Raw genomic sequence first — 63795 nt, 5'->3', positions numbered from 1 at the left:
AGCTGGGTCAAAAATTTATTTCTAGATACTGTTGAGGAATTAAAGTGCAATCAGAAATTGCACCCTTGAGTAATCAAGCAACTCGTGAGAGGAAGCACAGGAGAAATCCCTGATTGCTCCCACCACATTAAAATCTCTGCTGCATTTAATGAATATTTCCAAAATTAAGGATTTAATTTTTGTTCAGGTGAAATGCTCAGATATTGGCACATTAAATATTTAAATATGACTCCAATAAGCAGAACAAACGCTTAAAAAGCTTACAAAAAACTACATATAATTATTTTGTCCTGCTGTAGAAATCAACTAATTAAGTATAGGTAAGGTGAGATGCATTTTAGATCCCCATAAGCTTTAAATTCATAATATCCAGAGACTCGCAGGCCTTGTTATTTCTTGTCTAGTTGTTCCATGAAGAACTTGTATGAGGCTCCAAAATGGTTTAAATTCACCTGAAAATAGTAAAATAAGCTACATTTTTAACTTTTCACTTTTCAATTTTTAAATTGAATTTTATATATAAAGCATTATGTTCTTTATAGTCTTATGCTGTATGTGTTAAATATACATTATATTCAGAATTACAAATACTATATGTCCTACGTCAACAATAAATCGTCAGCAGATACTGGTGGGTAGACGCAGCCACAGAAAGTGTGTCTTTGCAGAGTCCTGTTTAATCAGTTTGTTAGTTCAAGTGCTCCTGTGTTTAGCCAAAGCAACTTTCAAATAATATTACAGAGGATTATTGTCGTGATAAGTAGAAATGATGCTCCGTGCTGTGTTTGTTTCCATTGTGTGGTGTGCTTCAGCAACCATAGCAACCATATATTGGCTCGAACCTTGTCAAACCTATTTATTCATGTGTACGACCATAGCGTGATCCAAAAACCAGCAGCCATGCAAAGTGCCACTGTGTAAATGATTTATAATCTATTTTGATATTTATCAATGTATAGCAACAGTAAACATTCTGTCATAATAATGATAATAATAATAATAATAATAATAATAATAATAATAATAACAACAACAACAACAACAACAACAACAATAATAATAATAATAATAAATACGCTATGATATAGAAATGTACCTTGTTGAATCTTTGCCATGGAGACTAAAGGCAAATATGGGATCAACAACGTACCAGCAAAGTGTACCTAATAAAGTGGCCAGCAAGTGCATACAATACACTGTTTACAATATGTAATGCCTTTAAAAAAAGAAGAAGAAAAACTTAAGTTCTAGATCTAAATGCTCTAATTATAAGAGATATTGCCACTGGTGTCATTTCACTGACTTTACACATACAAAAAGTGCAACTTTTTTTCTAAAGCTCTCAGGGACATTATTAAACAACACTTGAAAGGAAAAATCTGCAGAGCCATAGCAAGGCCTGTAAACACAGCTGTCACAAAATCTTAACTGATGATATGCAGGAGGAAAATTCACAGGACAACAAGTAATCCTCCCTGTCTAAATGCACAACGCAAGAACTCACAATGTGCTCTCAGATTAATGATAAAGAAAGTTAAAGAGAAAACAGCAGTCTTGTGAAAAGAGTTGTAAGACACCTTGAAAGCAGCAAAACTACAGGTACCCAGGGAACAATGAAACTGCACTGCAGTCATCGCCATTCTCCACACCCCGGCAAAACTATTCTGCTTAGAAAAGAAGCACAAAGATTTGACCTCGATCCTGCCCTAAACTCGATCCAAGCCATTTCCACATGTTTGGGTTTTAAGGGGGTTCCTGGGAGGCCAGCATCTCAGACATGAAGCAGGCAGTCCGATCATGGCTCCCGCACACTAAGAAAACTTTCCACCATGATAGTATTCAAGCACTAGTGAAACGCTGGGATATTGTATCAGGAGAATATATGTGGAAATGAGGAGCTTTTACTCTCATAACTGTGTTCTGTTATTTTGCGCAATCAAAACTCCTGGGGAGATTTGAATGTCTCTCTTAAAACTATTTTAAGAAACCAGAACTCTTTTGGAGCATTAAACCCAATTATTTGCCAATAATTCAGCTTGTAATATTTGATGAAAGATGGGCTACATGTTTTTTTCCCCCAAGAACACCAAATCTACAGTGGAGCATAGAGGAGGTGGAGCTGATTCTAGGCAAAATGTATTGGAGCATAAAAAGAAGCCATGAGTGGATTGATGTACTGTACAGTGACATATTGGAGCAGAATTTAATCTGACTGGCCAAGAAACTCAACTTGGGAAAAGGTACATTTTAACAAGAGAACAAAAGCAAAACCAGCATCAAATAAAGTTAAGACATACTTGAGTGGTCTAGTCAATTTTCTGTCTTGAATCCCATTGAAAAAAAAATATGAAGGATTTTAAAAGTATGAGTCCGTGAAAATGGTCTATCATAGCCTTGGGGAAGTGAAGAAAGTTTGAGAAGAGAAATGCACAGTGCTGCAAAGGCTAATTATTTCTTACGGTAGACATCACAAATTGTCAGCTGTCATTGCCAACATCAGCTTATAAAATACTAATACTGGGGTCTGAATTCTTTCAGTATACGTTTTCTTACACTTCAAAATTCATATACTTTGTCCATAGTTATAAATACAATGTCAAAAGAGGCAATACTGTGTCATAATGATTAGCACTGTGAACTCGCACCGCCAGAGTCAAGGGTTTGTCTCCCATCTCGGGTCAGTGGAGCATGTTCCCCCTTGTGCTTGGTGGGGCTCCTAGGAGTACTCTAGTGTTCTCCCACAGTCCAAAGGCTTATTGTTCTTCCCAAATGTTTTGTAGTGTGTGTGCACTGTGATGGATTTGCACCGCCTCGTGCCCTAAGTCACCTGGGATATGCTCCAGGCCTATGTGCCCCTGTACAGGATTAGCGATAAAAAAAAATGAATAAAAGTTGTCAAAAGACATTCTGTATGTAAATTGGAAGTGGATAATTTAAGAAAAAAAAAAACATAAACACAAGTGTCCAAATGTCTGTGAAGACTCTCAGTCATCCAATGAGGTTATCTGGAAGTTGAGTCATTTCAACTGGACTAAGTGAACTAAGAAGAAGTCCAGTTAACATGACTCAACTTCCAGACAAGTGTTCACAATTACACAATGGCTGTTCTAAAGAAATTATGCAAAAGTGGGCCTAACTTTTTTAATTAGCTGACATACAGAAGATTGTTCAAATTGCATAGACTGGTGGAGTAACTCTTCCTCCACTACTTAACCTACTCTCCATCCCAAGATGGAGCTCTGAAATGACAAGTTTGAACCCAAATGCGCTTTGAAAATGCCATTCGGTGCAGTTGATGTGCTCCCACTGTGCTGCAGAATGTTTATGGAGATGACACCATTGACAAGAGCCATGTGCACAGATGGATGAAGAAGTTTAAAGAATTGGAAACAAGCACTGAAGACAAACAATGCAATTAGAAACCATCAACTGAAACAAAAAAGAATTTTCAAAGAGAATTTAAGAGTTGGATTTAATGATGGCACAAATGCATCACTTGTTATGGAACTACACCCACTTACAAAAGTGAGTACACCCCCTCTAATTTCAGCAAACATTTTAGTACATCTTTTCAAAGGACAATACTATAGAAATGGAACTTGGATATATTTTAGAGTAGTCAAAGTGCATAACAGTATAGATTTACTGTCCTCTGAAAATAACTCAACATACAGCCATTATTGTCAAAATAACTGGCAACAAAAGTAAGTACACCCTAAGTGATAAAAGCTGTACATCTTTAACCATGCAAAGTCACAAGTCCTATTCATCATGTTCATGTGTTTGTTAATGGGCAAGTATGTTCCCAGACCCGAACCCTATCGAGCACCTGAGGGGCGTCCTCAAGCACAAGGCGCCGAAGCACCATGTGTCTAACATCCAGCAGCTCTGTGATATCATTATGGAGGCATGGAAGAAGATCCCAGCAACAACATGTGCAGCGCTGGTGAATTCCATGCCCAGGAGGATTAAGGCCATGCTAGATAACAATGGTGCTCACACAAATCATTGACACTTTGGACACAGTTTTGACATGTTCACTTAGGGTGTACTCATTTCCATTGCCAGCTATTTTGACAATAATTGTTGTATATTGAGTTATTTTCAGAAGACAGTAAATCTGTACTGTTATACAAGCTGCACATTGACTACTCTAAAATATATCCAAATTTCATTTCTATAGTATTGTCCCTTGAGAACATATAATAAAGTAGTTGCTGAAATGTAAGGGGTATACTCATTTTTTGAGATGCTATATGTTGAGTAGTACATTTATATGGAGGTAGTACATATATATTTATAGTTACTCTATAATTTCGAACGACCTATATAAGTTAATAAAAAAAGTTATGTATACTTTTGCATTATGTTTAATATATCCCTCTTGTATGCATTTGTTTAAAAAGAATGGACTGTATAAGCCTTTTTTGTATTCAAACTCAGTGGTGCAATTTCTGACATTTTCTCCCGCTCTAATAGAAGAGCTTAAACATTTTTTTTTCAACTCACCGCTGTTGCCAGAGAATTTTTCAGTAGCAAATGCAAGAGCAACAATAGAACAACAATGAATGGTCATGTGCCTAGAGAGACATAAGCAGCTCTGAGAATATTTTCCTTATTATATTAAAAACGAGATGTCAGCAGATCTCAACTTGCTGAACACTGAAGGTTTTTATCCCATTCAAACAGACCATCAAGTGACTCAGACTCAAGGGACAGTAGCTAAAGAGGTTTTGGTTGAACACCCACTAAAACACCCGCCACAAATATTTTTAATTATACAGTTTCTCAGCCTTTTCTAATATCTTTTCCAATCCTGTAATCTAGTATTATCCCACTGTGAGTTGGCAACTTTAATCCCTACTAGAACATGGTAACCTTGTAACATTCTTGTTATATAATTTACCTACAACATTTCAGTCTCATCAGAAAGAAATATCATACAGTTCATCTGTGGACAGAAATTAATCTTTTGTCCTGTCCTGGGAAGTTTCCACATTGGCATGTCTCTTTCCAAAATAACCACAGTTGTTTATATGGAGCTGACATTTTGCTAACTAGTCCTTCTGTGTGAACGTGATGCATGGCTCTGTGTGAAGATAATGGAAACCCTAAAAGGCATCTCTTATTGGTGCTTGGGCAAGACAGAGATGAGATGAAATGCAGATGAGAGGATGTGAAATACACACTGTTTTCACATCCAAACCTAGTTGGTGTAATAAATTACATAACATAATATACACTCATATACACTCTTGCCCTCTGTGTGACTTGTCAGTATCTCACTTGATGCTGATCCATCATAGAAAATCAACAAAATGTAATAAAGCCAAAACCTATTCCAAATTGTAGTGTGGTTTAACTTTATTAATTTTACTCCCATATTTAATTCATTTAGAAGACATATTTTCAGCACATGAGGCCACAGGACCTTTTTGTTCTGGGATATTACATGTCTTAGGAGTATTTTAAAAAGCTCCCATTCCTTGCTCTGCACTCATTCCTTGCTCTTATCCACCAATATTGGTTATAATAATAGGCCTACCCCTCCTGCTTGATGCTATTTAGAACAGCTATTAAAATGCCTGTCTTCTTCATTCTTGTCTATGATGTGCCCATAATACCCGTCATAACACTGGCAGGTAGAATAAAAAGCATTGGGCATTTGGCACAGAAAGTAAACACGTCATAGAAGGGTCTGCATGCAGAGATAATGCCACAGAAACTCGCTTGGCAAAGCCTGTGGCAAACACACATTCACAAAGGGGATCTCACATCACACTCGGCCTCCTTCTGTGTGCCACAGCAAAGAGAGGATATGTAATAGGGTGTTTATTTAAATTCATGTAATGCACCAGCGTCAGCCATCTGGACATTTTAAAAGCTGAGCGTAAGAGGTTTAAACTGATAGCTAGTTTTAACTAATAGGTAGTTAACATATATGAAAGGTGTCTTATAAAGGTGTCATATAAAAAAAAGTAATACATGATAAGGAATGACTATATACCTTGCATAATATGAGGGAAAGAATTTTGTAAATTATGCTATAAATATATAAATGTAAATGATTTAATGAGTAAAAGTTGTAAATGTTGGCAAATTAATTAAAATAATCAACTGCACTGAATATTTGGGCACCAAATATTAATCTGAATATCAACACCATAGCTCCTCATGTTTTCTTTTCGGGAATTGAACCCGGACCCTGGAGGTGCAAGGCGACAGTGCCTAATTTAAATACTTTATACAGTAAATGTAAAAGGCGGCTTATTGATTAGCACTGTTGTCTTGCACCTCCAGGGTTCGGGTTCAATTCCAGATTTGGGGTCTGTGTGCATGGAGTTCGTATTTAATGCTTGGCGAGTTTCCTCTGGGTACTCTGGTTTCCTTCCACAGTCCAAAAAGATGCAGATTAGGCTGATTGGTGTTCCCAAAGTGCCCATAGGGTATAAATGAGCGTGTGAGTGTATGTAGGTGTTTGTGTGTGCGCTGCTATGGATTGGCACCCTGTCCAGGGTGTACCCCGTCTGCAATAATGTTTAAGTGGGTGGTACAGTACATGTCAAAGTAACATCCCAAGGTTTTCCCAGCAGCAGAGGTTGACAAAAATACCGTTTGTACAAAATTCAATTTGTACATTCAATTGTACAAATTATACAAAACATGCCTAAAAATGTACTCCATTACAAGTAAAAGCACTATTTAAAATTTTTACTTAAATTGAAGTGCTTAGTACATACTCTAAAATGTACTTTAAGTACAAAGTAAAAGTTCTTCACAAAGAAACAGATAGAAAATCTATTTGATTGAGTTACTGATAAACAGCATTTTTTAATTTTTACACACTTGCACTTGAACATGAAAGTGCAGTAGACATTGATAGCGACAAAATTTGAAATTATTTAAAATGCTACCATTGCTACTTTGTATCAGGCAAGTAGTTGAACATATTACAGCAAACCTACAGAATATAATATTGTTAAAAGAAGATGACCAAAACTTTATAATTATAGGCTTGTTACATGAAACTCAAACCAAATTCATAAGAATTCATATCATACTTTTGCTCAATATGTTATAATATATAAAAATACTTACTAATCTTACCATTGACAAGCGTGCCTGTTGGAGAGGCTTGCAAAGAGAGACCGTTTGGGGAGGATCCGTTGCCCAGGTGACCATCAATCACTTTGGTGCGCTAACCAATCTACACTTTCATAATGACCTGCCAGCCAACACTAGACTCACTTTTTGTAAGCTTAAATGCAAAAAGTCTCTATTTTAAATATAGTAAAAGTACAGGTTTTGCATAAAAAATGTAGTAGAGGTAAAAAATATAACAAACACAAGATACAAAAAAATTACATAAGTAAATTTTACATTGTTTTTAGTAAAATCTCTGTACAGAACATTGGGTAGACATCATACTGCTTCCTCCCCTGTGCCTTTATGCCATCTTTTCCTCAGGCAAGTGACGCACATGCACCAGGCCCTCCACATGATGTAAAAGAAAACACACGTTGGTTAGAGAAAGGTGTTCTTGTGACAGTTTTAGTGCCTTGGAATTAGTTATTTGGAAACAAAGAACTGTTGAGGTGTTTTCTGGACAGTAGACTTTTCAAAGTTAAACCTTTGGTTTTGCAAAAGATATATGTCTGATAAGGTAAAATGAAAAGCAAAGCAAGATAAATAACAGTCAAATAAAACAGAGGCTCTGTGTGAGTTCCTGTAATGTGCAAGTGGTTTTCATTATGATTATGTGTACAGTTCCCACAGACAGATGCATCTCCTCCACAAGTTGGCAACCATTCTTCTGCCGATTTTCAAGTATCAGGCATTCCACTCTCTGAATTTTCATGGGAACAACTTCAGTGAGCTTGTAGCCACCTCGACTGGGATCATTATCATTGTTTGCACCATTCAAATGTTTTACTGCAGCTAAAAGTCTCATCGCTGTACTGTGGTTGGTTTTATGCCTTAATTCACAAGAAAATTCATCATTTACATTTAGGCATTTGGCAGACGCTCTTATCCAGAGCGACTTACATTTTTATCTCATTACAAATTTGAGCAGTCGAGGGTTAAGGGCCTTGCTCAAGGGCCCAACAGTGGCAACTTGGTGGTTGTGGGGTTTGAACCTGGGACCTTCCGAACCGTAGTCCAATGCCTTAACCACTGAGCTACCCCTGGTCCCGTCATCACAAGTCCCAGTTTGACTTGAATGCCCCTCATATATTTCTAATGATTGTTTGAGTAGGTCAAGACATTTAACCAAGATTATTGTTGGTACCTGGCCTCCACCTTCTTCCCTCTTGTGCTCATATTACTCTGGATTGCTAGTTGCACATTTTATTATACATCCTTATTATACAAAATATTGAGATGACAAGTTTATCTTTGTTTAAAAGTGTTAATATCTGGGATGACTCAAAATCTAATGTGGTGTCCCAAAACATGCCATATCCACTATATATTGCATTAATCAAGGTCTGCCTTTTTGTGTACTTATGGCAAGTCTTGAAAACTTTGTTGAGAGTGTCCAGTGCAGTCTTTTAAATTCACAATAGACAGTATACAATTTGGGTACAAAATATACAGCACAATATACCACTCTCGCTAATTCCCTATAACGCATATTTTGTACTTGGTCACAGAAGGCCTGTCCCCAGGGACTCAGAGACATGCACATACTCACATAGTGACTCACACACTATGGAAATACCAGTTAGCCTAATATGCATGTATTTGGACTGTGGACAGAAACTGGAGCAGTTCCAGGAAACCCACCAAGTTTCCAAGAACATGCAAACTCATCACACACAGACCCAAAGGCAGGTCCACAATACTGTATACCCTCACTTACTCATCTTCTATAACGCTTTATCCTGTATTCAGGGTCGCGGGGACCTGGAGCCTATCCCAGGAGGCTTAGGGCACGAGGCGGGGTACACCCTGGACAGGGTGCCAATCCATCACAGGGCACACACACACACACACACACACACACACACACACACACACATTCACACTCTCATTCACACACTACGGGCAATTTGGGAACATCAATTAGCCTAATCTACATGTCTTTTGACTTTGGGAAGTAACCGGAGTACACGGAGGAAACCCATCAAACACAGGGAGAACATGCAAACTTCATGCACACAGAGCCGGGAATCGAGCCTGGCCAGGAATTGAACCCGGTCCCTGGAGGTGCAAGGCGATACAATATGCACTCACAAACACAAACAAATAGGTTAATTAAGTCATTCCATTGATTTTTATGGAAAATAACAAAATTGTGGGAATGGCAGAGGAGATTTAAGTAACCTCTGTGCTAGATCAGATCCGAAACTGTGGATCTCCTGCGATTGTCTCACCCAACTTTTATACATTTTTACACAGAATTTAGCAAAAAACATAAACATCGTCTGAACAACAGGCTTGCAAATACAAAATGGAAATGTCTTGTTGTTGAGAAAGGCGAGACATTGTGTGCTGACAGGACGCTTTTTACAACCATGATTCACAAAGCTCTTTACAACCACAGATCAGGAAAAAGCCTTTACGGAAAAGCAACTCATAAGCCACCATACATTAAATGTAAAGATGTATGGGTTACAAAAGCAGAATGGCACTTTGGGTTCTATTACTGACAGAACAGATCTGAGAATCTGAGACTACATTGGGCACAGACATACCATGGCTAGACAGTTGAAGAATGGAAAAACACTGGTGTCTTTGGCTAGGAGTATTACAGTAAATAGCACGGAAAGAGCGTATAAATGGTACTGTTATCTGGGCGGGTAGACTGTTACTGTGTTTCCTGTCAAAGGAACCTGAGTTGCCGGGATCTATCTGTGAGCTCATTTATTTAAAATCAGCACGTAGTTCTTTCCTTCAAGCATGTTTAGCTGCCCTCTGACACTGCTTGAACAACAGTTCAATAAGACGCAGTGGTTGGCTTTATATGGCTTGTTGAAGCTGGAGGTTTCCTTCCCCTTGCTTGTGGGTGGGAAATGACTATGACTAAACTGTTGGTTTAGAAAATCCAAATACAATTCTTTATTATTTTCTGAATAACAGATAAGGGATGTACATACATCACAAGACAAATAGCTGTAACAGTCGTCACTTTTGCCTGTATAAATGAATATTTCATGCCATACAAATCATAGCAAAAACTCCCAGGGCACAATTCCTCAAAAATCTGAATTAATGAATGCCAATGCTGCCTTACCACACAGCCTGGGTCACAACTGAGGACAAAGAAATCCTCAGGGGCGTAAGCATAGAAAAAAAAATAATTAAACATTCATGAGCAACTGCAGTTGGGTTTACTCTCTGCATCCATATCAGCTATGTCTACATGCCCTAAGGTTTCGCCCTTCTGGCAGACAGTCTGATAGAGAAGCCTAAGCTCCATACCAAAATAGCACCACTCTCACTCCAGCACTATCATCACCATCATTCTCATACACTCATACACTCATACATGTCACGCTGCCTGTGATGCCACTTCCACGTGACTCCGGCATTCCCTTCACTGATAGCTCCTAAAGCGGATTTAAATGATTTTTATTTGATTTCCCAATGCCGATTATAAAAGAACACTTAATAAAGGAACAAGCATTTCAGTCGATGATAGCCAACACCCAGATGTCAATGCAAATGACGTTTTTTCTAATGAAAATTATACACTGGTGTTTCAGCTGACGAGGTCATGTTAGTTTTTAAAGGGCATTGGTATTGCTGTGATAAAGATGTTTTTAAAGAATAAAAGGATTTTGGCTCATGTTGATGATAAGCTTATAAGCCGTGTTCAATTCCATGTTTTTTTTTTTTTTTAGATTAAATAAATATTATAAAAATTTTGTTTGGATTGTTTTTTATAAGTCACTTTTAACACTACTGATTACTGATCAGATACTTCGGTGTATATATTCTTTCAGCAGGAACTGGCATCTCTTCATCCCTGGATCACATCATGCCAGTTGTATGAGCTGGCGCAATATGGATGTAACCCAGATAAGTTTTCCTACACTCAAAGTAAGTAGATCGATGTCAAAAGAAAGTTTGACGTGATTGCCAAATCTCTAAACAGCAGAGTGCATGCTCATGGAGAATAGATAAGATTTTGTTAATGGAAAACATTATCACTCCATTAATGCGGAAATGATCTGCGATGTACTGTACATTTGATTCTGATTAACGTGATTGCAAGATTATCCGGATCAATATTCCCTACTTTTACTGAGGGCGCGTAATAAGTGCTCTTCTGCCAAATGGTAACTTGTAGAATTGTAGCAATCAATAGTGGTGGAATTACACCAAGGAATACAAGAGTGAAATAAACTTTCTGTCTATCAAACTTCCTGATTTGTAATGTCATTATATCAAGCCATTAGTCTGAGACAGATTGAGCTCTATATAATATAAATGTCAGTATATTCCTAGGAGAAATAGCAATTATGTAATTCTGCATCCAATATATTTCAAGGTTACATGATAACATTCCATGCCTAATACCACAGATAGCAATCTAGTCACATCGACAATAGAAAGCTCTGCATCACATTCACTGACCAGAATTCATTAAAAAAAACACACACACACACACACACACACACACACAAGGAAGCGAGTTATAGCTAAGAAGAATTTGGGATATTGGTTTCTAATCAATTATTTACTATCTAACCTCCCCCCCGAAAAAAAAAAAAAAACTCTTCTTAGTTGTGTTGGACTAATGGCACTTAGTTATTAACCTAGTTAACCCAGTGTAAGTATGTATCCAATTATGTAAACATTAAAGCACTTTTTGTAAGTCGCTCTGAATAAGAGCGTCTGCCAAATGCCTAAATGTAAATGTAAATGTAACTGCATTACACATGGACATTTTTAAATGCATTAAACTCTTTTTTGTATTACTTGTTTCTGTACAAAAGATACATTTACTGTCCACTTTATTAGAAACATCCATACATCTGCTAATTTATGCAACTATGCAATTACCCAAACATGTGACAGCAGGATGATGCATAAAGCCATACAAATACAGATATAAAAGAGCTGTTTACAATGCTCACATCAAAATAGAATAAAGGGGAAATGTAATATGAATTTCTTTGATCAGGAGCTGGTTGTTAGTGCCAGATCGTCTAGTATAAAGATGTCATAAACTACTCATCTTATTTCATACAGAATGGGGTGGAAAAACAACAACAACATATTCTCTGCAGGGTCTGCAGTCTGAAACAACTTGAGAGAGATAAATGGAGAATGTCCAGACTGGTCTGAGCTGACAGGAAGTTTATAGTAACTTAATTAATCACCAGGGTAAGCAGAAAAGCATCTTAAAATGTATAATACATCTAACCAGGTGGATATGTTAGGACAGCAGGGTTCACTCCACTCCACAAAGCACAAGCATGGCCTGGTTGCGTTATAGAATTTTCTAGGATTGTTCCTGCTCCAGCAGAATTCAGTCGTACAGATATTTTCCTAAGGGTAGGATCTTGTGACTCGGCAAGTAATGTGTATGTTGTTGCATCTACTCAACACCTTGAGCCAGCTCTTTAGGGTGAAGGTTGAGAGTAGATTCACATGTCTAAAGAGCGGTATATCATTAGGCTGAAAATTCAGAAGGGGTGTTATGATGCTTTCTAGTAATGATTCAGTTCAGTTCACAAAACCTCATAGTTCAATAAAATTTTATACAATTTGCAAAATATTTTTAAAAATTTTCTGAAGATAATGTATAACTGGACAGACCTATTATTTTATTTTTAAGTAATTAGTGCAAAACAAAAATTTGCTCCTTCACTATCCACAAAATAAACACACATATATATATATATATATATATATATATATATATATATATATATATATATAGGTGCATCTTAATTTAAAAAATTCTCATATGTTTTATGGATTCTTTATTTAAAGTGTTTATTTCCTTTAATTTTGATGATTATGACTTACAGCTAATTAAAACCATAATTCAGTATCTCAGAAAATTGGAATATTGTGATAAAGTTCAATCTTGAAGACTCATGGTGACACACTCTCATCAGGTTTACTGAGCTTTTAAATGTTCTCTCAGTCTGGTTCAGTAGGCTGGCTGTTCACAGAGTGCTGCAAGCACATTAAGGAAAAGTTGAATGGAAGGAAAAAAAAGGGAAAGAAAAAAGTACACAAGCAACAGGGATAACCGCAGCTTTGAGTGGATTGTAAAATGAAGCCCATTTGAAAATTTGGAGGAGATTCACAATGAGTGAACTGAAGATGGAGTCAGTGCTTCAAGAGCCACCATGCACTAACGTATCCTAAAATGACTAAAATGTAAAGCCTAAAATGCCTGATTTATATTTTCTCAGGCTCCATAGATTGCAACCGTGTGGGGCTGGTGAGAAGTTATTTATAAAGCCATAACTTAGCTGTGAAACCATATAATCTATAAACCATATTGGGATATGTGATCTGGAGCTATTAGTAATTTTACAAGTAAAGATTTTTCGTGGTAATATTTGCCGGCTGTCCAGTCATATTAACCAGTGTGCTTTATATATCTATATTTTTTATGCGTTTAATTGCATTAGACGCATAAATGATTTTCATGATGTGAATTGCACATTTGTCACATTTCTACATTTTTCACATCGTGCGTCACGATGCTTCCTTACCCCCCTTGTATTTCGCTATTCATCTCTACTGCAGTTGCACTGATTTCACTGCAATGTGACATAAATGCACCAGGTGAATCTACAGACCTATCTAAAATCTGATCTGTGGTTGATTCTTATTTGTGTGTGCGTGTGTGTGCATGCGTGCGTGCGTGTGTGTGTGTGTGTGTGTGTGTGTGTTGCACTGCTGCTTAATATAATGATGTGTGAAGTGGAATGTATTGAAGAAGTGATTAAATATCAGGATAAAATACTCGAGTCTTCTTGGAAATCTTCTGTACAGGTGGAAACAATAATAGTAATGGCATTTATTCCTTCACATGGGTTTTCACTGGGTTCACCACATCACCTGAAACCCTAAACAGGATATAGAGGATAGGCTACTGTAGATTGATGAACTTTCTAACAAATGCACGGCAAGGTTCAGTACTTAAAAGACAGTGGTAAAAGACTAAGGACTTTAGCTGGTTTGTTAAAAATTTGCCAAGGAGGCATTTGGGAGACAAAAGAATCATTTTTGAGCTCTGACTCACTGAGCCAAATTTCCCATCACCCAGCACACAAGGAGGTCCTCAATTCGACTTGTGGTATCCGGCTGCTGCCAGCTTTGTTTTAATTATGGTGTTAAACAGAGAGATAAGCTCAATGTTCCAGGGTCTGTCTTATACACAAGCTCAGATGTAAGGGCCAAACATGGGCGCCAACTCCATTTTGCCTGCTGTTACTCTTGTGGTCTCACAACACTGTTTGGGATTCATGACTATAAAGATTTTCAAGCCTACTTGCTCGTATCCTCCATCTAAGGACATGGACTGAGTGATAGCTGAGGATGTAAGCACTGGCCTTTTGTCCTCACACAGTTGCTTGATTATAGTAGATTACTATATGTTCTCAGCAGGACCATTTTAAATTCATACTTGTCTTGTGACTAAAATAAAACATAACCACATTATCATATCTAAAAGACAATTAAATAAATAATAAATTATTATTAAAAAATAAAGCACATATGTAATATCTTTCTCAATCTCACAGGGAATAGTTTAAGCATTGCTTACGGATATTAATCATTACTGTAGAGAGTCGGTTTTAATATTTTAGCAACACAAGAACATACTCTGTCATACATAGCATGAATAATTCAGACATAAACAGGAACAGTGACATGCAGTATTTATAGGATAGGCTTTCATGTGAAGAGTGGTGGCCAAACCTATTCAATTCAAATTCAATGTTTTAATGACATTCTCAATTTGTTTTATAGCACAACCTCCAGTGTGATATACACAACAGTTCTACAAATTCAATTTATTATCAATAGATTATAATTTGTTTCTTTATATAATCAATTATTATATGCTTCTTATAGTAGTTTTCATTTAAAGCGCTTTAGAATATCAGCTAACTTCAGGGTTTCTGGGGTTACATCCCAAAAAGTGTTAAATGGAAAGCTAGTACACTTTATAAGGTGTAAGTATGAATCCCTTGTTCCACACAACCAAGTAGTGCACTTGATCAGGAGTTAGAGAGGGCTTTGGGATTCAGCCTTGCGTTAGTGGCTAGCAGTGTTGGGTGTAACGCGTTACAAAGTAAGTGTTAGAGTACTTGGATTACTTTTTTGATGTAACGAGTAATATAAAGCTTAAGGTCCGCCATTTAAGTACTCAGTTATTTAGTTAAATTTTCAAAAATGTAATCCGTTATTCAGACAATTTATGTAATCCATGGTCCAGACAGCAGTTATTCCCAATCCGTTAGTGTGTGTGAAAGTCGTCCTACAAGCCAAACCACCGATAACGAGCTTCAGGGAGTAACATAGCAAATTTTCAAGTACACTGTCCATGTAACAATTTGAGGTCGTCTACAGTAATTTTTAAATATTAAAAAGATTAAGGCTTTATTATATAAAAACAGACAACATTCAGAGAAGGAGAATAAGATTATAATAGCAGTGATGTTTCAGTTAAAATAAAATGATTTTTGAATGATTTTTCTCTAACCGCAAACTCTCAGAGGACCACTAGTCAATGACCGTATTTTAAATAAATAAATAAATAAATAAATAAATGCTTACAATGCAGTCTGATAGCACTAAATTGCATTTGAAGAAAAAAGGAAGGTGTGATGAGGGTTTGAGGGTTCAACAAAAGCAGCTTTCCAAGTTATTAATAGTATTGCCTTAATATGCTAGACCTAATACATGCATATAACTCCATCCCAAATTAAAAATTCTTTGTACAATAGGTGTTTTTAATTTTGGTTTTCTGATATAGAAATGTTCTGTCTTGAAATACTAGCTCAGTGTGATTCAACAGAATTTTATGGGCTTTTCTCAGACGATAACAGTCAGCCAAAATGAATGATTATTCACTTTCCATTATAGCTGGCCCTCATTCTTAACAAGCAATTTTACAAAGATTGACCCTACAGTTCTGGAGAAGATTCTTAGCGTGTCTGTCTTGACATTTTCACTGGTAAGGCTTTGATAGAGCTCCTGTGTATTAGGTATGAACATGAATGGCACAAATTGGCCGATTTTAATAACAGTTCAATTTTTCCCTCTGTCCATTTGTTCCATTTTTTAGGGAACATTCAGGCTGAGTAAAAGGAAAGTAGAGGTCTTAAGAAGGACACTTTACCAGAGAAAAGACTTTTCAATCATCCTCCACAGAGTAAGGACTTTGTGCTTTGCACTCACACCACAATTCAAGGTGCTTAAGATATACCGAGGAAATTGGAATGTTGTTGCTAAGCACCATGCAGTATCTCGGCGTTTGCACCACTTTAAACAGTATAAAAATATATAAAACTATATAAAAAACTGTAAAATAAACTATGATGACCCACTAAATAACTAAAATGTTGTGTTTGTTTGTTGGTTTTATTAAAACACACACACACACACACACACACACACACACACACACACACACACACACACACATATATGCCTGCCATACATTCTTCACGAAAACACTGCATGTTAAACTGCATATGCACTTTTGGTGTGCATGTTTAACTTAGTATGGCGCATACAGTGTGGAGCAAGCTGTTATTTATTAAACATTAAAGTAAATATTCCATGAATCTTCTTCTTCTTTCATCTGCTGTAAAGCTGTCAGGCTCTGAAAAACAAATCCACCTACAGTGTTTCCCAGGCCTGTATTTGTGTTAATTTAGGATACATTATTTGTCCAATCCAAATTATGTATTCATACCTATTTTCTGTGGTCATAAAACCGCATATTTTGTCACCTCTATCCTCACTGCTTATCTATAATCTCTCCTCAGGCATTACTGCTAGAACCCCAGAGCACCCACCTCTGCCCTATAATTGCATCTTCAGTGGTTACAGATAAAATAAATATCAAAGTGGCATATTCAGGCTTATGAACCTGAAAACTTGAAACTTGAATGATGGACTGGACCTGGGCTGTGTGATGAGAATAGACAAGATGAAAGTGTGCCACAGAGTTCAGAGTGTGAGATACTAAAGACAAATGAGATGCTTCATTTTAAAGAGAAAAAATGGTGGAAACAAAAGCTCACAATGTTGCAGACTATGAAAATGAAAATCTAACTGAAGACCAGAAAGAACAAAACAACCTCTATTTTCCCTTTACAATTTGGTAAACATGTTCAGCTTTCTGTTCATGCCAAATCCTGGCAGTAATGGACAATACTTGGAGGCTGCTCAAGGTTCGTGAAATTCCCTCGACTACCAATTATTGCCTACTACTATTACCACAACTTTCATGAAAAGCTTGTCATTAAACTGTAAAATATTTTTGAACTTGCACTTATGCACTGAACTAGCAAATATACAGGATGCTGTGTGCTTTAATTATTTACTTAACTCATTTAAGATCACAGCTATTTTACAGCAATTTCTTAGGCCTTATTATTTAGAGGAAATAGTCATTAATATCTATTTCTTTGTTTCAAGTCGCAAACAATCAAGTACTGTATAGTAATTAGAGTTTAGTGATTCCTTGACTGAAAAACAACTGGTAAAGTATAAAGAAAAGAAGCTGCTCCAAATATATTTTCAAGTATTGTTATAGTTTGCCATGTCATATCTGATTGAGCAACATGTGTCAAATGGATATAAATAATATAAAGTACTGTGTGTCAAATGGTGTTAGAGCAGCGCATGCACTATTAGTGCTTTAACTGCCTCACAACCAAAAAACAATGAAAATGTTTTTTTTGCCTCATTACTTACAGAATATATAAGTATAGGCCTTTTCCAACTTGTAGAGATGTATATTATGAATGATGTATAAAATATATATTTACAAAAACTAAATAATTCAATCACATAAAATACTAACCTTTTTGTGTGGAAGTGCAACAGCACAAATGTTTGGCATTATATCCATTTTATTCTTCTGTGGTATACTACTAAAGTCAAGTTATTTAAAGAAACAGCAACATGTGGAGGATTTTTTAGCACAGCAAGTGGTAGAGATGGCTCAGTCATGTTACGTTTAAAATAGAACAATTTTTGTTAAATGTAGTGACTCAAAATGTACTGTACAGTACCACTATACTATGGTTCCAAATTTGGTGATTTTTTTCCCTGCAATTCAATCTCCTTTGCAGAAAAAAGCATAGTCTATGGTATTCAGTAATCTGTTAGAGCTACAGCTGCAAGAAACTGGTCTTGGGGTTGTATTCTTTCCTGAAATCGCATGCATGCCTGTGACTATGAAATAAAATGGACATTTGTCATCAGCACTTTATTATATAATGCATCTGGACCTGATGATGATACATACCTCCAAATCTCCAGCTGTACCAAATCCTGCAAAACAAGGTAGAATTCAGTTATATATGAGATTAAAAAACCTCTGCATGGCAAAAATGAAACATGACAAAATGGAAAGGGCAAAACTAGTCATGATCACATATTATCACCCTTCTTGTTGAAATATATTTCACACAATATTTTTTTTCCCTTTTCATTTCATGCCACTACAGCAATCATTACAAAAAAAAAAAACAATCCCGTGTAATAAGCTTACATAATTAATAGCTTTGGCAAACACACACCAACCACTTCAGTAAGCACCCACATTAGGGAAGCCTAGGCATGTCTTTTACCCATTTTCTAAACAATGTGACTTCAATTTATTTTCATCCTTGACCTGATAAACAACATGAAGTCTTAAGCAAGTCTGAATCTGTATCTATCTATGCATAATGCTATGAGGCAAAAAATAAATAAATAATAAAAATAAATAAGTAAATAAAATTTTACCACCACTACCACAAAATGTCATTGTTCCAATTTATGCTTGAAATGAACACAGAACACTGGATGTGAAAGAAAATAAAATCAATAACTTTATGTTAAAAAGATGACAACTTTTCATCCTCCTGAGATTCTGATGTTTGTTAGGAAATTATGTCCATGCGCATTTAAGTCATTTTGCATGCATCATGGGAAAGTGATTCAGATATTTTTGTATAAGGTATAAACAATAAACAATTAAATGAGAGTTATAGTTTGAATCTAAACAACTGGATGTTGAAAGAAGATTTGAAAAATGTAGAAAATATGCTTTTTATCTGTATACATACCTGTACAGTCAACACCAGAATTGTTGGGACCAGCCATAACAACGAGTTAAATTAATGTATAAAAATAACCAGATACTGTATGCAGCAAATGATATGCTGTGCTTAAGGAAATGTAGAAGCCCCTTTTTTTATTAAGTTTTTTATTATTAAAACAGATTTTTTTGCACATGTCCATGGAAGGTCAATAATTATGTTACATATGTTCTGACAGAACCAATTTAAAAACATTTTACTGGTATTCTGAGTTTTCAAGCTCAAAGAAATTTATTGCCACATTGTTCAGCAGCTAAACTAAATTGGTTGTCCAAAGAAGCCTCTCTGGAAAAGCAGGGCCCAGATCCATATTGATTCTTTACTAGTTCCTTTTCTTTTTAATGACTGCTATCACTTCCCAGAACTCCGCTGTTGTGTCACATGCAGTTTGAAATTGATCCAAACCAATAATTCAATTGATTTATTGACAGCCCTTTTCGGTGCCTGCCAGAAGTGAAATAAAGAATGCTTGAAGGTCAAACACAAATACCTGGGAGAATAAAGCACTAAAAACATTGATCCTTTATACAGGTATAATATACTGTATATTCAGATGTTTCACTTTATTTTAAGGAAAAATTTTACATTATACATCAAGCAAATGTTTCACTTTACTACAATGCATTGCATTTTTTTTTAGTCATGTAGTAAGGCTTGTGCATGCACTCTATTATCACAGTATGTGCTTAATTAAGGGAACTGTCAGGATGTGTCTAAGATTAGGGTTTGTGTATGTGTGCAGAGAGTAAGTATAGGATTTTCTGTTTCTTTCTGCTTTAAGGCTACAACGCCAAGCCAAGAAGAGGACAGAGTGCAAACCTTGACTTTTTGATCATTTAATCAGCTCCAGCAAGGAAGCAGAACAAAGTGTACTCTGTTTTTTTTAATTATTGCAGCATCAAGAAAAGAAAAATACTTTTCTTTCTTATTGCCTGTTTGTACAAGCAAGTATGTGCAAATCCATGTTATTTATCCAGTCATGACATAATACAATATCAACAAGTTGAACACTATCAACAAATCATATCAATAGCCAATGCATTATGCCATACACAGTATGACATGAAGGAAAATGCTAATAAGACCACCCATAACCTAAAAAGAAGGGTTTCTCTGCTAGAATGAATTGCACTAATAAAAATTAAAATTATTAGTATTTTAAATAGAATAATAAAATAATAAAATCAAATTAAATTACAACTATATGAGGTGTATGAGGTTGAATGCTAAAATGACTATTTGTTTTAGCATTACTCCATAATTTAATCCCAACAACAAAAATACATCTCTTATAATTCCTTTTTTTTTTTCCTTTTTGTACCACAAAATAACAGGTATCTTAAAGGTTATATTACAAAGAATCTGGGAGTAACTTGGATTTAGTTTTAAATTTCATTTGCTTTATATTATATTATACCAACTGATTACACTTTATAATGTGTGACTTATAAATCAATACATCATTATAGTCATAGTAACCAGCCTTATTTATATTACATTAAGCTTGCTTTTTGTAAAGATTTATCGAGTTTATTGTCATTTTAAAGGTTGACCTGGACAATTCAACACAATAAGATAAATAGTTAAATGATAGTTAATAAAAAGTGCAGGTTTACAATAAATTATATAAACTACAATGCCTTAAAATTAATCAAAATGGCTCACTCGTAGCAATTACTGTACTTGAAAAGTATAATTTAACGATTTTAAGTAATCTTTAATTTTAACAAAGGATTTTCACTTTACTATGAAAGTGTACAATTGAGAAACCCTCTAAATTAAGATTATTAAACTGAAACTCAAAATAATATTTAAACTTTACCTCAGGATCAATATAATTTTTTATCCAAATGTTTTATAGAATGTATTATGAATGTTTTATATTTTTTAATATGTTTTATGAAAATGTTTCATGAAATGTTTTATCTTGTTTCCAATAATTGCAACTTAGGGATTTCCATTTTTTTACATCATCACTCTCAGCATCTTCAGTTAGACTGTTTTCATTATTACTGATCATTTTATAAACAGATATTTTAAAATAAAAATTGATAATAAACTTTTTATGTTAGATCAGGAATTTGCTTTGCAACACAACATAATCTATGATTTTAAAAGAAGTGTCTCATTACAAAGAAATTTACTAGTATTTCAAATCATACCAAGCACCAACTCAAGGTGTGAACAATTTCACTTATATTTTACCATTTTTCTTAAATTTCGTACCAGCACCATCTCAACTTGCTCTAGAGTATATAAATCCTTATGTGGTATCTTCTCACCTTGTTAGTCATATGCTGCAGCTCTGGCATAGCTGTAATGTTTTGCAACCAGCCCAGTGACAACAAGGTCATTTGCACAGGAGTGCTGCTTCAAGGTGTCTTATCTTTTGCTCAAGCAGTTCGATCTTATGGTCCTTTTGATTAATCATAGCCCATAGAATCATAGCCCATAGCCCTCATAGATTTCCTCCATTAGGCTCAAGAGGCCTGTTGTTTTGCCTTTTTACTAATCTCCTCAAATGGGACAAACATTTAAGTGATTTTCTTTTCACATACATTGGGAAAAAATGCCCTTCTGCTTATCACCATGTGCTTCCAAATCTTCCAAACATCAAATCAACAAAAATTTTAAATGTATGAAAGTTTAACTTTAAAAAAAATTCTATACTGTACAAGGAAAATGCAGCTGCAGCCATCTTGGGTTTGTACCTCCGTGACATGCAAACATGTGCGTCAGCTCAAGATGATGCATTAGGTAAGAAATAAATCATGACGGGTCATGCTGTTATAGTAAATGAATCCACAACAGGGTGGTGTGTCATTTATTAATGAATGACATATTGTGCTTCACAGGATGTCCTTGAGAAAAGTAAGTTCCCTGGTTGAGGTGGAAAACTCACTGACTGTAATAACATGCTGACACTGGAGATTCCTTATATAGATGTTAGATTATTTCATTATTATATTCATTCATTCATTCATTCATTCATTCATTATTATATTTTGTTAATTGTTAATACAAATTCTCATGACAAAAACCATATTATTATACAGTATAGAAAAAGCATCCTAATTTAAACCTGTATTTTTATTACTATTATTATTATAGATAGAACCTTGATAAAAAGAAAATCAATACCTTCTGATCAATAAGATTTAAAATTTTAACAAGGCTGTTTTTCTCATTATAGTCTTTCTCATATAAGTTACCCTATTACAAGAACACCTAATCCAATTTACTGCATTTATTTCATGACAGGTTTTTATGTCAAACTGGGAGTTTTGATTGTGCAAAATAACAAAACAGCTATGAGAGTAAAAAATTTAATTTAATTCTTTATATAATCCCCTGCTACGCTAAAGCACTTATCTCAGTCTTGCACTAGTGATTGCAAACCATCAAAGTAGAAAGTTTTCTTAGTTCCCCCGGAACCAGGGCTGCTTGCATCACGTGTGAAACTTTGGCCTCCCAGGAACTCCTTTAATGGCCCAAATATTATTATGTGGCAACAACTCCCAGTCAAGTTCCTGTAATGTGCAAGAAGTGTTATGCATTATGGACTATGTGTTAGGTTCCTACAGACAGATTTGTCTCTTCTGACAAGTTATTCATTGATTTTTAAGTACCAGGCGTTCCATAAATTGGAAATTCACAGGAACGACTGCAGTGGGCCATGAGCCACCTTGTCATTTACTGATGTACAGGCTTCTTTAAAATGTTTGTCCTATTTAAATGATTTACTGAGGCAAGTCTCATCAGGCTTGAAGTCTTCTGTAAATGTCAATCGGTTTTACCTTTCATTTAAATGAAATTTCATCACAAGTCTCTGTTTGACTTGAACCCCCCTCATATTTGTACAACACTTAACAAGAGAAATTGCATCATAAAGCAGCTTTACAGAAACCCAAGTGTAAACGTAGACCCCTAATGAGAAACCAGAGACTGTAAGGGCAAGGAGGAAACTCCAGAATTAAAGCAAGGATTAAAAGGGATTAAAAGGAAGCAGAGAAACCCGTCCTTTTTTCAAAGGCATTAGATTGAATGGGATTATATATCATTACTTCGTAGAGCTGTGGAAGAGTAAAGGCGAACAGTACATGGTGTTGAAAGGGTATATTGTGAATCAGCACAGCACCATTGCATTATTCATATACTGTAGGATACTCAAATAATAATTAAGAAAGTCATGAATGGAGCCTGAGAGTGAAACGATACAGGGCAGTGGCTCTATGAGACTGACACCTCCTGCACTGACTTGGAGTAATACATTGGCAGGATTTTTATGTTGGTATAGACAATGAGAAACTAAAGCTAGGCAAAAAAAAGGTGTTTCTCTTATTTCATATTCCAGCAAAACAAGTGCTTTTTAAACCATTATAGGTGAGGATCAGATAAAATTGTGGCAGCTGCTTTAAGCATTATTTCACCCCTGTATCTGCTTTCCCATCACGAACAATAGATTTCAGTCTGAAACACACAAAGCAAAATCCCCTGCTGATCTGAGGAGAGATTGGATTTATTCTGTTTTGCAGACAAAATCATAATTTCTGTATTTCCCTCAGCCACCTCTGGCTATCTACTCTGTGCATCTGTGACGTTCCATAAAAGACTTTCCCTGAGGAGGAAATCACCTTTCTAAGCATTTCATCTGCTAATAACCTGATCTCAGAGTCCTGCAGCACACAGCTGCCTCCATGATTCTCATTTCTGAGTTCTTTTAAAGCCAGGATCTTATATTTATTAATCTGCTCTGCGATCTGACATGTACGAGGAATTGTGGAGATCCACTGTTTTCTTGATAAGGCAAATGCAAATAACATCTCCTATCTACATTAGTGTAAATAAATATTATTCCTATTTTAATTAGTTAGGATGGAGTAGGTTAAATTATTAGAATGGTTTTACACAGTAGACTGAACATCCATTTGGTTCATTTAAATGAGTTCCCAATTGTTTTATTGTTTTATTTTTTTTTTGCATATAAGAAATGCCAGTGCTCTGAAGAGTATGATGTAATAGTTAAAGTAATATGTCTGAAGAATGAAGAGGTTTTTTAAATAGGCATTAGGAATGACTTCCAAACTATAAATGATGGCTGGTTATGTGTATCTTCTGCCACTATATGTATAATTGAATTGTCATTCACACTTAACGGATAAGATTGAGCCTGTACCTGTCTTTCATGTCTAGTGGACATGGACATTTTTTCGGGTTTTGGTCTAGTGAAAATAGTGGATTATTATCTAGTGGATTATGGTGATTGCACATGTATGTTCCTATAGATATGAATTAATAAATAAATATAAACATCGCAGGTGTTCAGATGATGAGCTGTCATACCTTACATCGTTTTAACTGTGTAATTTTTGTTAGAATTTATGGTGTCATGATATTGTTCTTTGATTTGACTAAGCCATCACAGTTGGTGATTCAGGTCTTCCAAAAAAAAAAAAAAATACAATTTGTAAAATAATACAGTTTTAACAGAAGAAATTAGTGTGTAAACAATGGATCACATTAATCCACATGCAAAATGGATTTTTTTGGTTGTTTACATTCAGTATAGCCCATTTCTAATTAAACTTTAATTTTCCAAACATCCTGTTGATCCGTAGGATTGTTTCTTTGTACAGTATAGATCACACTTAAAGCAATAAGAATGAAAGCAATTATTATTATATACTAAAATTAGACCCATAATTTATAATAAAAAATAAATCATTAGATATTCACAATTTTGCATAATCATACAATTTCATTTTTTAAAGTCACTTGGTAACAGATTGTTTTATATATATATATATATATATATATATATATATATATATATATATATACACAGTGGTGTGAAAAACTATTTGCCCCCTTCCTGATTTCTTATTTTTTTGCATGTTTGTCACACAAAATGTTTCTGATCATCAAACACATTTAACTATTAGTCAAAAATAACACAAGTAAACACAAAATGCAGTTTTTAAGTGATGGTTTTTATTATTTAGGGAGAAAAAAAAATCCAAACCTACATGGCCCTGTGTGAAAAAGTAATTGCCCCCTGAACCTAATAACTGGTTGGGCCACCCTTAGCAGCAATAACTGCAATCAAGCATTTGCGATAACTTGCAACGAGTCTTTTACAGCGCTCTGGAGGAATTTTGGCCCACTCATCCTTGCAGAATTGTTGTAATTCAGCTTTATTTAAGGTTTTCTAGCATGAACCGCCTTTTTAAGGTCATGCCACAACATCTCAATAGGATTCAGGTCAGGACTTTGACTAGGCCACTCCAAAGTCTTCATTTTGTTTTTCTTCAGCCATTCAGAGGTGGATTTGCTGGTGTGTTTTGGGTCATTGTCCTGCTGCAGCACCCAAGATCGCTTCAGCTTGAGTTGACGAACAGATGGCCGGACATTCTCCTTCAGGATTTTTTGGTAGACAGTAGAATTCATGGTTCCATCTATCACAGCAAGCTTTCCAGGTCCTGAAGCAGCAAAACAACCCCAGACCATCACACTACCACCACCATATTTTACTGTTGGTATGATGTTCTTTTTCTGAAATGCTGTGTTACCAGATGTAATGGGACACGCACCTTCCAAAAAGTTCAACTTTTGTCTCGTCGGTCCATAAGGTATTTTCCCAAAAGTCTTGGCAATCATTGAGATGTTTTTTAGCAAAATTGAGTGAACTTAATGTTCTTTTTGCTTAAAAGTGGTTTGCGCCTTGGAAATCTGCCATGCAGGCCATTTTTGCCCAGTCTCTCTCATGGTGGAGTCTTAAACACTGACCTTAATTGAGGAAAGTGAGGCCTGCAGTTCTTTAGATGTTGTCCTGGGGTCTTTTGTGGCTCTGGGGTCTTTTGGTCGGCCGGCCACTCCTGGGAAGGTTCACCACTGTTCCATTTGTGGATAATGGCTCTCACTGTGGTTCGCTGGAATCCCAAAGCTTTAGAAATGGCTTTATAACCTTTACCAGACGGATAGATGTCAATTACTTTTGTTCTCATTTGTTCCTGAATTTCTTTGGATCTTGGCATGATGTCTAGCTTTTGAGGTGCTTTTGGTCTACTTCTCTGTGTCAGGTAGCTCCTATTTAAGTGATTTCTTGATTGAAACAGGTGTGGCAGTAATCAGGCCTGGGGGTGACTACAGAAATTGAACTCAGGTGTGATAAACCACAGTAAAGTTATTTTTTAACAAGGGGGGCAATCACTTTTTCACACAGGGCCATGTAGATTTTTTTTCTCCCTTTATAACAAAAACCTTCATTTAAAAACTGCATTTTGTGTTCAATTATGTTATCTTTGACTAATAGTTAACGGTTTTTGATGAGCAAAAACATTTAAGTGTGACTAACATACAAAAGAATAAGAAATCAGGAAGGGGGCAAATAATTTTTCACACCACTGTATATATATATATATATATATATATATATATATATATATATATATATCCCCAGTACTCCACTTGAGTTGTGTTGTTTTTTTTCACTGATGGACTATAAAGTGTTGGAGTTCGAGAAGAGGTCACTGTACTTTACAAGGCTGTAAAAAGGATATGAATTCCTGAAGCATGTGACCTGTTTGGCAGTTTTAGCATGGCCAGTGTTCTTTCACAGCTTAGAGCATCTGAAGTATATGAAGTCATTGCAGGTTCTTCTGTTGGAGAAAATGACGCATTTCATGTTGGAAAAACAAAGGCAGAGACACCACAGCTTGGGAAGAAACAGAACAGATGAGGATAAATATAACTATCCTTCAAACTATTAGAGCAAGGTGCATAATCGAAGACAACTGATTAAAATATGCTATAAAATGTGTTAGGCTTTTAGCATTCCACATACATCCTGCAGTGCAAATTACTTTGATGCTCGGACATTATTACTATCCAGTCTGCAAAGTTAGTTCTACCACTTCTATTTCAATTCTATTGTATTTAGCAACCTTGTAAATATTGAACATTTTCCATCCTAAAGTTTTTTTTATATTTTTATATATTTTTTGAATATTTATATTCATATTACTCTATTGGAATATTTTATTTTTTATTTAATTGTACTCATCAGTGCAATTTATTTCCCGCAGAGAATCCTTCTTTTTAGGTCATGAGCAGTTGTATAAGCCTTTTACTGGGTACTGTGTGTGTCTTATAATGACTACAAGCTCCATCCACATCAAAGGTGGCTATTATCAAATCTGATTGTGAATATATATTGTGAAAAATATTTACAAATTTCACTTATGTTTTTTTCTCATGTACGAAGTTCCATTCTTGCCCTATGTGTATGATCCTTCTGAGCATTAAACATAGTAACATTGTGAAAAATGCTTGAGTCACAGTTAAATAATTGAAACCAACATCAGCAGAAACAATAGTTAGTAAACTAGATTTTCGTTGGCAAAATTCTAAAAATGTCTCATATGTAGCTAATATGATTACAAAGATAAAAGTGTGCATACTGCTTGTGATTATCAGAGAGTGTGTGTGTGTGTGTGTATGTGTGTGTATGTGAGTTAATGAGGTGTGGCTTTGGCTACTTGCAACAGCCTTCCCTCCCCTCTACATGCGAACCTCACAGGCACAGAACACGCAACAAGCATTAACTTCAAAGCCAACAGCACTCCTGTGTTATTTTAACTTATATCGGAGGAACTGTATGAGGGTTTTTTGAGAGAGAGAAAGCTTTCAACTTGTAGAATGTCAAGTTTCCTGTGTGTATTTCAAAGCCTGAGTGCAGAATGGCAGAAGTGGTCTAAAAGCAGTCTTTCAGTGTTTGTGTGGGTGTCCACTCTACAAACCACATTATAGTCTGTGTAGTGATTTTTACATAGATTTCAAGGCCATTTCTAAAGAGCTTATTTATTGTTGAGCGACATTTTTTCTTTTTGACATGCTGTGTCTCAATGTGCAGCACGATGGTGTAGTGGTTAGCACTGCCGCCTTGCACCTCCAGGATCCAGGTTTGATTCCTGGTCAGGTTCCATTGCCCATAGTGTGTGTGCCGTTCCCGAATTGCCCATAGTGTGTGTGGGTGTGTGTGTGTATGCCCTGCGATGGATTGGCACCCTGTCCAGGGTGTACCCCGCCTCATGCCCTAAGCCTCCTGAGATAGGCTCCAGGTCCCCGCGACCCTGTATACAGGATAAAGCGGTATAGAAGAGAAGTGAGTGAGAGTGTGTCTCAATGTGCTAAAACAGATCCTCATTATTTGAAAACAGTTTCGGGAAACAAATGTAAACAGATTTGGGTGCATGCAGAATTCAGGGTGATATGGCCAATCATTTCCAAATAGGAAAGACAGGAATCTTGGGAAAAGTCTCATTTAGATCCCTTAGAAAAGTAATAGTGAGTCATTTCTGGTACAGAGGCACAACTCATAATAATCACCAAAGTTTTCACGCTTTGAAAATAATAATAATTATTATAATTATACTAAATAGTGTTGATAAGCACAGTATAAAAATGGAGATAATTCTGTTAAATGTCAACATGTAAATGTGTAACAGAATGTACAGATATAGATATAGATATTCTTCAACTCATCTTTTCTTTATTTATGTAATAGGGGTCTTGATTTGAACAATAAAGAGTTAAATATTTGTTTATTTTTAAAAATTAGCTCATCTATATTTAAAAGGTTTTACTTTAGTCCGACAGCAATTAATTCTGACCTATTTTAATATTTTAATAAATTAAATTACTAAAACCCTAGTTTAAAACAGAATTACCATAAATTTTTTACAGATTACTTTAGCCTATGCGATAGTAAGAATTTGTAGACTAATTTTTTTAATTAAATTAAAACATTACAAATTCTTATTGTGTCATAGTAATATTATGTAATCTCTGATAATAATAATAATAATAATAATAATAATCCCTTATTTTTTTCCCCTAATTTAACCAGGTCCAATTCCTCCCCGTCACTAGGGGGCTCCCACATTAAGCCTACTACTACCACTCAGTCGGGAGGGCCGAAGACTGTCATGTGTTTCCTCCGAACCCCGTGAGGTCAGCTGACCGCATCTTTTCAGACTGCTCGCTCACGCACTGTTGGGTCGGAGTAACACACTCAGAGGACAGCGCTATCCGCTCCTTCTGCTTGCGCGAGCTCAAAGACGCCTGTAGATTGGCTAAAGAGCCATGATTTATGTGGGAGCACTAAGTACCTCTCAGAGAGCTCGGCCAATCAGCTCTCTCTAGACCTCCGGCTGCGAGAGGTTACAGCATCACCTGGAAATTGTGCATATCTGCTTATGGTGAAAGGATGAAGCATTGTTCACTTGTTCTCTAATCTGTTCAAAGTTCTCCTTAAACTGAGCAGTTTGACTCCCTGTGGTTTGGCTGGTTTTGTACTTAATATGGCTGAATACCCAGTGCAGTCTACTTCATAGGGGCCTACTTAGTGATCGGTGCACAGCAATTGTGTACGTCACCATTACCAAATCAGCTCTGACCCATTAGAACTACTTAAAAGATTCTTCAAGTCATGTAAGTTGTGAGGTGGATTGATTGATATTGATCGCCCAGTACATCCCACACATACTTGATTCGATTGAGATCTGAAGAATTTGGAATTTGGACGTCAACACCTTAAACTCAACAGCCTTAAACTTTTCATCATGCTTCTCAAACCATTTCTGAACTATTTATTCAGTGTTTCCTGGCACATTATCTAACTAAAAGAGAGCACTGCCATTAGTGAATGCCATTGCCATGATGGGTTGTGCATGGTCTGCAACTGTTTTGGTTTTTGGTACATGTCAAACTAACATCCACATGAATGCCAGAACCCAAAGTTTTCCAGCAGAACATTTCCCAGAGCATCACACTGCCACTGATGGCTTGCCTTTTTCCTGTAGTACATCCTAATTCCTCTTTGCCAAGTAAGCGACACATGCACACATGCCTATCCAAACAATGTAAAAAAAACAACAACATATTCTTGCATTGCTAGTTTTAAAGGTCATGTGCACATTGTAGGTGATTTCAGTGGTGGGCAGGAGTCAGCGTGGGCACTCTGTCTAGTCTGCAGCAACACAGCCTCATACACAGCAAGTTGTGCCTCATTGTGCGCTCTGACACCTTTCTATGAGAGCCAGCATCAACTTTTTCAGCAATTTGTGCTACAGTGTTTTTGTCACCAGTTCACTGGTCATCCATCCTTGAACCCCTTTTCACGCTAACCACTGCATATAGGGAACACCCCACTATACCTGGTATTTTGGGGAAGCTTTGGCCCAGTCATCTAGCCAGCAAAATTAGACTCTTGTTAAAGTTGCTCAGGTCTTTATGCTTGTCCATTTTTCATGCTCCAGACAGATAAACTTGAAGAGAAGTGTCTATTCAGTTCCTGCCTAATATAGCCTGCGACAACATAATCAAGATAAGTGCTTTTAATGTTATGACAGATTGTTGTGTTTATGTAATTATGGGACAAGTGAGGAAAACTGCACCAAGACAGCTGAAGCAGATTCATCACTTTTGCACAAATCAGCAATGGTTTAAATGTCACTTGACACATTACGGTCTCTATGTGTATTATGCATACTTTTATATACAGTGGGCAAAATAATTATTTGATCTCCTGCAGGTTTTGTAAGTTTGCCCACTTACAAAGAAATGAAGGGTCTATAATTTTCACAGGTTTATGGTAAAGGATAGAGAACATGACACAAATGTTATAAATTGATTTGCATTTCAATGAGGACAATAAATATTCAGGCAAAACCAGACTTAGTACTTGGTGTTGGCAAGCACAGAGGTATAACGTTTCTTGTACTGTAGTTGGTTACCAGGTTTGCACACATCTTAGAAGGGATTTTGGTTCACAATTCTTTACAGATCTTTTAGTTTCTTGCCTGTCACTTGGCATCTTAAAGTTTCCACTTCCTCTATACTGTAAATTTTCTATAGGATTAATTTCTAGAGACTGGCTAGGCCACGCCATGACCTCAATGTGTTTCTTCTTGAGCCAATACTTTGTTGCCTTGGCATTATTTTCATGGTGGAAGACCCATCCACGACCCACCTTCAGGATGTTCTTATAAAATTTTTTACAAAACATCCATTTCCCCCCTTAATGAACAAAAAGTTGGTCTGTACATTTAGGAGAGACAAAACTTTCTCCCAATCCTTCTCTGTTCATTGGCAAACTTCAGAAGGGCCTGTACATGTGCCTTCCTAAGGAGGTGGATCTTGCAGCGCTTAAGGATTTTAATCTATGGAGGTGTATTGTGTTACCAATGGTTTGTTTGGTGACTGTGGTCCCAACTGCCTCGAGATCATTCACAAGCTCCTCCCGTGTAGTTCTGGAATGATTTTTCAGTTTTCTTATGAATATTCTTACCTCATAAGGTGTAATCTTGTATGGATCAAATGTTTATTTTACTCACTGAAAATACATTTTTATATAAATTTATAACATTTATATAATGTGTTTTGTTTTGATATCTTCATTAATATTCACTCTCTCTATCCTTTAAAATAAACTTATGAGCGACCCTTCATTTCTTTGTAATTGGCTAAACTTACAAAATCTAAACTAGATCAAACAATTATTTTTCCCCACTGTATACTGTTTATTTTGCTTTTTTAAAACCTTTATTTCACATAATTTTTAACTCTGTCAGTTCACCCATTTCCACAATAATTTTATTATGAGCCACTCAATTGCATATAACTCATCTTCCATTTATTTCCCTAGTTCACTAACTCGTCCCACATTTTTATAACTACTTAATTCACTAAATTCTGCCCTACGTATTTTCCTACTTCAAACTGAATTGTAGGAATCAGTGATATACTTCCATTCCATTTATCTGCATCTAGTCAGTTTGCAATTCTTGGAAGCCTCACAAAAGTGGAGGCAGGAAAAGGTTACAGAGTGTTTAGTTAATAGACTTTTCCAAAATATCAGACCAAAATTATGATAAGTGAGAGAGCATGAGGCACTCCAGATGCGTGCAGAGCTTATAAATTGTGAGTGAGTAATGATGGACTGAACTGTTTGTGCTGTTCCAGGTTCAGAGATGATGCACAAGATATAAAGGGCTCTGATTGTTCTGAATAAATAGGTGATTTTTATGGAAGAACAGAGTGAACGTACTAGTCTGTTTTGTAACATTGTCTTTAGTCTAGACATCTCTCAGCTCTAGAGATGTTTTACACTATTTGCGTAGAAAAATACACATTTATTTTATAATAAGTGCATGATTATAAATTTCAAATAGGTAAAGAGGTTAATACAAACTATTTGAAAATTATATTCAGTACCTCTGTGCAAGTAAACTGTTTAAATCCGGTAATCCTAGATATTTCCCTTTCCTCTATTTTTGCAGAGATATCTCAAGATCTATCTCAGCTTATTCAAAGCTATAAATTCTGGCCAGTCAACATTACCATAAGTACCCTTTGCCCACTCTCCTTCAATGCCCTATGATGTGATGAATTAAATAATCAAATCCCTGATTATTCTCCCATATCTCCCTTACTTCTGTCTCGCCACAAGGCTTCAAATTTCTTCCTTGAAAGCTTCCCAGACTTTCTCTAATGGCTGTTATTGAGCCTGGTGTTTTTTTTGTTTTTTTTTGCACCTTCTCTACCTAATTTTACCCAAAGATCAGTGTCCATGCATAATTTAGAGGAGGTTCAGTGATGCTAGTCCGAGTCACCTTGTTGCATGCAAACTAATAGGGGTTGCTGAACTGTGCTTGGAAGGGTAGCACTGACAACGAAACAACACAACTTTTTCCTCAGTTTGCTCCAGTCAATATCAATAGCAATAACAATTCCAGGAGTTTGGCAGGAATGAACTCTAAACAGTGATGTGGACATCATAGCCGGCTTGTGAGTCAGTAAGTCATTTCTCTAATAATGATAAAGAAGACATGGTACATTGTGCTTCCATACCAAGAAACTTAAAAGCAAAAGATCAGTCAACTGAAAAAGAATAAAAGTCTTCAGTGACTCACCAAACTGCAGACAGAGGGAGAACCCACACGGAAAAAACCTATATAAAACATATATGTTTTAATATAGGTTTGATATAGGTTTTTAATATATGTGACATATATAAAATTGGCCGTTTTCCTATATTATATGTACATATATGTACATATATGCGTACATATATGTGCGCGTGCATATATGTACCTATAGACATATATGTGACATATATAAAATTGGCCGTTTTCCTATATTATATGTACATATATGTACATATATGCGTACATACAGTATATGTGCGCGTGCATATATGTACCTATAGACATATATGTGACATATATAAAATTGGCCGTTTTCCTATATTATATGTACATATATGTGTACATATATACGTGCATATATGTACCTATGTGCATATATATGCACCTATATTTTTACCTAGATATTAGTAAAATTATTAAAATCCATAGCTGTTAGACAACATAAATAAAAGCCCAAAATGTAGAAATTTAATTTTTTTATTTTTTTAAGAACAATCAAATAGTAAAAGAACAAAAATAAGACAAAAAAACTCAACAGGAAGAAAACATATATATATTTTGAGGACCTTCTCAGCTTCGTGAGCTTTATTGATAGATGTGCCTGTCTGCCCTCGGGTGGCTGCCGGCCACTTCTTCAATGTAGCATCTAGAAAAGACAAAAATAATAAGACAGTATAATAATAATAAATGATTATTTATTAAAACGTTTATAAACATCTGTAAACTCCATAAGGCATTAGCTTAGCCACCGGGAAATATCATGTTTGTGCTACATACAGAAAGGCAGCATGTTAGCATGATTTACCTAAACTATGTAAATGGCATTGAAAGCCAATGTGTCACACAAGCTGACAAGAGCTAGCTGAAGTGATGAAAATATTTACTAATATTAGTTTAATATTATCAGAATAAGAGTTATATAAGACTTAATAACTTACCCAGTGTGTCCTCCTGGATTCTCTCTTCAAAATGGTAAATTACCTTCTTCTGAGGTAAATGTAAACTCCTCCCACTTTCCAGAACATTCTGAAGAGTTTCCTTGTCCGGGGGCGTGGCCTAGTATGTAAATTAGCCGGACTGATTTTCGTGTGATTGGCGTGTGGGCGTGTCCTGCCTCGGGTCATTAGCAGATAACTCGACAGAAATTCTAAAATGTGTTTTTTATTTAGTTAGTTCTTAGTTATTGCCTTGATAATAGAAAATATGAGTGCATCATGTATGACAGTTGCCAAAGTGAGATATGAGCTAAAATGACCAGATCCTGCCATGAGCTATATAGAAGACATATCTTGTATGTACATATAGGGCTTATATGTGGATATAAAGAAGCAATACAGGAGACCTATATGGCCTGTATATGCACATATATGCACCTCAATTTTGCCTATATGCAGCATATATATTATCATATATATGCATTTATACTGTATATAGGCTTCATATATGCGCATATATCCTCATGTAGGTCAGGATATATGTGCATATATACTGCATATAGGTGAGGATATATGCGCATATATACTGCATATAGGCCTTCATATATACTGCATATAGGCTTTATATATGCGCATATATCCTCATGTAGGTCAGGATATATGTGCATATATACTGCATATAGGTGAGGATAAATGCGCATATATACTGCATATAGGCCTTCATATATGCGCATATATCCTCATATAGGTCAGGATATATGTGCATATATACTGCATATAGGTGAGGATATATGCGCATATATACTGCATATAGGCCTTCATATATACTGCATATAGGCTTCATATATGCGCATATATCCTCATGTAGGTCAGGATATATGTGCATATATACTGCATATAGGTGAGGATAAATGCGCATATATACTGCATATAGGCCTTCATATATGCGCATATATCCTCATGTAGGTCAGGATATATGTGCATATATACTGCATATAGGTGAGGATAAATGCGCATATATACTGCATATAGGCCTTCATATATGCGCATATATCCTCATATAGGTCAGGATATATGTGCATATATACTGCATATAGGTGAGGATATATGCGCATATATCCTCATATAGGTGAGGATATTTGCGCATATATACTGCATATAGGTTTCATATATGCGCTTATATCCTCATATAGGTGAGGATATATGTGCATATATACTGCATATAGGTTTCATATATGCGCATATATCCTCATATAGATTCTTTCCATGTGGGAACACAGGGGTCTAGACATCCATCAAACACAAAAACAAAAAATTCGGTTACATCATTCATGCTTTGCAATTTTTTTTAATTGGTTGCAATGTAATGGATTTTTATACAGTATTATTACTAACTAGAGCACTATAATTAACATTTATTTGAATTTAACACTCAAGGATATCTTGCTACGTTTTTTAAAATTTCATTTAGCTTAATTCCGTTATTTATTTTGTTGCAGTTTGAGTTCTAAATTGTAACATGTTTGTTTAAAGTTTAATTCTTAGTCATAATATGAAAAAAAATCACACATAAACATTACATATAAATTTTGGAATGAGGCTCAGGCTATGTAACATTTCAAGCATTTTGTTAAAACCTCTCTCACGGTTTGCTGCAATTAAACTGCAATCAGATGCTTTTGATATAACCGAATGGGGATTTTGCTAAACCAGAACTGATACCTCGGTGGAGTCGTCCTTTTACACATATTTACTTTTAGAAACGTTTCGTTAATTAAAATTCTGTTCATAAGGTATTTTGCGAAAGCTTTTGTGAAGAAGCAGTGATGCATCTTGTGGTACAGGGTTGTGTAAAGAAATGATAGTCTGGATATTATTAGCGAAAGCTCCAGTAAGTCACAATGGTGCTAAAATAGTGTGTAGTCGTTACCCCCCCTTGTGCCTGCTGTCAGCGCCTAATAACCCTCCAATGTGGATGATGTATGAGCATGTCAGCTCAGAAAATCACAAAGCGCTGACCTATCAGAGTACACTTGAAGGCTAGCTCCACTCTACCGTAACTCTGCTTGTTTGTCTGTCAATGGTTTTAAAGAAAAGTAATTGAAGCAAAAAAAAAAAAAAAAAGGGCTCTGTGCAGGACACTCAAGTCTTTCCAATCCAACTTTGGCAAACCATGTCTTCATAGACAGGTTTGTGTACATGTGCACTGTCAGGTTTTTCCACCGGTTTGAGGAAGGCCCAAATATGCGTGATGTTCAAGTGTCCACAAATCATTAATCATCCTGTAGTCTGTGTGTCACTCAAATTGTGGAAAAGCAGAGAGGTCATTTATTTTCCAAAATAGATTAGATCTAATTCCAAATAGACCTATGAAGTAGGAGCTTGTTAGTGTTCATTCACCATTTATGTCACTTCTGGAATATGCAGCATATGGATAGGCAGCCATTTAATATATGTGTACCTCTAATATCTTTTCTTTTCTTTGGAATGAGAGAATATGTTGGAGCCAAGCACTCTGGCTCATGAGCCATTTCTGCTGCCTGTTCCTTTGGTTTTGATCAGAGTCAATATGGCTTTGTTTGCATCACTTTGTGGTGAGCGCCATTTTCAGCATTGGTCAGTGGCAAATTCTACAATACCCTGTGCACGGTGTGCTCATTAGCCACCAATCTAATGATATTCAACCTGTCATGGGAATCATGCTCAGGTGGTTCAGTCAACCTTCATCTGCATTCTCATGGCATAGGACCAATGTAGCATGCGCAGCATCCTGCATAATTTATACCAACTACCAGTGCAATCTGAAGTTCCCCAGTAGTATCCCATTGCGGCAAAGTTTGCTCATTTGTGCATATGATTAGATTGTGATTTAGCTAAGGAGAGATTATCTGGTGCCTCCTGAACTGGCAAGTGGCACAAAGTGTTTTTTATCATTGTCTGGAAAAGGCGTTTGAGCAAGCCAAACTTGTCGTCTCGTTTGTGACTCGCTGCCCATAGCTTGGAGCACTGTTCATTAAATCTCCCATTGTGAGCATTATCTCCTTGAGGGCCTAGAGCAAACGTGCCATGCTGTTAAGTAACATTTAGAGTATCATTGTGCACAGAACAGATTTTTCTGCAATGCATCATCTTCCTTTACTACTTATGGCAGCATTGGATTTTAACCCCATTTTTGTGCTATTATTCCAGAGTCACAGATTCCTAGCATTATTAAATACATACCAGTGACACCAGTACCCCATGTTATAGCCCAGCAACATACATAAGATTACTTTGGTTTTATTAGGTGGATGATCAAGTCTATATTTTGAGCAGGAAAATGAAAACTCCACTAGTTGAGACAGAAAACAAAACATACAGAAGTAAAGATTTTAAACATACTGTACTACCACACCCTAAATGAGCACTGCATTGGGCCATCTCGAAGGGTGACCGAAAGTGCATGGGTGTCCAGGAAACTGCATTTGAGGGGCCCCACATAGAGTATGCATCAGCTTAAATTATCACATCAAGTATTGTGAGATTCTGCAATCAGAAAAAAAAATGAAGAGCTAATGAGAATTCTTACAAAATGTCTTTTATCGATTGTAGCTCAAATCAATAAAATACGCACTAATGCTTCTCAGAGTGCATTCCATTTGGTTCAGCTGAGGAGAGACCACGATGAGCAGAGTGGGAAGTGTTTATATCTTAAATGAAGCAGAAAACATTTACTATAGCCTGAACAAGAACTGGCGAGATCTGTTAGAAAGTGTTTGAGAACTTATTGTATTATTGTTTGTGGCAAATGAGCTATTGATAGAGAGGCACTCCTGGTTATGTGTGCACATATTCACATGAGCATATCTACTAATTTAATGCAATTCTGCATATTGTAAGGTTTCTGCGAGAGCTGTACATCACTAGCAAGTTTTTTTTTAAACATTTACTTTTTAATCCTTTTGTTCAGTGCCTGAACAAAAGGTCAGCATTTTAAAATGGTCAAATTATAAGGGTGCATCAAGCAAAGAGATTTGAAATGACTAAAACTGGGCTAAGAACCCTTCAAGATGTTATCAAAACCTGGAAGGATAGTGCTGAACCGTCAACTTTGTTGAAGAAATGTGTCCAGAAAAAAATTAATAAATGGTTTGGGCTTTCTGTGAGTGTGGGTGTGGGGGGGATGGGGGGTTGCTTTCTGTGTGTGTGCTTTAATTTTCCATGCCAATGGTTTACATTGACTTTACCACTAAACCTGGCTGCTCACTGTACATGGGTTTATAGCTTATGTGTACATGCTATACTCAAGCCACAGTTTTTCAGCCCACTCCCCACAAACTACTTGAGATGGCAGTGGCACTGATAATATATAGCCTCATAACATCCACACACAACCTAATCAGGACTATGTGACCTGAATGTGACCAAGCTTGTGATTGATGCCTAAAGGATTTTCATGGTGCCTCAATGGCAGTGCAGACATCACTGTCAGCCTGTCACTTCACCAATTCCCCAGCACCTGCGGTCTTCCAGCTCGGAGAGAGCAAGGATGGTTATTGACAAATCACCTCACATTACTGCATCCTCAGTCAGCAAGTGCACCACTTATATCCGGAATAACAACACTTCACTTTCCCTACCGATAATGGAAGCCACTCTTCATAGCAAGGCCATTAGTGATTACATAACAGATTTACTACAGAGTGCCTCTGATCTTCAGACAACACACTGACTGCCCTGATATCTGATTTCACGTTAATGGATGAATAACCACAAGTATCATGCTTTATTGAAGCATTATTACTCCGAAAGGAAAAAAAACTGCATTAACAGATTTACATTTGGTAAGCACATGCTTCAGTGCTTTCCCTGATTATTCAAACTATATAGATATTCAAACTATTCATCGTATATAGAAGGTACATTGGATGGTTGTGTAAACATTGGATGTTTACTATCCATCTATCTATCTATCTATCTATCTATCTATCCATCCATCCATCCATCCATCCATCCATCCATCCATCCATCCATCCTCAAGCATAAACTGCAATTTAATTAAATGCCACAAAAAAGTATGCAAAAATTGGCATTTTTCCATCATTACTTATTAGGCAAATGAGTTTGTCACCCAAAACAGGTTCACTTTAAGATATATCAGAGACATTGTAATTGCTCTTACATTCACTGGCCATTTTATTAGGAACAAGTGCATATTCATGCAAGTATCCAATCGTGTGGCAGCAAAATGATCTCCAATGAATGTTCACATCAATGAAATTTATATTAAATTAATTTTATCCTTGATTTTGTCCTTGTGGCATGGTTGTTGTTTCCAAAGCAACAGAGAGTACTCACTCTCTCTTACTCATTCTATATGCTCCTTATTCTGTACAGGGTCGCAGGAGATCAAAGCATGGCACACCCTGGACAGGGTTCCAAACATACACACACTAATTAACATACTCTGAATGTCTTTGAGCTGTGGGAGGAAACTGGAGCACCAAGAGAAAACCCACACAAAAACTTCACGCACGGACCAGAAGGCAGAACTCGAACCCTCAAACCACCGTGCCCACTCTAAGATTGTCTAGTTTGAGTATTTCAAAAACTTCTGATTTCCTGGTATTTTCACACAATAACTAGAGTTTACACACAATGTCGTGTACAAAAAACACAATGAGTGACAGGAATAAATTTGCAACCAATATGGGCAGAAACACATCTCAGGATGCACAACATGTCAAATTCTTGAGGCAGATGACCTACAACAGCAGAACACCACATCAGGTTCCACTCCATTCAGTCAATAACAAGAATCTAAAGCTACAGAGAATCACCCTAAGTGGACAGCTGATGACTGGAAAAATATAACCTGGGATAATAAACAAGTCTTTACCATCTGCATGGACAATGTAGATGGTAGAGACAGAATTTGAAATAAACAGAATAAATTATTTTTTGTCAACAGTTCAGATCAGACTGATGATCATGATGTAATCTGGTGAGGAAAAATTTTGGCTGATGGAAAATACAAATAAATCATGGCTTGAATGAGTATTGTTGCTTATGATGTGCAATTCTTTATGGCCATATCTTATTTTCAGTAGGGTCATGCATTATGCCACTCACTCACTCACTCAATCACTAACTATACCACTGTATCCTGAATAAGGCTCGCAGGGGGCCTGGAGCCTATCCCACTAGACTAAAGGCAATTTGGGAACGCCAATTAGCCTAATCTGCAAGTCTTTGGACTGTGGGAGGAATCTGAGTACCTAGAGGAAACCCACCAAGCACAGGGAGAATGTGCAAACTGCACGCACACAGGCTACTGCATGCACACAGGCTAGAGGCAGGAATTGAACCCGGATCCTGGAGGTGTGAGGCAATTAAGGATGTATCCACTAAACCACCGATGTTCATGTTCATTATGTTACCAAGCATCAACAGCATTTATATTGAAATAATATATTTCCACCCCCTTTTAATGGTTCACAGTTAAAATATTATAGCTATTTTAACCTTTTTTTTCCCCAAAAGTTAAACATACTGTCCTATTTCCAAAATACTAAATGTCATCTATACCAATTCATCCTGTACACCGGTTCACGGAGTGCCTGAAGCCTATGCCACAAGGCTTAGAGCAAGAGGTGAGATACACCCTAGATGGGCTGCCAATCCATCACAGGGCACACACATCATACAGACAATTTAGGAACAGTGGTTAGCCTAATCTGCATGTTCTATGGGAGGAAATCAGGACACCAAGAGGAAATAACTGGTGAAAACTCACCAAGCACCGGGAGAACATGAAAACTCCATGCAGACCACAAGGCAGGAAACGAACCCTAATTGGGCTAATAACCAAATAAACAAGATCAGTCACTCATCAAGAAGTGTGACTGCCTGTATAAAAGCAGACCCCAGGAGCACTCACCTGTGTGTCTACATCAAGCCAGAAAGAAAGGACATTAATCAGGACTTTACAACAGCAATTGATGGATGTTAACTATCTATCTAATATCAAGGTTATTATGCTTATTTGTAACATATACAATGGTATATTTAGTAGATTTCAGATTATAGAAGATGGTGAGGATCATCACTTAGGTAATAATAATAATAATAATAATAATAATAATAATAATAAAACATCATTCTCATGACCGTACATGTTTTTGCTATGTTTAATCTCTGGCTTTTTCCTTAAAATACAAAATACAAAAAACCTGGATAAAAATTCCTCTTCATGGAGCTGAAGACAGGGGAGCAAGCAAGCCATGCTTTAAATTTTTAAAATATCTAATAAATGATGACTTCTCAAAGTCGATTAGGTCCCAGCCAGCCCACCTGAGGCCCTTATGAACATGACACTAGTGATTATTATTCAAAACTTTCTAAAATGATGATAGGAATTGCTATATAAGGCACAGGTGCATTCTGGTTCAATCTGCTAGCACACCTGCGACCAATGCACTCGAGCTTATAAGCTCATATTGATCCTTTTTAATTGGTTCTTTTGGAGCAAACAGCAGATGTCAGCAAGTAGATTACAGACCTACGTCAACTATATTGATCAGATAGATCCTCTGGGTTTCATCGAAAAGTCTCACAATCACATTTAACCAGGAGCCGACTTGCCTCCAAGAGAAAAACTATGGCAGATCTATTCACGGCCACTGAAACCGAAAAAAGGCTAATAGAATGGGTTATTTGTAAGGTAAACTTAATTTAAAGGCAAAAAAAGCCTATTCCACAGAAGTACTCAGGAACCCTGTCATCTGGAGAAGGAGCACTGTTCACCAACAAACTGAATCACATTCCCCCGAAGCCTGAATACCAATGACATACAATAGCTTGGCGGTAACTGAAGGCAGCTTTAATATCCATCCTGCAAGAATATAGACTAGTTTGCTTCTGTGCGTCAAGTGCTTGTACTAACTCAACCTGTCATAGTAAAATATGTTTTGGATGAAACAGGGTAAATGCACAACTTTGTAGGTTAAAAAAATTGACTTCAGTAAAATACACATGTATGATGATTAATATGGCCATGTGGTATTATTATTAATATTATTATTATTATTACTATTATTATTATTATTATAGTAATCATCCTTTTTTATTTTTTTTCATTGCATATTTTTACTGAATCTAAAACCAAAGTTCTATGAAAAAAAAAGTAGAGACTACTAAGACGTTTATAAATATCTGTATCTGAGATTTCAGATTAATAGCATTATATTTTTGTTTCCAAATACTTTGGTAAAAAGCAAAAGCAGCTCGGTGCCAAACACATCTCCAAGTAATATCATTTACATGCTAACTCAGCCATTTTTAGCCCATCTTAACAAGGCTGCAGCCCAAGTTGGGATGTGAAAATCTTCCGCCCACCCAAAACTTTAATCACAACTCAGACCAACACACGAGACTAAAGATTAACGAAGATTATCACATTGTTTTATTAGTTTTATTTTTAAATGTAAATTCTTAATCAAAAATATTTTATGGAAATTTTAAAGTTACAAAGTCAAAATCAAAAACTGCTTATGTACAGTATTTGTTATAAATGACCTCTTGTGGCCCACCTGCAGTACCCTTATAAGCCACTAGGGGCTCAAACTTTGGGAACCATTGTGGTAGCTAATTACGTAAATACTCTCCATCATCTGTATAATGATGTAATGCATTTGTTCTGATCCGGGCTCACCCGGGTTAATTGTGACTGCTTGGTTGCACGTTCAATCAGTCACAAAAGAATCAATAAATGTGTTCCCCCCACTTAAAGATTTTTGCTAGCCATTCACTGCTCAATTCAAGGCATGTGCATCTTGCAAAAAAAAGTACATACTGTAGGGACAGACTTACCATCCACAAAGCTCCTTACATCTGCTACAAGTCTGGTCGTGCTACAGGTTGGAGTGCATGCAGACGATATGAACACACTGACGTTATGAACCACACGGAGAGGAAGTTAATTGGGTTCGCCCTCTCACACAGGGCGAGCAGATTAATCAGAATTGCAAATGAAGAAACATAAGCGGAGTCAATTGAGGCTGATGGCTTTTCCTCCCACAGCCATCTTGAGCTGTCATTAATGCTGTTCTTAAAAATCACTTACCAGAGGAGATGGTTTCAAGTATCATATCTCATATATTACATTTTTTTCCTGAATTTATCAGAGCTAAACTAACTGAACTAACTAGATTTGAAGCAGCATGAAGGATTCTGGTCTTAACTTTTTATCTCTTTGTTAACGCTTTTGTATGATCATGCATGATAACCATATGCTCAACTGACTCTATGTAAAAAACTATGAGAGGTGTTCAAGTCAAACTGGGACGTGTCAATGAAGGTGTAAAACTGATTGACATTTATAGAAGACTTCGAACAGTGATGAGACTCTTTGTAAAAGATTTGAATGGTGCAAAAGTTTTAAACAAGGCTATACATCTGTAAATGACACTCCTGGCCAAAGTAGCTCATTTAACGAGTAAAACACCTGATCCTTGAAAATCGACAAATAACTTGCCATCAACTTGCGGAAGAGATGCATCAGTCTGTGGGAACTGTAAACACAATCATTTAACAACACCACTTGCACATTACAGGAACTCAGCTGAGAGTCATTGCTTCATCCCCCGTATAGTCGTGATCTTGTTTCGAACCATTTTCACGTATTTTCACCATTAAAGGAGTTCCAGGGAGTCCAGCGTTTCTGCCTTGAAGCAAGCAGTTTAATCATGGCTCTGACGTTCTGAGAAGGCTTCCTACATTGATGGTATCCAAGCACTAGTAAAACTGTAGCAGGGGATTATATAGAGAAATAAAGGCAGTTTTTACTGTCATAACTGTGTTGTTATTCTGCACAGTGAAAAGTCTCAGTTTGACTTGAACACCCCTTGAATATTTTCAGAAACACGTCTGTCTGAAAGAGTTTTGTTACATTTAGCCTAAGTTGCTGCTGATAATCATCTATTAAACATGTAAAGGTTTGACATGGGGTTGGATTGACCAGAAACACAGACACCATATGGAATTAATATAAATGACTAAATAGCCTTTGGTATTATTTTAGCAGTGATAGTCAAAAATTAAAAAAACATATAAAATATTTGAGCAAGAAATGCAGGTGATACAGTCTTGCACTAGGCTCCAAAATGTAAAAGAGGAATAACTGCTGGCTGTTCTGTATTCCTGAGGACCCAATGTTCTTCAATTTAATCTGTTTTGGTGATTTATTGAATCATTAAAACAGCTTTTTAGCCTGTTCATATTTTTGGTATTTTCTGACTCATGTTGCTACTCATGTGTTTTGTTTTTTTTCATCCCCAGCCTTATCTAGAATATCTATCCTCCATAGTGATTATGTACTGTATAATGAATAGGAATTGCATTACTCCTTTTTGAAAAAAATGTTATCAAATCAATAAAACAGACACCAGTCAATTCTTAAATTTAATAGTCCATTTATCAGTCACATGTGCATGTACAGAGAAGTACTGTATACTGCATATTATCAGGGGAAATTAGGACTTTTACAAAATGCATGCAACATCATGAGAACTGTGCTGCCAATGCCAATGCGATGGTGTAAAACTTTTATTTTTTAATGAACTGAACCAGACCTGATGATTAAATTATGCACTATAGAGTAATCCTAAAGGACACAGCAGCTCATGCCTGAACAAGTATAATCACAGTTTAATTTCCATCAAATAACCTGATTCTATGTGCAAGGTTGCCCCCTAGTGTTTAAATAATGCCTAGTGACTGATTAAATACTAAATAGAGAATAGTACTTCCGCACAGAAACCTTCATTATTACCATATTACCATACTACACAAAGCAGCATTACAGAATATCCCACTCATTACCTTTTTCCTTTAACAGCATAATTATTCTTTAACACAACAATTATAAAACAGTTTAAGAGTGCAGTCTACAGCTGAAACCCAGTCAAGATGCATGATTTAAAACTTAAATTAGGTTCTGACATTTAGCCTCTTTCTTCATCAGGAGAATGTGGTCGATGAACTCCCTGAGAGCCCCACGTCCTGCTGCTCTCTGGCACGGGTATTTAGCTGCATTCAGAACCACCATGGGGACGTCCAAGGGCACTGCGCTCAGACCAGCCAGGTTCAGGAAGTCCACATCTGGCACATCATTACCTGTAGAGAGGACAGATTTTGAACAGACTGTTTTTGTTTTATGTTTTAGTAGGATCACTTGGAGAGCTACAGTATTAGATTTCTGGCCCCTTTCGAACACACTGTAACTTAACTTTAACTGTATCTGCTTGGATGAGTGAGTGTTTTGCTGTTTCAGAGACCAAGTAGTAAATCAACCAGGTGTCATAATTAGTGTTAATTATGTTGAAATCCTATACAATATAGGCAGCTTATCTTGTGTAGGGGAGCATGGAGCATATCCAAGGCAACTTGTGGCAGGGTATACCCAGCCTTGTGCCCTAAGTGCACACGCAAACAAACGCAGTACAGAAACACAAATCAGTCTACACTGCATGCATTTGGACTGGGGAGGAAACCAGGGATCCCGTTCCTTTTTTTCCATACATATTGATTAGCCATGACACGAAAACCACAGAAAAGTGAATGGAATAACATTGATTCAACTATACACCAGTTAAGTGGTGACAGGATCATGGATACCCAAGACTCATCTATGCTTGTGGGGAACAAAGGCCAGTCTGATCCCAAAGAAAAGCCCATGTAGGACAAATTGTGAAAAAAAAGGTTAATATATCTGCCTATGAGAGAAAGGTACCAGAAAACCCAGAGCACCACAGCTTGCTGTGCTTGCCAGAGGTGGGTAGAGTAGCCAAAAATTGTACTCAAGTAAGAGTAACTGTACTTCAAAATAATATTACTCAAGTAGAAGTAAAAAGTAGTGCTTGCCCTATCGCGAATTCGATCCCCGGGTGATGCTGTTACCTCTCGCAGCCGGAGGTCTAGAGAGAGCTGATTGGCCGAGCTCTCTCAGAGAGGAGGGATGAGGTACTCAGTGCTCCCACATTAATCACAGCTTTACAACCAATTAGGGGCGTCTGTGAGCTTACGCAAGGGAGGGAGCGGATAGCGCTGTCCTCCGAGTGTGTAACACCGCCCCAACGGTGCGTGAGCGAGCAATTCGAAAAAATAGGGTCGGCTAGCATCACGTGGTTCGGTGGACTGAGTGGTAGTAGTAGCCTTAATGTGGGAGCCCCTTAGTGACGGGGAGGAATTGGAAACAATTCTAGGGATAATATATATTTTAACATTGCAACATTAAATAAAACAGCTAAAGTAACCGTGTCATGTTTACGTCTACCATGGCTTAAGATACGACTACATGTAATTATTGTTGCTCTGTGTGATTGGTGGAAACACAGTCATGTGGTAGATCTACCAGCTGCCTTTCTCTAGCAAAAATAAAGAATATCTAATGTGTAGAATAAATGGTTAGAGAAGTGAGGAGTCGAGTGTAGCCGAATGTAGCGGAGTAAGAGTAGCATTTCTAAAAGTAAAAAGTATTGTGCAGTAAAACTACTTATAGAATTTTCTTTTTTTTTTTTAAGTGACATAAGTAAATGTAACGGAGTAAATGTAACTTGTTACTACCCACCTCTGCTGCTTGCTGTGTATGGGGCTTAACAGGAAAAGAGTTCAAGTTTGTTAACCTGGCCTCAGAATTCCTCAGATGTTAATCCAATCGAGCATCTATTTTTAAGTCCTGGACAAACAAGTGTGTCCGGGTGCCAAATACCACAGCACATTTTCAGAGGTCTTCTAGAGTCTCAAGCTATTAGAGCTTTTTTGGTGGCACAAAAGGAGAACTTTTGGGTGTACAGTATATTTAGTTATATATATAGTTTCTAAAGATACATTTTCACTTGCTTAGATAGAGTAGTTCCCATGCTTACCTATATAGGCCACTTCTCTCCACTTCAGCTTCTTCTTCGCCAGCAGTTTGTCCAGCTCCACTTTTCTTTCCTTTCCCAGATGCCTGACTTTACAACCTGTTTTCTTGTACAGTTTCTCTACAAACACATCTGGAACTGGGTCGTCACTGGATGATAGAAGGATCACCTGTGGAGAGTTTTAAATTATTTTTTTTACACGATGGATTACGCGACATGCTAGGAATATGGCGTATTGTAATTCCTAGTCAGATTTGTTTCTGTGAATACAACCAGGCTTATCTGGAACTGCTCTATGTTTCAACAGTGGTACTTGATGTCCTAGCTTAAAAACTGTGTATCATGTCGATGAGAAAACTGTTCACTTGATCCTCAAGGGAATAGGATTTAATAGGGATTGGGTTTTATTATTATACATTTATCCTTTAAAAAAAAAAATTCACATTGATGTGTGCAGTTATGTTGCTCTACCAAATGATGTGCAATAAACCTTATCTGAGCTGATAAAATAGCGAAGCAGCTGCTATACAGATATAGGAATTTCCCAAGGTGTTTCCAGTAAGGAATAAAATTAAAGCATGTTCAAAGTATAAGCATACATGTTCACATTTTCATGGTCTCAGCTATTTATCCTTAAGCAGATTATTCAGTAAAGAATTCAGTAACCACATTGAAACTGGGACGGAAAAGGGTGTGGGTACAAGATTGAGAAGGCACTCATGAGTCCTCAGACTTTAAAGGCATTTTTTCCTGGAAGTTAAGTCACTTTCCAAAAATACCACATGGCCGTCTTTTCCAAGCATTCTGGACTATTTAAACTGCTGTTGCTTTTTCTTTATTTAAAAATATATATATTTTTTCCTTTCTTTGCTTTCTTTTCTCACTTGCACAAAAAAGCATGCATGAAAAAAATAGGCAAAGCCAGGAAGCTTAAACAATACAAGGATTTGCCAATGGAGATGTTAATGCTAAATGATCACTAAACTTTAATTTACAATGAAAAATTTCACAAGAAATTACAAGACCCTGCAGCGGATACGTAGTGAAAATCATCAGGGTCCCTCATTCCTCCATCATGTACATGTACATGACACACTGCATCTGCCTTCAGGAGCATGGTACTGAAGTAACAGAACCAGACTGTGTAACAGCTTCTTCCCACAATCCATCAGACTCCTCACTATACATTGCAGTTTATCGTCAATATAATGCAATATCTTCTTGTTGTACTTTTGCCCGTAGAACTTTTATACTGTCTTTTAACTGTTTCCCCATTATCTTGCACATTGTCTTGTCTACTGTATTGTATTTTAAATAAATGTATTATTATTATTATTACTACTATTATTATTATTATTGTTGTTGTTGTTGTTTTTGTTATTTGACTTTATTATAAATCAAACACAATTCCATGATTTCCTCTAAATGCATTTCAAAAAACCGATCCTTTTTTTTTAAGGTGGACTTTGATCGATCGATTTCTGGACTGAAGGTCATTAATTCCCTGGTTTATTCTTCTCCCTGTGCTCTCAATTGTGCATGCTGGAGTCACCATGCCATCTAGTGGAAATAATCTATATGGCCTTTATCTATACATATAATAAAACTGTCAAGTTGGTGTGTCTGTACATTAAAGATATTTTGAAAAAAAAATTGATGGGGGGGGGGGGTAATAACACATCAAAATCATTATTTTTATTTTATTTAGTTTGTTTCTGCACGCATCACGTAAAAACTACTGAAAGAATTATTGCAATCGTCCCACGGGAAGGGAAGATATGCTAATTTGAAATTTGAATTATTTTATAAAAATAATAATATAAGGAATAAAAATCGACCTTGAAAAAAAACATCAGTTCAAATCAAATTTCAACAAATGGCGCAGTAAATTTCTTAACACTCACGAGTGCACAGGCATCAAATACTCAATTTACTTAATACTAATATAAATATTTTTTATAATAATAATAATAATAATAATTGTTTTTATAGTATGGCTATTCAATCTTTGTAAATAGTGTGATTTTGTAGTGAAGGCTTGTTCTGCTTGATGAGAGCAGGATGCACTAAAAGCCAGGTCATTTGAATGAGAAATGTTACCTATGTAGGTGTGACTTAAAAAAAAACAAAAAAAAAACATATTTTACCCTGACAAAGCTTTAAATACAGAAATGAAACAACCCGAAAATCTACATTCTTAACTGCTTTTCTCTAACGTTCCAAAGGTGGAGTGTTGTCAGACTGGATCTTGAGTCAGTCGTATATGAATATGCTGTATGTCCTACTTAGCCTTTAAAAGTGACATCCTCAACTGTCCAACCTTCAACAAATACAGACTGTTTAATAAGGTGTGGCTCTGAGTACACTGATCACAGGTCAGCTTAAACAGCAATGTTAACCAACCTCGATTTTTTCTTCCTTTAGCATGCGGATGCCAGTCAGGTCTCTGGTGTTGATAGACAGCATCTCCTCCCCCGCTGAGGACAGATAGACCTGTCCATCTGTCAGGCAGCCAGACACGTTGCACAGGAGCAAGCGCACTGAGTCCGGCTTATCCTTGCCAAAGTAACCAAATCTGCATGCACACACACACACACACACACACACACACATACAGTACACACATTATATCATGTTGATTTGCAGGTTGTTCCTCATAGTGTTATTCAGTAATGCTGACAGTATACCTGAGGACTCTCTGTTCTGCTACAGGCCAGTCGATATCAACATCGATATCAACGCTATACTCCGGCTGCATTTCAAAGTAGCACATCTCCCCTCCCTAAAAGAAAATTCACCAAATTAAAATGATAGTTAAAAATAAAAAGTAAATAAATGTGAAGCACCCCGAGATTGAGTCTAAGACAGTGTCCTCAGTGAAGTTCGTAATGGACAATAGGCTTCTGACTTGGATTAAACTTTGATGTGTTAAAGATTCTTTTATCATTTCAGAAACGACTGAAATAGAAACATAAAACATAAAAAAATTTTCCCAAAGGTTAAAGATCGAGCAATAAGTCTGCATGGCCTTCAGATGGTTTGCAAGATTTATCTTAGGGGGGAAAAAATTATAAAAATGAGAATAAGTAATTACAATGAAGAAGAAGAAAAAGAAGAAGAAGAATGATGAATATGAACAAGAACACCAAAAGGACCATATAAATGAGAAATGCTCACGACAAACAAATGTGCATGAAGGTATTCTGATTCCTAATTCTAACTAAATCTCAAACAGCTCACTGGCTTGCAGTTCTGTAGTAATAGAGAAACAAATATTCAGAAAGTTGCTTTGTAGAATTGTTATACGGAGTACTTGCTTTTCATATTCAGCCTGCGCCAAGTTGTTGATGCCCTGACATTGCTTGAACCCATTAAACACTGGTTATCAACTCTGGTCCTGGACGACCACATTTTTTTGTTTTCCCTTTTCAATCACACCAAGTTCAATTAATAAATTGAAGCTGGGAGCTGAGAAAACACTAAAACATGCAGGGAAAAAAAAAAAAAGGAGGTATCTTTACTGCTGTTATAGACTCTCTCGACTGCCCGCTGGCATGAGAGTACATCTTGAACATGTCAGTTCATCAGTAAATTGTCAGTTCAGCGTTTTTCATTATTGAACGCTGTGAAGCTAAATAAGGATTAAATTTGATGAGGAACAACTGTGACACGATCAGAGTATGACATCACAATATGCATCATCTCACAGTCACTAGTAGGGCAGAAGTACAGGCTCGTCATACACGCCCCTTCTGTGATGGAGTATAACCTCACTGCATCAGTAAAACGTCTTCATCTCAAGGACACTGATGCTATGAAAACACCGCTCTTTAGTTTTACGAAGCACTGATTATCACTTGGATATGTGTCATGTATTATGTATGTGTTAAGCTTATTTAAATTATCTTATTGTTGTATTTTTTCTCTTTTTATTTAATTATTATTTTATTAGAAGTAATGATGTACTTCCTTCTTGTGGTTTTTGATGTAAGGTTATCGACCACTCTAGTTGAACCCATTTTAAACGATTGTTGTTAAACCTGCTAAGCTGTAAAACGCAAAAATTTTAAAGTGATTCCAGACTTGATCCCCTGTAGTTAGCTAACGGCCTTTTTTGAGTTTGGAGCAGAATTTGATGTGCAAATTCCCAGATAACTCCGACAAACTAATCTGCAGTATTTTCTGATCAATGTTAAAAATTTAACAATGTTAAGAATATTCCTTTTTCTTTCCCCTTTTTTCCCCTTGTTAGCTTTTGAAGCACATCGTAGCTGGCGAGCGAGCAAGCTAAAGTTAGCTAATTTGAGTCAAGGAACCTTAAGGACTGGCAAAAAACTAAATCGGCCAAATGAAAAATGCCTGGTTCTTTTCTCACTCCCTGTCTGTCCAAATCCTGGCTCAGAGATTGAGTCGATTTGTCATAATTCGCAGGTTCAAAGGTCCCAGCTGGATGCCGTCAGTATTCAGTCTCTGGTACGTAAGGCCTCTGATTATGGCTACATGAGTCCACCATGAGTTCACGTTTGTCTGGAGCGCTGCTATACAACAATATATCTAGCCATAGCCCACCTGCAGGAGCCCTTTGGTAACAAGATCTTTGGTAGCGAAGTAAAAGGAGCCGTTTTCGCAGAGTTCTCCATCCCAGTCTTGACGACGAGGTCTCTTGCATGGGTCCAGGTTCAGAGCACATGTGCATTTAATTTCTTTGGGAAGAGAAAACACAGAGGCCATATCTAATAAGTTAATACTACCAAGACTAGGTCAGTCTGACTGAACTCTAAAGCAATAAATTTAGTAAATCGTCTAAATTCAGACTTGAAAAAAAATTATTTCGTCAAACCTCCTTTTATCTCCTGCCAGCGGAAGTGGTGCCGGCGGACGACGGAGAAGACCGATTCAAAGCCTTGTTTGGTTATCTTCTCCACAGCCTCTTTTAGGTGGTGCGGGTGAAGGCACGGTGAGGTGGCCTGGATGTTACAGATGACATCTACTTCTACAGGATGCCACCAAACACACGTTAAATACACATGAGAGTGACAATGAAACAATACACTCGCACACTGATTACACACTGTATTAGGATCTTAAACTTGGAAATATGATATCAAATGGTAGACTTAAGGTGAATCCCAATTCTACCCCTTACCCCTACACTTAGCCCTACCCCTCCGTTTGGCGCGTTCACGTGAAGGGGTAGGGGTGTCTCATTTCTCTTTAGGTTGGAGGGGTAGGGGTAAGGGGAAGGGCCAGATAGCCCTCCAAACGAAGATTTTTCGGGACCTCACTTCAAACGAAGGGCTAACGAAATTTTCAAGATGGCCGCTCACTCGAGCAAGCAGACCCGTAAATTTAACGATTTTTTGCCATTAATAAGGATTTTTATGACAAGTTTTTATTATATGTATATTAATTTTAGTCTTGTGTTTGTGTTTATGGTGATGTTTTGTAAAAAAACGTTTGCAAAAAAAACGCTAAAGTTTGCTAGCGGATAGCGCCGATTGCGCAATATTACAAAAATATATTTTTATGTCATATACACTTTACTACATGCTACAAACAAATATAAAAGTTCAGTAGCACGGCAGTTTGCCGAGCTTTTGATAACGCATTGTTTGTTTTGCTTACGGCCATACTGTATGTGTACATGTAAATGAACGGATACGTATGATGACGTATAACAGTGTTGTAGTGGTGTCCCATTCCTTAGGGGAAATATTTTAACCCTTCCCCTTTCCACTTCGTTTTAAGGGACAAGGGGAAGGGGCGAGGGGTAGGGGAAGGGGTAGGGGAAGGGGTAAGGGGTAGAATTGGGATTGGGCTTTAGTGAACGTGTCCCAATGTATCCATTCACTTTAACTCAAGGGTTAAAGGTCACATATACAGCCTAATGCTCTAAAAGTGCATCAGCCCACTAAAAAAATTACCTGAACACATATCGTATGAACAAACTGCAGCTTATTACTATACAGTGTGTTGCTTAAGCATTCACCACCTTGCACTTGAAGCCTGGAGTTGAAGTTAATTTACCTATAAATATGCAGAAATTGCACTTCATTGAGAAATTGACTTAATTGTGATTATACACTACCTAGATAAATGACTGTGAACAACATTCCTGCTTCTCAAACATCCCATTCCAGATTAAGTCCGCCTTTCCATTTATAATAAATTCCAATCATCTGGAAAGGCTTTACTATAGATTTTGGAGAATGGCAGTGGGGATTTGTGGTCATTCAGGTATAACAGCATTAGTGAGATCAGGCGCTGATGACAAGATGACGTTCATCCCAACCATGTTCATTGTGGTTGAGATCAGGACACTCAAGTTCTTTTACTCTTACCTTAACACACCATTTCTATATGTAGTCTTTTTTGTGAACAGGTGTACTGTCATGCTTGAACAGGGTTGGGCTTCTTTAGTTTCAGTGAAAGGAAATTCTAAAGCTACAGTATACAAAGACTTCAGTACAATTGTGTGCTTCTAGCTTTGTGGCAGAACCACATATGGGCGGAATGGGTTGAAGTCCAAATTTTTGGCCATAAAGTGTAAATAGGTTGGCAATGTTTGCTTCTGCAATGTTCATATAAGGGAGGCTTTTCCTACAATGTTTTAAATTCAAAAGATTCATTTTAATGAGAAAAAAGGGTGCTTTGCTTTAAATTATTTGATACATGACTCATATGTTACACATTGCTGGTTATCATTTACACATAAATGAGAACTCACTTTCATTCTATTCTAAACATTCTATTATTGCAGGGAAATCTATCTTTCCATCCTCCTAATCTATCTCAACTTTCCTTTTTTTAGGATCACGAACAGTTGTTTAAGCATTTTACTGTATATCATACTATGAGGTGGCACAGTGGCATAATGCTTAGCACTGTAACTGTGCACCTTCAGGGTCTGGGTTTGAGTCCTGCCTCAGGTCCGTGTGTATGAATTTTGCATTTTAGATTACAAAATTTTTAATTACTTATGTTTTTATATTTTACAAAAAAATGTTGTACAATTTTTTACATTTACATTAAACCATTTAGCAGATAGTGGCACGGAGGCTTAGTGGTACCACTGTCCCCTTGCACCTCCAGGTCCTGGGTTCGATTCCCACGTCGGGTCTGTGTGTATGGAGTTTGGTTGTTCTCCCCATGCTTGGTGGGCTTCCTCTGGGTTTTGCAGATTAGGCTAATTGGCATTCCCAAATTGCCCGTAATGTGTGAAAGTGTGTGTGAATGTCAACCGGAGGTCCTACCATGGCCGTACAAAATGGAAATAAATAAGATCACCAATGGCCTCCATGGTCCCTAGTTGGACTACAGAGGTTGCTGGATGGATGGATGGATGGATGGATGAATTAATGGATGGACGGATGAATTTAGCAGATTCTCTTATCCAAAGCGACTTGCAAAAATCCTTTGAAGTTTTCATCATTATATAGATCCTTAGACTAAGTATCACGAAGTCAAACACTGCTGGGATTTTTTTTTTTTTGCGGGACGGAGAGGGAATTAATCCAATGTTACTGCAGGGAAATCCATTTAATTTTTCTATCCTCTTATTCTATCTCCTCTTTCCTTTGTGGTTTAAGCATTTCACTGTATATTATACTTCTCTGTATAGTTGAGTACGTAATGACTAAAATGTGAATATGAATTTGATAAATGTACAGAAGAGCACAGAAGAACTAGAAGTTCTTGCCTGGATGAAGTCTGGAGAACTCTTGCAGGGTCTCCAGTGATGTCGAGGTGTCCTTGGACACTTCTGGACTCCTTCTGTGGATCTCAGCACCCCAGTTCTGTGCCACCCTCTCGATCTCGTCATGGTCTGTGGACACCCAGATACTGTGGACATGGACCAGGAGAGGTGTGACACTGCTGGACAGAGAAACAGGACAGGACAGAGGACGGATGCGTCGTGTTACCTGTCAAACACCCCGGAGTCTCCAGCAGCTCGTAAGACCCAGCCGATGAGCGGGACTCCAGCCAGCAGCTTGATGTTCTTCAGAGGGATCCCTTTACTGCCTCCCCGGGCCAGGATCACCGCCGCGATGTGTCTCTTCTGCTCCACTCCTCTCTTGCGCTTCTTGCTCGGGTGGTTGTTACAGTCTTCTAAAGATTCAGCTACAGTATGTTTCCTCGACAAGGCCATTCTCTATCTCTCTCCTTATCTCTCTTTCTCTCTCTCTCTCTCTCACACACACACACACACTCGGACACTGCAGCGCAACACCGAAAAGCGCTTTGACACACTTGGGATTCTTTTTAAAAATGTAGTAAAGCCGGTTGTTTTCAAAGCAACATCTAGAAACAGAAATTCCGCGCAAGTCAGGGCACCAAACGTGGCATGACGTCATCAACAGTGCTTACCGTAAATCCCTCTCTGCAGCGCGCGCTGTTTATTTAAAAGTATTTTTTTCCCGCGTTTATATAGAAGAAACCTCCTGATACTCACGTTCCCAAAAATGTGTTAATTCAGGCAACTGTGTTTATATGCACTTGACGCACACGCGTGCACTATGGGTTTATTTATTTTTTACTTTTTTTATTTTGCTGAAATAAATGCACGTGGGTGTATGAACTATATGCTGCACGGACTGTACCTGGAAAATACGTTTTTTGCATGGTGTTGTCATGCATGCATGCTGTATTTATACGTCATGCCTAATGTTGTTCTGAAATTGTTCACGGTTAAAAATGCATATGTAAATACATATGCATTGAGGTTATTTTGAATAAGATTCATTCATGCACCTTTAGCAAACAGTTAAGTCCCGCCTCCGGATATAGAATGGAGATCACTACTTCAGTGACAGAGACTGTGTCCAATGAAAAATTACCGTAGAGAAGTATATTACAAAATCAAGTCACATTTCACTACCAGAGTTTTTTTATGTTCTATCATTAACCAAGTAATCAGTCTCCGTAGAGACCGTCAAAAATTGCCATAGCCGACTATATTTCAAGTCGTCAAGGCGGGGTATTGGGTAAAGTTTTCAACTAGCAATAATCGCGCCTCGGATAAACCTCATAGGCTACGATACTGCCACTGCGCAAAGCTGACGAGATACACCGAGGAGCACTCAGGCCACTCCGCAGCACACGACTCACACAACCGGTAGATTTAAAACCACCATTCCTCTAGTCATAAATAACATGCTAGTAAACTTTAAATACAGAATTATAACTTAAGCCAAGTTTTAAACCTATTTCAGAACTTAGTATAATCCGGACAATTTAAACAATTTTAAAAAGCCATGCCGCAAAGGATGACGGGAGTTCATACGTCATCAATTAAATAACATATATACGAATATTTTAAATTCAGAATACTTCAAGTTTAAAAAAGAAACATTTCAGGCATGAATAACATAACTACGCATGTTTACCGCAACATAACCGTGTTTTTGTCATTCTGTTTGTTTCTTTCATTTCGTTATATACGATTCCGCTTTGGACCCGATAATACATCTGGTGGTCACAAGGTGGCAGTGTGTACTAAGTTTCAAATAAACTTACAGTACATCTGAATCATTTAGATGCAAAACCCGCTTTAAAATAGTTGGGAGAATGAAGAGTGATTCTCGTTAATTCTTTAAAAACATACGCTTTGTACTGTAGGGAATGATTATTTAAAATATTGGTGAAATATTGCAAAAGAAAGGAAATATGGAGGTATCCAGAGAAGTAAATTGAAAGTGTATATGATTTCCACTTATTTATGTATATGAATCTGGGTTAGTCAAAAGCATATGATTTATAATCATTATTATTATTACTAGTAGTAGTATTAGTGGTAGTATCTAATTAACATTTACATTGGTGTGTTAGACCTGCAGTACAGTGACTCACAAGTAATGTTTTTTGTTTGTTTGTTTCTGGTAGTTGGATATGCAAAAACAATGAATAATTTTCACATTTATGTACAGATAATTTAAGGCTCCTTTTATAATAAAATAAAATAAATCACCTCCAAAACACTTGATCATTATTGTTTTTGTCCTATTAGTTGTTCTACATATTTAGTAGTGTTTTGTGGTTGTATTTTTTCTTTTTTTCTACAGCAGTTTCAAACAATTTTTAAATAAAAAAATTAAAAAATTAAAAAATAGTCTTCCGCAATATAAAATTTAGACATGAATGGTAAAAATGTTACACACTGGAAGATTGATTTGTTTATTTGTTTTGTTTATTTTATTTAATATTTTTCTCATTTGAAATTTCGAGCCAGTATCAAATTCATATATTTGGCACTTTTGAAAAAATCTAAAGAACTGGATATGTGTATGAATGTAAAAAGAAAAAGAAATAAATAAAAAAGCAAATGCAATATGCAAGACTATGTAATATTTTAACGAAACTTGTACACGATACAGTAGAAGTTTTAAGCTGCTTACAATAAACACCACACACACACAAGATAGTGTTAGTACATGTACCTATTTCCATGAGCAACTAAACCAATCAGCCCAACAAACTTGCAGTAATTGATCCTATTAGCAGATTATTAGTGTTAGAGACACTATACCTTTTGCTGATGATTGCAAAGCAAGTTCCAAAACCTAGAATGTACTGGCAGGATTCAATGCACTAATAATTTGAGTGCACTAATATGGCCGCCGGGCTTCAGCAAAATTATATCATGCCAGCTCCAGCTATTCTACCTCCATGTTTTAACCACTGAACCCCTTAGGGCACATGGTTACAAAATTAAGTAAAAAAAAAAAGAAAAATACTGTATATTATAAATATATTTCAACAAAACTATGTTATGTATTAAGTTATTTGCTTAAGTGATCCTCCTACAAATGAAATAAAATGAAATGTAATTTAATATGAAGAAATGAGGAGTGAGCTTAAGACTTTTACACAGTGCTGTAGGTGTCCACAAACTTTTGCCAATACAGTATAGCCTGCCTATACAGTACAGTATGTGGGTTTCCCTAAAAAATGAAAGCTGAGACAATGTCTCCCCCTAGCGGCAAAACAAAATCTTTCACGCTATTGTTTTAAATAGCGTGAAAATTTAAATCCTAAATTGATTGAATCCACTGAATCCTAAATATTAATTGTTAACTCATAAATCAATTAATATTAACATGCCTTATCATTAATATTCAAGCTATATTAGAATTTAAACCAGTTAAAAGCAGTAAATAATAATAGATTGAAAACACAACAGCAGGACAAACTTATTTATTGAGCATCTTAACATATTTATACAGTTATTTATACATATTACATTGCACAATTAAATTGTGTACAAGTCTGGTGACAATATTACAGGTTTCATTGAGACAGTATAATACAGGAGAGTGAAACTGTGCTCTACAGATAAGAAATAGCCATATAATATGAGAGACAAGGAATTCCTCTTTCTCTGTCTCAAACATTATTTTGTTTTTTAAAAAGTATTTTTTAAATTGATTTGTGTAAAATAGGAAAGGGAGAAAGCAAATCAGAAGTTGCTGCTCCTTTATAACATAAGTGTTAGACAGAACAACAGGAAGCGGTTCAGTGGAGCAAGACATGAATAGAGCCTCCCTGAACCTTACGTAATCCTGACAACGGCCTTGTTCGTGTCATGTGACGGCTACATTCTGACCCCCTTCAGGTGTGAAGAACTGCACTTTGGGTACGGGTAACGACAGGTTGTTGCGCTGAAATGAGTTGTTCTTGCGCATGGAGTTGTTACGGCGCATAGAGTTTCTCTTACGTAGAGAGTTCTGTTGCGACAGCTCACTCTTCTGCATCGTCTGGATGAGGATGGATGGCTTCTCGTCGAGCTCGCGGGCGCTGCAGAGTGGGGTCGCGACCTTCACGGTGTTGCCGAACTTAGAGTAGTCCACTGAGTAAACCCCTTCCTCTTCAGTCACAATAGGCACAAAACGGTGACCCCACTGGATCTCTTCAGTCACATAAGAAGTGCGTGCCTGTGTGGTAATGCCCGTGGTCTCCACGACACCCTCGAGGATGACGATCACTTCCAGGTCACTGCACTGCAGCTCCATGGCTGACAGATCATAAAGTGGACTGTTTTTATCAATGACATGGCAGATGATAAGTGGTGCCAGAAGGAAAATACTGTTACTGGAGACGGCGCTCTCGCTCTGGATGTCGATCTGGTGTATAGGGATGACCTCACCCTCAGGCGTGGTGGTCTTGCGCACCACCTGGAGACGCACAGCTGCGTTGATGATCATGCTCTTGCGCAAGTCACCCACGCGGATCATGAAGCACAGGCGGCTGTTTCGCAGAGCGATGCAAGCCTGCCGGCTGAAAATGAGTGTCTCGGCACGCCTGTGCGACTGCGCCGTCTTCATGAAGATGCATCCCAGCATGACGGCGTTGATGATGAGCCCGGCAATGTTCTGCACGATCAGCAACGTGATGGCTGTCGTACACTGCTCAGTGATCATCCGGCCACCGAAGCCTATAGTAACCTGCACCTCGATGGAGAACAGGAAAGCTGAAGTGAAGGATCTGTGTGGGAAAATAAGATAACCATTATTTAGGGAAGAACTGTAGAATAATACTACATGTTTTTTAAGGATCAAGTTTCACAAGCAGGAGTGATCTATAAACATCACACAGGTTTCAGGCTCTGCAGGCCTTTCAACCTATTAACCTGTTGATAACAGTGATAACTGAACTTTCTCAGAAAATATGCCCTAAATAGCTAACATATGTTGTGTTCAAAAATGAGACAGAATCATAACAACTTTCAAGCACAATATGTCAATCATCATTAAAAAAAACATTGTACTTAACTCTACTTTTATTTATTGCTCACTCACTCATTTTCTATACCGCTTTATCCTGCATTCAGGGGACCTGGAGCCTATCCCAGGAGGCTTAGGGCACGAGGCAGGGTACACCCTGGAAAGGGTGCCAATCCATCGCAGAATTTTAAAATTAGTACTAGCATTAGTGTTAATATGCAGAAGGTGATGGTTAGTTGATGGTTAGTTAATAATTTGTATCACTGTTATCACCATGTTAGGAAGTTGAAAGCATTAAATATTTGACGAGGCTCAGGCGAAGACTGAAACCTGTGTAATGCTTTTAGATCACTACTGCCTGTGAAACTGTACTTTATTTATACAATTCTTATTTGCATGCAAATAAGATTATGCATAAAAATTTTTTTGCTATGAGATGATATCATCTCTCAATCATCACTCGTGGGGGGACCTGGAGCCTATCCCAGGAGACTTTAGGGCACGAGGCAGGATACACCCTGGATAGGGTGCCAATCCATCGCAGACTTTTATTATTAGTACTAGCATAAGTGTTAATATGCAGAAGGTGATGGTTAGTTGATGGTTAGTTAATAATTTGTAGAGTTAATTATGATGTCTCACAGCTAAAAAAAAAAAAAAGTTTTATTATTGTTTTGTAATTGATTTGTTTTTTATTTGTTAATTTAATTTATTTCTATTAAATTTAACTTGTATAGCACTTTTAACGAGTAATTTTACAGAATCGATTATGGAAATGTATGAATTGTGTGAGAAAATATGTACAAAACGATCAGATCAACAGGGAACCCATGCTCATGTGGGTGATAACGGATAAGGGATTACTCTGCAGTCACACTGTGTGTTAGTTAAGGGTTGACTAAAAAAAAATTACTTAAATTTTTTTTCACCAGAGAGCTGAAGAATCAAAAGATATAAACTTTTTATTTATTTTTATTCGACCCTACATTGACGTGCATGCAATCTGCCCATGCTCATGCACGAAACCTTTTGAAAGTAGTCTTATTATTATGGATTGCGTGGGCTATTATGCGCATCATGCTTCGTGTTCCTAGCCCTGGACTTACTTGACGTTGGTGACGCACTGCTCGACGCCAGGCTGACGCGTGAGATCCAGATCTCCGTGCGCGAACGCAACGAGCCACCAGATCATGGCGAAGAGCAGCCAGCTGCACAGGAAGGTCATGGTGAAGATGACGAGCGTGAAGCGCCACTTCAGGTCCACCAGCGTGGTGAAGACGTCCTGCAGGAAGCGGCCCTGCTCGCGGATGTTCTTGTGCGCCAGGTTGCACGCGCCGCTCTTGGCAATGAAGCGCGCCTTGTTCACGCGGTCCCTGAACACCGGCTTCCGGGGCGCGCGCGAGGCCAGCGCGGGCAGCGCGAACTCCTCGGGTATGATGCTCTTTCGCGCCAGCATGCTTCCCCGGCACGTTACCGCGCATGCAATTCGGAGAAATAAATAAATAATTAAATAAGTTCACACTCACTCACTCACTCACACACGGGCGCGGCTCTAACCGGTGCGCGCTCTCCAGTACACCGATGTCTTACATCCCAGCTGTTTAACCCCTGCAGATGTTTTGCATCTGTCCCAAAGCTAAGCACGGATTTTTTTTTTCTGTCTGGAGACGCTACAAGAGATGAGTGCAAAAAAAAAAAAAAAAAAAACTTTTGCTGCGAGCCACACACTTCAGAGGAACTGCTCCAAGAAGTCCAGCTCCGGTTGACGCACATCTCAGGGGCGGTCACTGTCCCGTGAAAACCTCTACAGCAACACAGCAACACAGCTGCAACTCACGTCACAACATGCTCGATTATAACCTGCTAAATATTTACATTTTTTTAATCAAACCATGCAAAACAAAAAATGGTCAGATATGCGAATTTTTGGAAGAAGTGCTTTTTTTCCTGCTGTGACAGAAAAGTTGTCACTTTTAAATGTGGCCTGCAGGGGGCGATACAAGGCACGCTTGCCTTTCCAAGTCGTTTTGAACCAGTGTTCCGAAACAAAAGGTGCTAGAGGATATTACATTAATTAATCTACAGTAAATGCTTTATACTGGCTCCAGATATAATAGACCCTGCGGGAACACTAACAAGCCCCTTAGTTCAAGAGTGAAAGGTCTTTAAACTCAAGACTCATTAAGTGGTTGTTTTCACAAAAATGAGATGTTACTAATACAGTAACTATGTAAAGATGCCCTAAATCTGAGTTTAGTATGAGGCTTGAAATTTATTATTATTTCATTTTTGAAGATGTTTTAAGGGTTTTAAATGGTCACAAAGAATGTCTCAAGTTTTTACAGTCCCATCTGTGCCTGCTGGATAATGCCAGTCCATTGCAAGGCATCACGAAACATTAACGTTTACAGTGTAGTGTAAACAATCCACCCACTAGCATGTACTGGGAGTTAAGAGAAACCTTGAGAACCATGTGGAATATACACCCTAATTTAATCTGACTACTGAACTCAGGAAGACCCTGGGTTGCAACACTATATGCTGCACAACCTGTGCCACACAACATTTGAGAATGTTCCATGCAAATAAAGTTAATTAACATTCATGTAATTTTACACAATGACGACTGTGCTGGTGTGAAACTTTGGTGATGCTAAGCTTTCATGATTCTTTGTGAAATATGATGATCAAGATCCTTTTTTTACCAATTTTGTAAAGATTTTAGGAGCTGCAAACTTCTAGCAGATGTTCGCAGATGATTAGTGTTCAGAGCACAATACTCCCAGGATACTCCTAACTGACGTTTAGCCACAACTTTTTAGTATGCCTGATTATGACTCCGACAGATTACAACCGTAATGCGTTAAAATTGATACCATGGTGATATCAAGTGGCAGAAAATCAACCCACTGGATTCTTATGGATACCAGGAATTCAGAAATGCTGCAATCAAATAGTTTCCAACACAGATTATTCATCTCCTGAAAAAAAATATACCAATTCCCAAATCCACTATTCCTCCAGCTTATTACTAAGATTCCGGCAAAGTCTCATTTTTTACATGTAAAGCCCGTAATGGTCATGCTTCTGTAGTATTTGTGCAGACTTACTGGAAATCCAATAACCTTTTAAAAGTATATCTTTTCAGACAGATTCAGGGTAACTCACAAATTCCAGGTTCAGCCAACTCATGTTTGCATTTCCTTAAGGGATTCACCTCCTTTCCCCGAATTAACCTCCTGCGACCTGAATGTCCTCATATTAGGAAGTGACGTTTTCTCCCATTGGCTCTGTCCTCGAACTATTCTCCTATAAGGAGTATTATGAGATATAATTCTTTTGAAAAAATTACTTCTGTTTTTGCAGTCCAGGTCTCAGGAGGCTAAAAGACTGCCTGCCCCCAAAAAGCTCTTTCATCAAGTTCTCATATGTCCAATACATTATTGAAACCTGGAAGGACATACTATATGTGAACTGTTAACTTTCCAGAAGGAATGTGGTCGAGCTAAATTTTCTCATCATGGATTACTTAAACACTTGGTGAAGTCGCATCATAAAAAATGGACAGTAGAAATCACAGCTATGTTTAATAGTGAGAATAAACGCATTTTCACACATATAATGTGTTGAAAACTCAGAGGACTGATACTATACATTGATTTTTGGGCAATGAAAAATATACTTTTTTTAATATGTTCATTATAATCTATTTAACATCCACTTTTGCACATTTGCAAGTAATCAAAGGATGATTTGTTATTATAGGTTAAAAATATAGTTTTGAATATTTATATTATATAGGGATGGACAAGAAAACTTATAAAACCTTTAAAACATCCACCTAAGTTATAGATAGAAAATGAAGGATTAATTAAAGAAATGTACATAAATCTTTTGTTTAGGACAGGGAAATACAGCTAGAGAAGATTATTTCTTAAAAATCAAAA

The 63795-nt window shown here is 37.0% G+C and overlaps 2 protein-coding genes and 1 non-coding gene across 3 annotated transcripts; all 3 read right to left on the bottom strand.

The window, feature by feature from the left end:
• Nucleotides 1-44809: 44809 nt before the first annotated feature.
• Nucleotides 44810-55490, bottom strand: cmasa (cytidine monophosphate N-acetylneuraminic acid synthetase a). Its single transcript, XM_053508959.1, has 8 exons — nucleotides 55052-55490; nucleotides 54829-54971; nucleotides 51970-52122; nucleotides 51699-51832; nucleotides 49817-49911; nucleotides 49533-49704; nucleotides 47133-47298; nucleotides 44810-45381 (listed from the first exon to the last, which is right to left on the bottom strand). Exons 1-8 carry the CDS (start codon nucleotides 55276-55278, stop codon nucleotides 45191-45193), a joined length of 1281 nt encoding a protein of 426 aa, XP_053364934.1. The 5' UTR covers nucleotides 55279-55490; the 3' UTR covers nucleotides 44810-45190.
• A 556-nt stretch (nucleotides 55491-56046) lies between these two features.
• LOC128534892 (U4 spliceosomal RNA) lies at nucleotides 56047-56187 on the bottom strand. The gene has a single exon (XR_008361642.1). It is a non-coding gene; the product is annotated as a U4 spliceosomal RNA (small nuclear RNA).
• Nucleotides 56188-58306: 2119 nt separating this feature from the next.
• kcnj8 (potassium inwardly rectifying channel subfamily J member 8) lies at nucleotides 58307-61827 on the bottom strand. Its single transcript, XM_053509134.1, has 2 exons — nucleotides 60955-61827; nucleotides 58307-59609 (listed from the first exon to the last, which is right to left on the bottom strand). The coding sequence occupies exons 1-2, from the start codon at nucleotides 61302-61304 to the stop codon at nucleotides 58709-58711; spliced, it is 1251 nt and encodes a 416-aa protein (XP_053365109.1). The 5' UTR covers nucleotides 61305-61827; the 3' UTR covers nucleotides 58307-58708.
• Between the last annotated feature and the right edge of the window lie 1968 nt (nucleotides 61828-63795).

Source organism: Clarias gariepinus, chromosome 12, assembly GCF_024256425.1.
Source record: "Clarias gariepinus isolate MV-2021 ecotype Netherlands chromosome 12, CGAR_prim_01v2, whole genome shotgun sequence".
In the NCBI taxonomy this organism is placed as follows: domain Eukaryota; kingdom Metazoa; phylum Chordata; class Actinopteri; order Siluriformes; family Clariidae; genus Clarias; species Clarias gariepinus.
Note: the sequence above shows the minus strand (reverse complement) of the source record. Positions and strands in the feature narration are given on the sequence as shown.

What these genes read in the sequence shown, in the direction of transcription:
- cmasa (XM_053508959.1), bottom strand. Translation starts at nt 55,278, where the DNA reads ATGGCCTTGTCGAGGAAACATACTGTAGCTGAATCTTTAGAAGACTGT. An exon ending in GACTCCGGGGTGTTTGACAG is followed by an intron (nt 54,972 to 55,051) that starts GTAACACGACGC and finishes CCATGTCCACAG; the next exon opens with TATCTGGGTGTCCACAGACC. An exon ending in TAAAGGAAGAAAAAATCGAG is followed by an intron (nt 47,299 to 49,532) that starts GTTGGTTAACAT and finishes AACTCTCCACAG; the next exon opens with GTGATCCTTCTATCATCCAG.
- kcnj8 (XM_053509134.1), bottom strand. Translation starts at nt 61,304, where the DNA reads ATGCTGGCGCGAAAGAGCATCATACCCGAGGAGTTCGCGCTGCCCGCG. An exon ending in CAGTGCGTCACCAACGTCAA is followed by an intron (nt 59,610 to 60,954) that starts GTAAGTCCAGGG and finishes TTTCCCACACAG; the next exon opens with ATCCTTCACTTCAGCTTTCC.